The sequence below is a fragment of the Trichoplax adhaerens genome, genomic scaffold (assembly GCF_000150275.1).
Source record: "Trichoplax adhaerens TRIADscaffold_7 genomic scaffold, whole genome shotgun sequence".
NCBI lineage: Eukaryota > Metazoa > Placozoa > Uniplacotomia > Trichoplacea > Trichoplacidae > Trichoplax > Trichoplax adhaerens.
Window position 1 is genome coordinate 2,942,423 of NW_002060949.1, and position 60,780 is coordinate 3,003,202.

The following is a 60,780-nucleotide window of genomic DNA, read 5'->3' on the forward strand; positions in this document are numbered from 1 at the left end:
CTGACTAGGCATTATGCAAAATTGCCGGAATTCTTGCCATAGACGGTGTTCAATCTACCGTAACATTGCTAATGTAGGTTTACCGAGTCAGCGTGTAGGAAGTAGCTCATGAGGTCACACATAACAACACCCTTCTTTCTTCTAAACTTTAAGAATCACTTTATTATAGTGCTACTTCGATTTATGATCTGTAATATGTTTCAAGTGAACCTTAAGAACATACTGTACGTCTAGAAACAGGATAGTCTTCTGCACAGTACGTCATAAACAGTTTACGCACATTGTTCGTATTACGTAATCAGCAAAGCGACGGGAGTTTGCACTAGTAATATTATAATAACTACTAGTACAGTACAGTACAGTACAGTATAGTTGTGGTGTGGATCATAGTCTGCTTTATTTAGGTCTCGCTCTTCTTCTACTGTACGCATGTACAGTACACATTGTACAGTACAGTACAGTATAACAAGTAGTACAAATTAGCAACAGTACGTTGTGGTATCGTACCGTTTCATCGACAGCTATCTTCACCACAACAGTACAGTACTGTACTACCGCTACCAGGTGCCATGAATCTGTTCACTGTTCTCCTCTTGCAATACCAGAGGAAAATTAGTTTAGCATAATTTAATTTATTTAATTTAGCTTAATTCATTTACACAACCATTATGGCTTTCTTTTTGGACCAGAAATGAAATGATGTCACAGGCTGTACCATGGACTAGTAGGTGTTTAGTAGTAGTCCGTGATACAGTAGACTGTCGTGCTCAGTACAGTACACACAGTAGTCACTACATCTCTTTGTTCAAGTGTTAGTGATACAGTACTGTACACTGTACACTGTACTGTACTTTTGCTTAACTCCAAGTCGTGTTGACTGCACGACTACAGTACATTACAGTACTGTGTGTACAGTATAATAGTATACAGTACTGTACAGTATACTGTATACCATGACCATGATTAGGGAGGGATTTTCTATTAACTATAGTAGTATACAGTACATAATACTACATATACCGTATACCATGACCATGATTAGGGATTTTCTATCAACTATAGTAGGATACAGTACATATACCGTATATCATAACCATGATTAGGGATTTTCTATCAACTATAGTAGGATACAGTACATATATCGTATACCATGACCATGACGAGAGATTTTCTATTAACCCACAAGAGTGTGACGACGTCATACAGTAGTGTCATGCTACTCTGGAACCTCAACAGTGAGTCTACAGTACAGTCACCAGCTACAATACGATGCACTGTAAATAGCATCGTAAATAGCAGTTTGTACTGTAGCGAATTAGACGTGTAGGATTATACCGCAATTTGCCGTTATACGTTGTACGCATGAGACATTGTGTTGTGAAGGTCTTTTTCAATGCTGCTTTCACTGGCTGTACTACAGTTGCTAACCTAGCCATCCTGGTGATACCCATTGCTTTTTTAGCCCTTAAAGGTGATCATGGCGTTACCATTTGACCAACTTTGTCTTTGAGTTTACTTGGAGAAAATATGCCCCAAGGTAGTAAAACAAAGATTATGTTCCTCACCAGAGCGTTGAAGAAAATTCTTGACGATAAAGAAATACGCAAGAGTTATCATGAACAATTACGTAAAGCCTGCGAATCCGCTCTTAGTAAGTAGAAGAAGCATTCAATGGTGCCATTTTATGTGCAATACGTTTGTTCACAACGACATATACACTGATTTCCACTCAATTCGATACTGCATAGAAATAGTACGTTAATTAGAAGGACTATTTCAGCTTAATACTTGGTGACATACCTTATGAAAAGAACTGGATAGAATTTCCACAAGAATATTACCCCAGTATTTTGCATGCTAATGGACAGGGCAGTAGCTAGACAATCTGACTCATCAAACTAGAATCGTATAGTATCCTGTGGTACAATAGGGCGGCACGTACGTATGACTAACGCCATGGTGCTCACACACTTAAAAATCATTCCATGCAATAACATGTCTTTAGCTTCAATTACTTTCTTCAAAGATTGTTATAAAAAGCATCAATACATCGTGTAATGAATGTTATAGTTGATTAGCTACAATTCATGGTTATGTAATGGTCAAATTGATATTAACACTGAACCCATAACGGTATGTAAAGTGCTGGACATTATCATGAATAGTTCTTAGTCCAACGATCACCATGTTGAATGAAATTTGAAGTTACTATAGTAAGTCATGGAAACGATACCAATTGAATTATGTGATGTAGATGACATGAATTTAGGATAATCCAAAATTGATATTTGCTTCAAAGTAATTGCAAGGACTGTAGTCGAAAAATAGCCTTTGACACTCATGATTGTACTTAAAATGGTCATTTAATGATAACTGATATACTTTGCCCTTACTGTTTACTAGCAAAGGAAACATTCCAAAGAGGTTTTGTGTTTCTAAATCGCTTAATACACTATATACATTTACACAGATACTAATATGGATGCTAACTTCTGCACAGATGATACACAGACTAAAAGGGAATGTGGATTACATTGAGTATACGCATACTTAGTAGAAAAGTGTTACTTATTGTGGACATACGCATTAACGGGATAATGTCATTATTAGCTTTGGAAATTTTCTCCAGCTAACCACTTTATTTTGGCTACTGATTTACTATCATAAGTACGATTTGGTGAAAATTGAATGAAAATTCGACTGGAGTTAAACTTGCGGTTTGTTGCAATAGCTTAAAACATAAACAACATCACGATTTTCCGGACTTACATTGTCACAATCGTAGATATTCTTAATCTAGTTTACTGGATAGATTGTACTATTCAGTGAATGGACGCGGATACGATACGTAGATGTCAGTTTTAAGTGTATTTTTCGATTCCTGTATGTTAAATACTGTGCCTTGGTTTTGCATCGATTGAAGTACAGTATTTGGTGCAGATTCGTTACAAGATACAGTAGAGAATAGAATTTATAAGTTTAGGTCTTGCCGAGATGAAAGGTAAGGTCGAATCAAGTTGATTAAGTATTTAAGATAGAATTGAAAATTTCTTTTGTGCTGAAGTATTTCACAAGAATCCAAAGCCAATCAAGTTAAGCATGATTTACAGTATTAATATTATTATTGTACGCGTTTACGCGGCATTGAAAGTGCCGGAAGGTTGGATAATTACGTGTCGAAACGAGAATCAGCACACTTTAATACCGTTGCGTGCAAATACATAGAGTATCATACAGGCTACAGCATATTTACATGCTATCATATCTCATTACGATATTTGTTAAATCACTGCAAAATAGCTAGTGGAATATAAGTAAAAATATATCGCTATCATTTGTGCTATAATTATTGAACTATGTTTATCCATTAGTACTCTACATTAGTATGACTTTGAGTGATCACAATTATAACTAGTGCAATGTACTACATATAATTAGACTGATCAGCAGCAATAATTTTCTTATTTCTCCAACATACAGTTCATAAACATGTGTGGACAGTATGGTGGGGGGTTACCTTCAACTATACAGTATATTCCTATGATACATACATACGGGCACATAGTTAATCCAGTAACAATGTTGTTATTTAATATAAGTGTTTTTGTCGTTTTTAAACGCATTTATAAATTGATTCGGGCTTATGCAACTATTCCTTTAATTAAGTCATTGCAAAGGAGCGTTTAATTTAAATTGTCATTATTAATTATTTGGATCCCGTTTGATAAAAATCAAGAATTTATTGACAAATCATGCATGTAGTGTAAAATTAGTCAACGACAATACTACTGTTCCTTTTTTCGTTTGAATGAATGCTGATGATTTGATACTGTATCATAAAGTTTAAAAATGATTTATATGTAATTATCATGCTGAAATCATCGAAAGTAGTTTTATTTATTTTTATTATAGAAGAAATTGACGTTAAATATAGTATACTCGTCAGTTACATTGACATCAAGGCAGTAATAAGGTCTGTCCTATTGAAACTGGTATAAGCTATGTTCGACCTGCCTCTTTTGTCATATGCTAGCCATTAAAATTTTTTTGGGGTGCAATATCAATTTTCATCGATAGGTGCAGATATATACCTTGCTCGACGCAATTGGGACTGTAAATTCACAACTGTTTTTAATATTTTGTAGTAACTATATTAAAATGGTTCTAATCGGTAAATTTGGTACTGAGAGTTTGCATGCATCTTTTGACCATCATAAATTGTTAATTCGCGAATCTATAGATAATTCCATCAAACAATCTTCATCACTGTGTTAAGACGCTACTAGCATATACTGTATGTACCATCATCATATACCATGCCGTTTGGTGTTACCGTATGGCACAGTAAATTTTTCATTTGTGTCCCACCCACAATGGTATAAATGAGTTGTAACTTTATGCATTTAATCAAATCGATCTTTTTAGATAGTATTTTCGGTAAATCAGTACTTACTGATGCATCTACTACAGAAAGTGTGCAATGCACTATTTTTATTTTGCTTTGATGCAACAGGTCAGCTTTTATAATATTAAATACTTATTCTTGTAGATCAACTCAAAGCAGAAGTAACCAAATCCAATCCAGTGGCCCAAGAGTAAGTAAACACCGTACTAGTTACTTTGTAAAATTTAAAAGAGACTTTCAGCTGGTGTTATCGTTAGCTTAATGTTTCGTGAGGTAAACGTTAAATTGAAAGTTATTATTGCTTTCTCACTATTGAAGTAAATCCTCGACTCTACCGCTACCTAAATCACAAGATCCGGATGTAAATGCTGACGATTATTTTCTGCCGTTCGAATTGGCTTGCAAGTCGAGATGTTCACGAATCGTAATTGCTTCTTTGGATTGCTTACAGGTTAATTTTAGCTATGTTATGGTCAATCCTCGGGAATAGTCAAGTAAATTGTAGCATAGCATGACGTAAAATTTGTCGATACGAATCTCAGTATTTAGATTTAGTGGATATCAAAGTTGTTATTATATATAGACTTGAGTATCTGTTTTGAGATAAATCAATATCTACGCACGTTTTTCGATCTAAGTTCAGTACCCAATGATAGTAAATTGTAAACTATAGTAATTTTAATTTCATGATAATGGCAACACAATACTATTTATACTAGCATTTAGCACAAGTTTATTATCGCTGTACAGTCCTTGAGAATAAGGCTACAGAATAGAGTTGATTTAAAATTAAAAGTGCCTTATTATTTATTTTAGAAATTAATAGCCTATGGCCAGCTAACGGGCAATGGACCTGATAAAGCTGAAGATGGAAAGAGAAGATTAATCGATAGAATAATAGAAACGATTTGTGAAAGTTTTAATGGAACTCAAACGGATGATGGAGTTCAGTTACAAATCATCAAGGTATAACAATTTGAGATATTTCTTCCCTTTTCTTTTGTGCAATGCAGACATTAAATTATTTATTTGTTTACATTTTTATAATTTCATAAATTGAATGCGAAAGTTTGCGATGGTGTTTTAAGTTAATCCAGCTTGTATATTATAGTTTTTTTATGAGAATATTATGTTGTACTGACTAGTTTATCCTATATTTTAGGCTCTCTTAACTATAGTTACCTCGACATCTTGTGAAGTACATGAAGGAACATTATTACAAGCAGTGCGAACATGTTATAATATTTATCTTGCTAGTCGTAACACCATTAATCAAACTACAGCAAAGGCGACGTTAACGCAAATGCTTAGCGTGATATTTTCCCGAATGGAAGTAAGTAATGTAACTATAACTAATCAATTAAATTTCTCAATTTTATGGACTTAGCAACATGTATTGAATGTCTCCTGTAGTCACAAGCGGCTGCGGAACAAGCCAGTAGAGATAGTAAGAAAAGAGAAGGCCCTAAAGAAACAACACAATATGCGAATCAAGACGGAAATCGAAGCAGAACTGATACTGACATCGACATCGACAATGTATCTGTTGTTAGTGAAAATAGCTTAGCTACTTCATCGGATGAAGTTCGTAAAAGCACATCAACCACTTCAGATACTGTTAGCAAAGAAACAATACAATCAAAAGCGGAAGAAATTCATGAGCAAATATCACAAGCTGCTAATAATGATAAAGCTACGTCGGATGCAGAGAAGTCGGAGGCTAAACATAATTCATCTACGAGTAGTCACCTTGATGGAATAGCCAATTCGGCTGTATCGTGTAATGATCACGAAGACACTAATAATGATAAAGCTGCTAAGGTATCGAATGAGGAGAATGCAGAAACTTCACAAGCAGAACAGCCTGAAGAAGAAGTTAAAGCGGAGGTTGTGACATCGCCCGAAGATACCAGTAACGTTAGCACTGAAAACTCCATTACTAATAATATTCAAGACGGTGTCGCTAATGAGCATTCAGCAGCTGACGCTGCTAGCGAATCTGAAAATATCACTAAAACGGTTAACATGAATACATTATTCTAACACTGTAAGTTTTTAGGAATTAATTATTGAATATATAAAATCTTATTTTCATTTAGGACGGTAATAATGCAGAGATTCAGGAAGTAGAAAGCGAAACACCAAAGGCTGAAAACAATGAGAACAGTTTGGAAGCAGTTCCTTTGAAAAATAGTGGATCAAGCGATGAAATACAGTCTGCTACTGGCACTTCTGTAGAAAAGTATATAATAATGCATTGCTGTGGATGATTAAAAATTTTTAATGATATAAATGTCCAAATTGTATATCGAAATTATCTTGCTTTTATTAGTGAAACCGAGCAACAGCCAACTGACGAAGCTAATAATGCTGATGAGACAGCAAATGCTACAGGAGACTCAGTATCGCATGCTAAGTTCTCACATATTCTTCAAAAAGATGCCTTCATTGTTTTTCGTTCTCTTTGCAAATTATCAATGAAACCTTTAGAAGATGGATATACGCCCGATTCAAGGCAAATTATAGGAGTTATTAATAATATTTTAGAGTGCTTGTTTTATCGGTAATTGATGCCGGTTCGATCTTCATCTTATCATTATTGCTATCTTAGATCCCACGAATTGAGATCCAAGGTGCTATCGTTGGAGCTTTTACTTTCGATTTTACAAAATTCGGGTCCAGTGTTTCGAACAAATAAGACATTTATAGATGCCATCAAACAATATCTTTGCGTTGCCCTGTCGAAGAATGGAGTTTCGTCTGTCCCTTCCGTTTTTGAATTGTCATTGTCAATATTCTTAATCTTAATGGAAAAATTTAAAACTCACCTAAAGATGCAGATTGAGGTATCCAATGATCTTGGTATTTCATATCTTTTAGAAGTGTTGCATTTAAGAGTCCTTCTGATTCAAATTGTAATCGTCTACTAGGTATTTTTTAAAGAAATTTTTCTCAGTATTCTGGAGACTTCGTCCAGTTCATTTCAACACAAATGGATGGTAATGCAGGCTCTTACCAAGATTTGTGCTGGTAAGCATTGGACCGTAACCTAATTAACATGCTATATCGTATCTTGTCTATTAATACTTTAACTTGATTTGTTTTAAATTTTCTGATCTAGATCCTCAAAGTGTTGTAGACATTTATGTAAATTATGACTGTGGCTTTTCGTTAGCGAATATCTATGAGCGCTTAGCTAATGACCTGTCAAGAATAGCGCAAGGTCGGCAAGCTATTGAATTAGGTGCTAATCCTGTACAAGAAAAAAGTATGCGTACTAAGGGATTAGAATGTTTAGTGTCTATCCTAAGATGCTTAGTCGAATGGTCAAAAGATCTCTATACTAACCCACATGCGAGCATTCATGCCGGTTCCAGTATTGCTTCATCAGCAGATTTTGCCTTATCTCAAGATGAAGAAAGAGATGCTACCGTAGGAGATTCAGATACGGAATCTTTAGCCTCTTCAGTATCTATAGTACCTGCCGATAATCCTGAAGAATTTGAAAGTATGAAACAACGTAAAGAAGTTATGGAACACGGTATACGATTATTTAATAAGAGTTCTAAGAAAGGCGTTGCATACTTACAAGAGAAAAATCTCCTTGGCTCCGAACCCTCGGATGTAGCATCATTTTTCCATAAAGATGATCGTTTAGATAAGGGACAGATGGGCGATTTTATGGGAGAGAATGAAAAATATAACAAGGAAGTCATGTATACTTACGTAGACCAAATGGAATTTAGTGGCAGAGACATTGTAACCGCTCTACGATTATTTTTAGAGGGATTTAGACTTCCCGGTGAAGCTCAAAAAATAGATAGATTAATGGAAAAATTTGCTGCACGTTATTGTGAGACGAACTTATCGTAAGTAGCATTAAAATTTTCTAGGTACGTCAAAATAAAAATTAATGAACTTATCTTCGATTTTTAGGAATGGAATTTTTGATAGTGCGGATACTGCTTATGTATTAGCATACTCTATCATTATGTTGACAACTGATTTACATAATGCTCAGGTATATAAGTAAAATAAATCGTCTGCAATAATTAAGCCACTGTTTATATTTTGATGTAAAAATACAATAAATAATTATTGCTGTTATACAGGTAAAAAACAAGATGACAAAGGAGCAGTATATTAAGATGAATCGAGGAATTAATGATAGTAAAGACTTGCCGAAGGAATATTTGGAAAAAATTTATGACGAAATCGCATCCAATGAAATCCGTATGAAGCAATCTAGTTCCAATCGTCCTTCAAAGCACCCTAGTCAAAGTAATAAAAACACACTTCTTTATTACATTTTTTATCATGATAAAGCATTCTTTTAATTAATTTTTTTCGTAGCTATGTTGAGTGAGAAACACCGACGTAGTGCTTACAAGTTAGAAATGGAACAAATGGCTGAGACCGCAAAGGCTTTAATGGAAGGTGTCAGTCATATGGATACGGATTTTATAGCCGCAACACGTGTTGAGCATGTTCGTCCTATGTTTAAGGTAATAAACTTTTTTTCGATCTTTGCAACTGATCGTTACTAATTTCTCACTGACTTTCCCACTTTAAGACGGTTTGGACGCCTTTAGTAGCTGCGTTTAGCGTGGTTCTACAAGACTCTGATGATCAGATTACGTCCTCACTTTGTCTGGAAGGTCTTCGCCAAGGAATAAGAATTGCTTGTATTTTTGGGATGAAGGTATTCATAATTAACGATGAGACATCTATTATTTTCAGTACTTACAAATTTATTACTTTTTCTTATGTTTCTATACAGCTGGAACGTGATGCTTACGTGCAGGCTCTATCTCGATTTACACTTTTAAGCACCAATTCGATCCTTGCGGAAATGAAAGCTAAAAATATCGAGACAATAAAGACTTTAATTTCTATTGCGCATACCGATGGTAATTACTTGGGAAGTTCTTGGTTAGAGGTACAATTTTAGCAGTAACTGTCTTGTTGTATGTACTAACAATAAGTCAATAGTACCCTTTTGCCATGATACGTTACCATAAATTCTTAAATTTTATATAGGTTTTGAAATGTATATCTCAGCTGGAATTAGCTCAGTTGATTGGTACTGGTGTGAAAACTCATCCACTAGAGGATCCTGATGCTACTAGTTAGTTTTATTTTTAGAATGAGTATATACTTGCTCCTCTCATTCAATGATAGAGTATTAACGTAATATTTTAATAAACGGATTATGCTTTTAAATTAATTTTAGATTTGCATAAAGCAACAAATAGTAAACGGCTAGCTTTGCTACAAGAATCAATCGGAGAAACTAGTTCTCAGAGTGTTGTAGTAGCTGTTGATAGGATATTTACGGGATCGGTCAGATTGAATGGAGATGCTATTGGTAAATGAAGCTAGGGTTATAAATTGTATATTGTTGTCGAACCTTTTCTTTAAATCTTATTATTATGCCCATTTTTTTTGCAGTTGATTTCGTTCGGTGCCTATGCCAAGTATCATTAGAGGAGCTACGATCGGCACACAGACGTATGTTTAGTTTGCAGAAAATTGTGGAAATCTCGTATTACAATATGGGTCGCATCCGTCTAGAATGGTCTCGTATATGGGCTGTACTCGGAGAACATTTCAATGAAGTAAATTTTCTAGCATAAAATGTTGAATAATGTTAGATTTAGCAATATTTCATTTAAGACTGTGTCAGCCGTAAATGAGAATCAAGAAGTTGATAAATTTACTGTATTAAAAAATTTTTGCTCTTATGTATGCATTAATTCAGGTTGGTTGCTATCCAAATGAGGAAGTTGCCTTTTTTGCAGTAGATTCACTACGGCAACTATCAATGAAATTTATAGAAAAAGGAGAATTTGCCAATTTTAGATTTCAAATTGATTTTCTTCGTCCTTTTGAATACATCGTGAAACACAACGGGTATAGTATTGATATTTTTATAATATAGTAAAACGGTATTACTATCATTTACTTTGACTAATATAAATAAATTATTTTAAAAGATCAATTACAATTCGAGATATGGTCGTACGTTGTATAACTCAAATGGTACATTCGCAAGCGCATAATATAAAATCTGGTTGGAAAAACATTTTCACTGTATTTCACTTAGCAGCCGCAGATCAAAATGAAGCTATAGTGGAATTAGCTTTCGAGACAACAAGTAAGACGCCTATTTCTAAAACTCTATTTTGGTATAAATAAATAAATAACGGCTTAACTAATTCAACGTACTATAATTTTCAGATAAAATCTTTGAAAGACACTTTAGTGCAGCTGTGGATTCGTTTCAAGATGCTGTGAAGTGTCTATCTGAATTTGCTTGTAATACAAGTTTCCCTGATACCAGTATGGAGGCTATCAGATTAATTAGGACATGTGCGAAGCACGTTGCTGATTCTCCAAATGTAAGTCATCGTGTTAATTATTGGAGTTGTTGCAAACGGAATGTTACTCTTACAAGTGACTTTGTGTCTATATAGTTGTTTCGTGACCATGGTTCAGAAGAAACTACAGTCGTTGATCCAGACCGCGTCTGGCAAAAAGGATGGTTCCCAATTTTATTTGAATTATCTCGTATAATTAGTAGATGCAAACTTGATGTTAGAACAAGGTAAAATTGTTTGTTATTATGACTGTATTATGGTTCTATAAAAATGAAGTGCAATTAAATATAATATTGGCGTATATAGAAAATTGATGTCTGACTTAAAATTTCGTACATTGTAGGGGATTAACGGTGATGTTCGAAATCATGAAGACTTATGGACAATCATTTAAACCTCAATACTGGAAAGATTTATTCAAGATAGTCTTTAGAATATTTGATAATATGAAATTACGAGAACAAAAAACCGATATCGAAGTACGTTTTGATTTAGTAGAGTGATAAGTAGAAGATGGATTTATATACATACATACAGGGTTGAATAAGAAAATTAAAGAGATTTTTTGGTAAAATTTTGAATTACCATGATTAATAATTTTTAGAGAGCAGAGTGGATGACAACAACGTGCAATCATACTTTATATGCTATCTGTGACGTATTTACCCAGTATTTTGATGTTTTGTCGCAAGTCCTGTTGGATGATATATTCGTACTTTTGAATTGGTGTGTCGAACAAGGTAAATTTTATTATGCTAAAGTTACGTGAGCTGGTCATAGTTAATGATTGTTTTTTGGCATATAGACAATGAACAATTAGCCAGGTCAGGAACTAATTGTCTCGAGAATTTGGTAGTCTCTAATGGATCGCGTTTCACTGTTACTCAATGGGATAAAACATGTAGTTGTATTGAGAAGATATTCAGTAATACACTTCCTCGGCAACTGATTTGTTGGCGCCCTAAATTAAGAAAAGATTCTAGTATAGAAACAATGAGTACTGAGAAACTTAATCGTTCTGAAGTTGTATCTCATATGAATGTATCTAATGACGATGCACCTTTACCGAGTGAAGAATCAAGTACCGAAGATATGATAAAAAGTAGATCAAATGAAGATATCCAGAACACTAGTACAACAGGTTTGCATAATTGTCAACATTTACTGTGAAGCAAATATTATGTCATTATGTCATTTTAAAACGCAATTTGTATTGAAGATGGTCCAGATGGCACAGATATTAATGTAAATGAGGCCAATGCATCAAGTGAAAAGGTTGAGTTTGATCATTTGAAAGACGAAGAACCTGTAAAAGAACAAACTAAAGGTATAGTGATAATTTCAATTTCTTCGGTACTTGAGGGAATAAAATAAATAAAAATTTTACCTTGATTTATGTTGCAGAACTGACGGATGCAGAGTTATTAGCTGCTTTAATGATAAAATGTGTTGTCCAATTGGAACTAATTCAAGCTATTGATAACATCATTTTTTATCCCGCAACAAGCCGTAAGGAGGACACCTATTATTTATCAATTGCGAGGGTAAGTTATATATCTATACCTAACACCGGAGATAATTACCTAATTTGTAATGCAATCCAACATATAGAAATCTCAGGAAGTAATCGAAAGCTTTGATCCAGAAACTATGAAAACTTCTGGTATGTTTTCCCATTTACTTTCTGGAGAGTTGTTTATCCTTTTGGATTGTTTGGAGAGATCGCATAAATTTGCGTCAAGTTTTAATTCTAACGATGTGCAGAGAACTTTGTTGTGGAAAGAAGGTTGGAAATAGCAAAATTACTTATATCTGTTGTTTTCATTATGATCAGCGTTATTTATAATTTTTTTGGACCTATCAGTTCATCGATGTTGTAACTTTGAAATACTCTCATTTATAGGTTTTAAAAGCAAGGCCAAGCCCAATCTTATCAAACAAGAAATTAGCAGTTTAGCGTGTTCATTACGAATGTTATTTTGTATGTACACGGATCAGAAACATAGCGATGTTAAATCTGAAGTGGAAGCTAGGCTATTAAGGTAGACGAGCGTTTTTTGTAAAGAATTTACTCGATTGTTCACTTACTAATAACTCTATTATTCGAAGGTCGATAACTGATGCCTTAGTATACTATCCCAGCGTGACGTCAGAACATCATAGAGATGCATGGACCATTCTAATGGTTCTTTTGTTTTCACGATTGTTACAATTAAATGATGATGATGTAAGTAGAAAATATTTATTAGCCATATGCATTGTTGGTTACTGTTGATGTATCATGTTAATGCAGCATCTAAAATTTGTTTTTTATCCGTTTTGTGATTATAGTTCCGGGCCCATGTATCTCATTATTATGAGAAACTCTGTAATTTAATGGAGTTAGAACTTAAACCAGAAATTCGTTATCTACTCCGACGTACATTTTTACGCATTGGATCGATGTTTGAAGTAATACCGCCATTGGATGTCCATGATTAGTAAAATCCATGTAGAATTTGTTTTAAAACATATCAAATTTAATATACAGATTGGCTATCTAAACGCGTTATAGTGGCTCATAATGCATGTCTCATAACCATTATTGTAATTATTGGTTTTATTTTATTAACATCAATCTCAGAGGAAATATACACTTGTAACTTCCGCTATTACTCTCAACCTTCCCTTAGAATATCAAATAATTACACTAACAAGTTAAACTATTGATGTCAATTCAACTTATGAAAATTTTGTAAATGTTCTTAATGTAATATTTGCATCTGCGAAATTATGGACCTATTGAAATTGAAAGCATCTGGCCCATTCTTTACTAAAAATAGAAGGTATTGGGGGGTTATCGTTTCTTGTCCGTATGTGTAACATGTTGTTGCAATACTTAAGAGGCTATCACTACAATCGACCAAAATGTGCTACATAGTCTAACATATATATTATTCTATTAGTAGTTTTTACGGAGTCAGACGTCTATAAATCGCTACTGTACTTAGTTTTTGAAGTTAGAAATTTAAACAATATCTGTTAGAGAACTTTGCAAAAACGGTACTTTGAGTTACTGTATAAAGTGGTTAACTCCATTTGATACTGTAAATCACGGCTCTTGCTTGGTCGTAAAGACTGAAACTAATTTAGCATGCTACAGCGCTTGTATTACTTTAATTCAATCTATAAAATTTTTTATTGCCAAATCATAAATATTTCCACATAAGAAATAAAATTTAGCAAGAATAGGGTTTACCTAATTTTAATGGTTTGCAATTATTTAGTTAAATTTATTATGTGATTTTTTAAAAAGAGCGCTATAGTATGGAGGCTGTTAGGAAGAATCTTTGCGGGATTCTTCAATAATAAAAGCTAATAAGTATGAAATGACACTAATATTGTTACTGCCCTTTATCTTTAAAGCAATCTTGTTAGTTTAATAGCTATACATGACGCATATTAAATGTAGTTAGTACTGGTTACCGGCTACGTACCGCTTTTTTTGTAGAAATGATTGTAAATGTAAAAAAATTTATAATTTGGTACGCAGATCTAGCGATATATTCTTTTACGTATCACGTAATGACTTCATTTATATCATATTACTGGTATAAAACAATCCTAGAGTAAGAATACTACCACAAAAGACAACGTTAATGTTATGATTACTCTCCAGCTTGTGAATATTGTTATATCGAGTATCTACAAAAAAAATTGCAAAGGATTTGCTATCAACGTACAGTTACTAAATTTTTTTTATCTATGTTCATCGGAGATGTGCTACTTCCTGGTCTAACCTCCATCCTAGTGATTTTTCATTGTCGGTCCCGTATTGTTTGAGAATGTTAATAAATAAATGAAACACGTTGACATCTTGTTCTAATATATTAAACAAAATAAATTTATTGCGAATAAATGATGAAGACTCAGATTGTAGTTGGTTAAATTCTGACAAAGATAAAATGCCATTTTCATATAACGGACGGATTAATAGATTTGCATCCATGATTTGACAGATTGCAGCAAAGTTTCTTCTTAATATGTTTTGAAATTCTTTATCTGTAACGAGAATTGCGACTGTTACATTTCATCTATATGTACAATATAGGAATAATAATCATTTACTATGTCTGTAAGCCTATACGATAAAATCATTAAATAAGTTTTAGGGCGATATAAAAAAATTAATTTATCTGCAGTTCGATTATCAAACGGAGAATTAAAGGATAGTCAAGGATTTATGTGTATCTTACCTGATTCCACTATGGTATGTGATGCATTAGTAGTATTAGAATTTTGCATCTTAATTGGGGCTTCATTAGTAAGCTCAAAATCGACTGACGAATCTTTATCATTATTTGTGGCTGGATCTTCAACCGGTGCAGATGGAGATGGCGGTAAATTACATTGAACATCTTGGCCATGTCTTAATGGTTTTAGACAACATCCATAAACCATAAGATTTCCTTTAACACTAGTGCACTTGTTAATTTTTATCGTTAGACCGTTATTATTTCTCATGTATCCCACATTGGCAAGATTTTGCCATATTAGCTTGGATAAGTAAGTATTCACATCACCAACAGGTATAGGATTAGGTGACCATAAGCCTTTGACTCTAGCGCTATAGCAATCAATCGATTGACCGTTAATTCCTTTCTTAATACTGCTACTGGTACGCTTAATGTTTACATACTCAATTTGTCTAGCTTGAACCTCGTCGAAGATGATAGAAAATGTTAGAAAGAATCCTCTTGGTGCTTTATTAATACCGTTGTTATCTGGATATCTTCTGACACCGTCAATAATTAAAAATAATTGTCTATGTTTAAGAGCATTTTGAGTGCCTTCTTCCCAAGATCCCATTAAATCGTAGACCTTTCTTTCAAAATATTTGTATACAACATTCTTTCTAAAAATAAGTTTTCCATCATCAGGTTCAATAAAATCATCGATATAGGGAACCTTATCGGCACTATTATATTCTACGTAAGAGCTAATACTAATTGCTTTATCAATCCATGCTTTTGATTGCGGCACTTTATATCCATAAACAAAAATCAATCTTTTGTTGGAAATATAACCAGCTGCTGGGATTTTATTCCCGTTTGTGAGATTGATTGTACTTAAATGAGATGATTTTGTAGATGTGATCTGGTGAAGATATGATATAATATTTTCTTTAGGAACAACATCCGGGATACCTGTGATAATACCCTCAAATCTTTCCAATAATTTCCCTCTTATAAACTCAGTGCCAGCTGATGATATCCCTATATATTGAAGCTTTTTGATAACTTCGTCATTAACATCAACTGAAAATGATATGTAATGGCCAAGTATACCCTTTGTAGAGCCCAAATTATCTGGATACCTCCTAACTTCACCAATAACAAGGCAAAGTTGCTTATTCTCGATAGCCTCTTTCATTTGAGATTCCCAGTAATTAGATTTTAAATTATGGACTTTACGTTCATAGTACCTTATAACCTTTTGATTACTATATTGTAGCTTTCCATCACTAGGTTCAGTAAAATTTTCAATATATGGCTGATCTCCATGAGGTTGCCTGCTAATGCAAAACAAAGAGATTTTAGCTGCACCTGAGCATAACATTTAAGAGCATGGTCAAGATAAAGATATGATTAATTACTCGATATAAATCATTTCTGTAATTAATTCTGTACAGTGTCATATACTTGTCCTACGTCTTAATTACGAAGATAGGCAACCACATAATTGCGTTCTTTATGCTAAGTATACAGTAATTAATTTCAATTTTATAATGCACAAAATATACGAAATACTAGAAGTACGATATATTGGTTTACTGATGCATCGAATTATCAATAGAATATTGTGTGCGGTCTACTGAGATACCTACAATACGATAAAATAAACAAAAATATGATAATACTTTATAGTAGTACGCGTATGATACTAGTCTAATGAGAATAATATCGATTGGGGCACTTAATACGCGTGCTGTATGAGAATATTTTATTTCAAAGTCTTCAGCTTTATCTAAAATTATGTTTCGTACAAGCATTAAGAAGAAGTAGGCAATCATCCTAGTCCATTTGTAGAGATGGAATCATCGAGTATTTGTATCATACAGTAGTTATTAGTGTAAAGGTATATGAAGAATTAGGATTGAGCAGCAATCCTCGTTGATTTTTGAAGCAATTAGGTATAAGTTTAATTGATTGATTTGTGTGTCATCGGCTGAAAGTACTACTGCACTTCAACTTTATGAAGAAAAGAAATGGTATAATATTGATATAATTCTGCCAAGTTTCTGTTATTTACGGTGAAGTAACAAACTTTATATGTTGGGAACGATTGGTTATCCGTTGTTATATATTAGGTTAAATTGGCTGCGTTTGCTCAGCATCATCTTACTGAAATAGCTACTACAGATGCCGTATTCTATTAGGATTTAAACTTGTGATAGTCAAAAATGAAGGCGTAATTACAAAATACCGTATATGATCATAGCAGTAGCGATCCTTTAATTTGTTATTAGCTTAAAAATACGTGTAGAAGTTAACTCAGCCATTTCAGTTGACTATACGGTATACAGCACTCGTCTACTGTCACGCATAGTACTAGTAGCGAACTGAAATTGTTACTTCAGTCTTATTAAGATTTAAATCTATAAACCAATGGCGAAGACGAACGTTATTTGGTAATATGCGACAATCCATTACGTCAAGTTATTATTAATTGTAATTACTAATGATAGATCACTGATCTATGTATTGAATTTTGAATTGTTGGTAATGCAGTAAGTTAAGTCGATATCAGTGTTGATCAAGTTGCCATTACAGTGGCGTTTTATAAGGAACGAACTTACGTTAGTCTACAGTGAAGTTGTAACATCATCACGTCCAATTACTATTATTTTTATGATATTTGCATAGCATTGCACTTTAGCCATTGAGTTTTATCGTCTCAATATACAGTACTATACGAGTACATGCAGGATATCAAGAGAACAATTCATGATCATTGCACTAGTTAATCTTCCATCATTCTGTTTACCTTTTAAAATTCAGCATTGTGATGAATTATAATAACCATCAACTCTAGTAGCAATAAGGAAATGACTGTATCCAGGCTATCAATATTCCAGATATCTTTATGAATAAATGGTGATCTTTCTTCTAGTCTTGACTGATTGATTGTTATTCAATTACTTGATTTCAAAAAATAGCCGATTGGAGCACTCAATCAATCAAATAAACCTTCAACTCCGGTAAATTATACTGTACTACACTGAGACAGATTTTGGAGGGCAAACCTCCAACCTACTATGTTAATAACTGTCATTACGTCACTAACTGTAAATTACGTCAGCTACTTACAACACTAAATACAGTAAAGTACTGAGGCACGTGACTGCAATAGTGTCTCATATGGAACCCTTACAAGGCCCGGTTTGCAGGGATTCCAGCGATACTAAAATGGCGCAGACCTTGACTCCTTTGCTACCATCTATCGATCATAACTTTCTTCAGTTCCGTTAATAAACTAACTAGACTCGCATATAAGCTCTCGAACATATGCATTTCCTTTATAGCATGATCAAGGTGAAATTTTTATAGATGTCACCAGCTACACTGCTTATCTTTATGGATCACAAATTGCAGTCTCGTTGAAAATGGAACTATCAATAACAGTAAATCGGTACCTCCAATCGTCTTTGGGTTTATAATACCCTTACTACGAAGTTTTCAATTTATCTTTCCTAACAATATCGATATCTAGTTCTTGCACTACCGCAGACAAATACTGCAACAGCTTTAGTTCCCTACAGTATTTTGTTTTTGTTAGTGTGCAATACCTAATAAAAATAACGTTGCCTACTTACTGTTGTACAGTAAATTATATAAATTATCTCTTGTACATTAACCATAAACTATACGATTATACGCGTACAGGTTGTACAAGAGATATCAATTAATTTTAATTTAATCGAAAATAGGAGAAAATTATCTAGCGTTAAAGTTATCGTTATTTGGGGATTCAGAAATACAGATTGAAACTATCCTTTGTTCTTAATTCTACCTACAAGTATCACCAGATCTGTTATTACTTGGGCTCGGCTAAATAACATCGATCCCAAAACATAGAAAATTTTTATTTCTCCGCGAAGGCAAATCTGCAATGAAACAATTTCATTCGTAAATTTATCAAGTGATATCAATAATCTCTCATTCTCAGCTATTTAAGGATAGCCACACGTGTATATCATTACTTGATTTTGGGGTAAATAAATTTAGAGCGCAAGTTATCTAAGCTAAAATTTTATTAATTAATCAATAATAAAATAATGAATTAAATTAAAACTAAGCTTTATTAGTTTTAATTTATAGCCAGGACATATATCCAGTAAAGCAGTTTTAATTAAATTCGTCGATTATGCTCGACGATAATACAATGCTGACTCCTGCAATATTCCGATAGATGGTAAGATAAGTCCGTCAGAAAAATGACGTCTTTAAAACATTCATTTGTAATTTAATGCTTTAAAGACGTCAATTATCATTCAATATCTTTTTTAATACAAATACAGTTTACAGCAGTATAAATGACTTATGTTGTGAAATTTATGATTATTATTCCAAAAGGCAAAAATCACAATAATCAAATCTAGATTAATCTAACAAACGTTAAAATTACAGATTTAATCTTTGCAAAGATTAGGCAAATTATTAAATTGATGTTGGAATTTACTACTAATGGCTGCTAGTTTAAGAATACGTATAACCTAAGCAAACGGTTCAATTGATTTTGCAATTACCAATAATGACTGCTAACGTAAAATTATTATCTTAGCAAAATATTAAATTGATCTTTCAACCATTAATAATTAGCGGCGAACGTGAGATATAACCTAAATTGGACCTGAATCTAATTGTGCTGTTAAATTAATAGATGTCGTAGCATTTCTCGTTTTCCATTTTTGAATAGACGGTCATTTCTGCATCAATAATTGGATTTTCAAGAGTATCGCTGTTACTATTCCAAGAGAATGTAAGGAATCTAGCTAGTCGTTTTCTTGTTATTGCAATGCTGATCGCTATACCAAGCACAACTAGAATAACAACTGGTACAACCACCGCAGTAACGGCGTTGGAATTACTGGGCTGCTCTAAAAGGTATAATATGCAAGAGTTAGGTTATGCTATAATTAAAGAAGAAAAGACTTAAAGACAGTAAATCCTAAATAATGTGATAAGAAAGGTATACCCGTCGAATTAGATTGATCTGGTACAGATACGTTCCTTCCTGGTATTATTGTACTAAAAAGGTATGGAGGATCAGTTAGTATCATAGTATAAATATTCTGAAAGTGACTTTATTTCATGCAACAAATATCATGAACAACTGTATATATATACTTTCAAGTAATTTTATTTTGCTCGTAATCTGTATAGATATTGATCACTGGGATATTCATCTTTATAAAACTGATGATACTGATACTTTTATACGCCACACTTACCTAATTGTTGAGGTTGGTATAGTTTCTACCACAGACATAGTTGATGTAATGTGCTTTGAATCGAACCACGTACTTCTTTCCATGTGCATGTTATCACTGCTCTTCTTATTGGTATCACCATCATTTGCAAGAGTGATTGTTGTCAATATAGTTCTAATATTACTACTCGTATGACTAATATCATAGCCGCTAGTGAAGGAAGAAAAAGTTGTACTAGAAGATAGTAGTTTATACTCAGAGAATGTCGATCTTGACGCTACTGTTCTTTGACTTGTAGTTCTCCAAATTTTGGAATTAAATGTAGCCATAGCTGAAGGTGTAGGAGGCTTACAACTTTGATTTTTCAAAATAATTGGCGCCACTGTGGTCGACGTAATGTGGGTGTTAAAAGATTTAGTCAGAAAGAGAGGGACGCCTATTCTTAGAAGTTGATCATGACTATCGCTATTCCTAATACGATAAATATTAATAAAGTGATAAAGGATAGTTTTAACTAATCATACTTAAGATCATGCTGTTAGTATTAAAAATTTAATATAATTTAGATAAAATTAAGTAATTATGTATGGTGCTGTGATATATTCATGGCATAAATCTTACCTGATTTCAATTTCTAGCATAATGATGCGATTAGAAAGGACTGGATGAGTTATAACATGGATGTTAGTTAATGCTTGTTTAATTGGGTAAATCCATAAATGACCAGTTCGACTTGCATCTGTGATATTAGCTATTTCCATAGCTGAATGAGGAATTATGGCTATTATTTGATTCTTGTGATACAAATGATGAGTATCGATTGAGATGATATAATCATTGGGAAAGTTTTGATTAGAGTGGGGTGATACAGCAACATATTTCCCATCACCATATTGGTTTATCCCTTTTATAAATGTACAATTGTGACAAATTAAATTCGTAATATTCTTTGGAAAGAATAGCTGACCAAAATCGATCATGAATACATTGTTAAAAAATTGAGTATATGGGCTAGCGACGTTAACCATGGCATCCCATAAACCACCAAATCGAAAAAGGCAGTATTTTAAGAGACTTGATCGATTATTATGGTAGAATGTAATCCGATTCCAACGAGTAGACTGTGGATAATTATGATACTTGTCGATGCTGGTAAATTGAATTTGATGAGATAAATTTCCTTTTGCTATTATCGATCCAAATACTTGAATTTGTGACGCTGCATCCATGTAGATTATAACGCCAGACTCAATGGTCAAAGTGACATCAGATGGTATGGTTAACGACAAGTAGATTAAATGTGGATTATCTTTCCTTGACCATGTTGTATTTGATGCCAAGCTATCTTTATGAAGAGTGAAATTAGTAGTTACAATTTGATTCCAACGATTACGGAAAACCGTATAGTCGACATAGGAAAATTGAGAATTCCATCTTGCGTCATTAATAACTTCAGTCACATTGAAATAATCATCGACGCCCCAAAAACAATATCGGCTATCGACAACTTTATCATAAGAGAATGGTGCTAAATTACATAATTGAAAGGCTACATTTGGGTTATTAAAATAATTCCATTGATAGGATGGTGAATTAACTAGATTTTTGACAATGCAATATTTACCGTCTTGAACATTATTGGTTTCAGTAATATTATTAGATTTAAATTGCGAATTGTCATCAACAAGTAATGAAATTAAGTCTGTTTTATATATACTGTTCTTATAAAATATATTTTCTTGTATATTAACTTGATGGTTGTAAGCTTTAAGATTATCATTGCTATAATTATCTACATGTTGAGAGCATTCAAATTTTATTAAATTATGTTGACAATGGTTATAAGTAAAGTTGTTTTTAAGTACATTAATAATAATAGTATTATTAGGGCTACATAATACATCAAGAAGCGAATGACGGCCATAGAAATGATTAATAAATTGATTCTGTTGGATTGTTAAGATTTTTAACTGAGAATAACTTTGCATGTATTGAAAATACAATGTCTCAATTGAATTAAATGTATTATTCTGAATATTAATATTGTTGCCAACTAGTATACAATCTTGAATTGCAATAGCTACTTTTAATAAAGTAAAGTAACAGTGGCTGATCGATAATTTATATGGCTTAATCAGCGTTTGATTCCAGAGTTTTTTCGTATTTAAAATTATGCCATTATTGCCATAGCCACTTAATGTAGTTGCAAATATAGTATTGTTGCCAACTAGATGTTGTGCGCTAATACAACTAGTATTAACCAAATGCCGACTATATCGAAAGTGGCACCATTTAATTCTTATTTGTCCAAGGTAATATTGTAACATGTTTGTTGATGCTTGATTAAATATACAATGGTAAAAGCTTGGATTACCTGATTGAATGATGATACCTCCATCGTAGTGCACAGTATTAAAATTAACATATTGGAAATTCGATTGATTTATTAGTCCGTCTTGGCTTGGATAATGATTATTCCATTCATCATTGGATAACGGAATGTCTTGATTGATGATAATCTTTCCTTTTTCTTTGATTATCCAAGTTATGGGATTTTCGATTGTACCTTTAGCATAGATCCCTACATTGCTCGTAATTTGAAAGATCTGTTCTTTATCTATAATGATTTGGCTACCTGGCAATAGAACCAAAGTTGTTTGATTTAAGATAGTATGAACATTGTTTTTATTGCTACTTTTGTAACTTGTCCATGTTTCAGAGCCTAGAATAGCACCAAAATGAACCAGGGGATCACTTGGGTAGATCTTTCCATTAGGTTGTGATAGAAAATAGGAATAAACAGCAGGACTTTGAACGTTATAAAGAATTCTCTGAGAGATGTAATGAACATCAGTGCTGCCCCAATAGCAATATCTGGTATCTAAATAACCATTCAATACATCCGAAATATTAATTTCACAATCAGCTCTATCATTGGAAAATGTATTATTCCTTGCATCTATTCCATTTTTTGCACTAATAAATATAGCACAAGCAGTTTTTTCTGCCGTTGACCAACTTTCAACATGATTATTGACAATAGAATTTTGGGTTAATTGATGATGTGTACCTTGATCAATAACTATGATAGCATAACTACCGACGTTAGTGCTTATGAAATTATTTGTTAAAGTGATATGTGTATTTGGAACCCGTACAGATTTAATATTTAAAGCACCGATAAGATTGGCTTTGTTATTAATAATTTCGTTATGATTGATAGTAATATTACCAACAAATTCGATCTGCATAGCAGCATCATCGCTACAGTGGTTGTCTCGGACTAGATTATGACTAATAGACAGCTTTCTACCAGAGCCGATAACTTTAAAAATTTGTTGATTTCTTATAATTTGGTTCTTACTGATGTTGATAAATTCTTGAATAGCAGTTGGTGATCTATAGATCTCGATCGCAACTCCACCAGTATCCATAATAATATTATTAGTAAGAGAAATGGCGTTGCAGTCTTGCAGGAAAATATGAGTATCATGGCCAAGATATAGTCCATCGTATGCTGTAATAGCTGACCCTTGACTACCAATGATAGTGCAATTATCCATTTCTATCCATGACCGAGTAGCTTCAACTCCAACATCGGATACTTTGATATAAACATTTTGTAATTGAACGATCGATTCCATAGCGGAAATTGCGAGATGTCCTCCAGTAATATTACAATATCTGAGTATAGAAGCGTTATCTTGGCATGAAGTATTAGTTTGTAATGTTTTTAGCCAAGCTGCGCCATAGAATGAAAGAGTATCATAATCATTACTTTCCTGAATGAAATAAATATTTTGGCTTGATGTCCCCTTGGCAATAAGTTTTCCATTAATTTCTAAATGTGAAGTTTGACAGCGTATAACAACGCCTGCTTCAATGGTTAGTGTTGCATTTGCTCTAACAGTAGTAGGACCAATGGAGCGAAGGCAATAAGGACTGTGTTGAACCTTCCAAATTACAGATTGTGAAATATCTTCCTGAGTAATGGTCTTGCATTTGGTTGTAGTCGATGCAGATAGGGAGAAATTAATGGAATGGGTTAAAATGATAGCTACGAAAGATAAATATTGGCTGATCATGTCTGATACGATTTCTCTTTTCACGGCCTTGGTGTTTTATCTACGAAATAAAAAGTAGTAAAACGATGCTTGATGACTTGGCAAAGATTGAGAGTAACACGTTGGTATTTTTGCACTATTTTTAAATTTGTAAAAGGTTCGATAGGCATAAGTGTGATATGCAAATCACCTATATTAGATCGATTTTCAATAAGAAGAATAAGATCAATACTAAAAACTACACCAGAAAGAAAATCCGTTTCTCCTGATGTGTTAATACCTGGAATTGAATCCAATTAATTCTAAAAAAATCTTTTCACTTCAGGATCAAGAAAGTGTTCAAGGTGATTTTAACACAAACGGTTGGAATTCTCAAAATTTGCAATGGTCGAGCTAATTCCAAAATACAATCTAGCCAAGTGTTATGGATTTTAAGCTTTATCAATTCAATCTAGACTGAATAAAAAAAAGCAAATACTCGTCAGGGTTTTTTTTCCTCGGAGTTTGCATGCGCGTGTGAGAGTGACGCGCTTACGTGAGTCCATTTAAAATGGTAGGAAAAAAATTCACGTTTACTTACAAGCGTCGTCGGTAGACAAACTTTTTCAGTTCAATTTTATGATACGATTAGAAAATAAAAGCTACCACCATTACTTTAAACCAGAGTGGAAAAATACTACTGGAGATTACGTCTAGAGAGAACTTTCTACTGACGGTGAAAAAGAGATGGTAAATTTTCGATCGTCAATGAGCTGGAGGAAGGATCCAATACGTATGATCCTTGATTACCCTATCATTGCCAATTTGATTGGTCAGCAATAACTTTATTTGGTTATTGTTAGACTAATGGAAAGCCCTTAGTTATAAACTAGTTTATCTGTCATATTCTTGCATTTTATTCATTCATTCACTTGATACTAAATTGATGCTTAATGCATGAGCGCAAGGTATATTTAGTGTTGCAAATTACCGTATTGTATTCATAAGTTGTTATTACAAAGTCCCAATCGAGCCTGGAGATTTTGATTCGATGCCCATAAATTGCATTATTAGAACATTGTAGTTATAGGCGAGAAAAATGCCACCACTTGACATGATCGTATGATTTGCGATGGTTTTATCTCTCTATATATGTATATTTGATTCTAGTATATAAACATACATAGACTGGGATCATATGATCATATGAGATAATAAATTGAGGGTATAATACCGTAGAAGTAAATTTTAATGAACTACGGGATTATTGAGGCGATGTAAATTCTTCGTGGAAACTCACAAACTTAAATTAATTAATTATTGAAGTAAACCTTATTATACTTGAATGAGTCAAAACTGCCTAACGTTCTGTTCCTTACACTTTTCTTGTGTTTCTTTTTGAATTTATTCAGTAAACTGTAGCGCTCAAAGCACAGCACAAGACATGGTAATTTCAGTTTTAATATAAAAATTAAAAACTGCTGTCTCTTAGCAGATGGATTATTTCATTGTATATCAGTTAGAAGCTTAATACAGTCAGCGAATTGCAAAGCATCATTGCTATTTTCAATATCGACATCGTTTCCGGCGTCATGGAATGGATGGAAGAAGCTGGCGCATTTATATCTCGGTGTAAAATATTCCTTTACATCATCAGATGCTATCCCCTTATCAATCGCTCGCTTTTAGTATGATTTGTTGTTATTGATTTTTTGCAGTGAATGGTGGCCTGCAGGAGGTCATAAAATCTTTAATTTAGTTTCCAGTTAATAAAAGAAAGAAATCAACCTTATAGCTAAGCTATACTGTATATTCGTCGACACCATCCTAGAGTGGCGAGATATTTTACAAGTTTTTTTTCGACCCTTTAATTATTCTATATTTGAAGTGGTATTGGAATTTCTGTAGTAAGTGCATGTGGCGCATTTTTCGGGGGTCTCTTTCTAGCATAGGCAAGAACCTATCGCATACGTATTTGCAACCGAGGCAATTTCACTATTTTGACAGCCAAGATTGAAGATTTTGATGCATGGCTTTCCATCTGAGCAGCTTGTCGTGGTTGAATTGCCTAATTCGCTCGGAAGGCTCTCGGCATTTATAGGCTGTAAATCGCCGAAAGCGATGCGTTTGTGGATAACTTTAGTAGACGTAATATGTGGGAAAAATTGGAATGGTATACGGGAAATGCTCATTCTATCTAGCGCTGTGCCGTATTTGCAATCGAGGCAATTTCACTATTTTGACAGCCAAGATTGAAGATTTTGATGCATGGCCTTCAATCAGTGCAGCTTGCCGCGGTTGAATTGGCTAATTCGCTCCCAAGGCTGTCGGCATTTATGGGCTGTAAATTGCCGAAAGCGATGCGTTTGTGGATAACTTTAGTATTCGTAATATGTGGGAAAAATTGGAATGGAATACAGGAAATACTCATTCCATCTAGGGTTGCGCGGAATACTGTACTCGTCCACGGCAGCCCTCTTTTTCAGTCGAGGACAATTTACCACTATACAATGTAGTAGTAGAGGATGGAAACAATATCAATCTCGATTTGATATGCCGAGGGTGGATTCAATATTTATAGGGTAAAATTAATTTCATGCGCGACATTATCCGGTTTCGCTTTTTTTTAGGCTTTCTCTATCACACCTCGCACCTGCCAAATCGTAGTCGACTAATCCCTGAATGGCCGTATGGTGATGTCAACACTTGAGCCGTTCAGTACTGTGTGTGCGTTTGTTGTGTACGGTACCGTACTGTAGTATATGCAGTAATTCTAGTAGTCCAGTACAGTACTATACTAGATTTGTAGAGGTGTTTCAACTGTTTTTGAACATCTCACTCACAGTAATTTCACACGTGGCGCTAGCCGCATACAGTGGGTACGGCTACGGACAGGATGTACAGCTGTACGCTGACAGTCTTGATTACAACAAAATTTACAGTACTGTACTGTACAGTACAGTAATAACACTAAATCTTACAGTACTGATACTGTACACTGTACAGTGTACAGTACGTACAGTAAGACTGCACGCTATATATTGCAACTGCGCAGTCTAATCTTCTTCTTTTTACCTCTTTCGAAGATTCTCGACATTGAAGTCATGTAAGTTTCTCCTTCAATTTCTGCTGCAATCATGCAATAATCTTTTATCATCCTTATGAATTACATGCAAATATGGGTAGAAATGTTAAAATGACATGATGATACTTCCAGAACCAGTATACTTTCGTGATAGCTAAAATGGATTAGATGTCCGATTTCCGTTTGAATTTGCATGTGATGTGGAGTAGTATAGTGATATACTCGACACGGTAGGCTGTTTTATTGCGCTGATGGTGGAATAGGACAATCAGGATAAAAGTGTGCAATCATGCTATACGTATTTCTGTATCTCAGTTGTAGTAAATAGTGGTTATAGATTGAATTAAACCAGCGTTCCACTGTAGATCAGATGGATAGATTGCTAATTTACGATCAATTTCTCTGCTAATCTCCCAGTTGATTAGACATTGCTGCACAGTAATATCAGATACTGCTAGTTCTAAAACGATCAACTGTATGGTATTGACCACCGTTGTACGTCATATCGTCCATTTTACAATCCTGCTAATCACTTATCCTTATTTCTTATTACATTAGCGAGGAGATCCGCTATTAAATCATCATGTCTGACGCGGAAGGGTAAGGTTTTAGAAATAGATGATATACATTTTATCTTGAATTTTTTCCACCATAGTAACTTCAACTAAAGTAATTTTCTTGCATCGCGTAGAGATGATCAACCTCAACCTCAAGTTGAAGCTGAAGCTACTGAACGCCCTGGTGACGTCCAGAGTGCTTTAAAAGAAGTCTTAAAAAGCGCTCTTATTACCAATAACTTGGCTCGTGGTATCCGAGAAGCCTGTAAAGCCTTAGATAGGTAATGAATAGTGCTGGAGAGTGGCTTAAAGTAGCTGCAAAACACGTGTGATGACTTCAGATTACAGTAAAGTATTCTAAGGCAAAGTACTAAAATGACATGTCCTTTGGATCTTCTTATAGGCGTGAAGCGGACTTGTGTGTCTTAGCAGAAAACTGTGATGAACAGCAGTATGTTAAACTGATCGAAGCTTTATGTGCTGAACATCAGATTCCATTAATGAAGGTACTCTGTTGGTCATTTTTATCTACATTAATCAATTTATACTCTATTCTGTTGATGTTAGCAGAAACGTTGAATTATTATCAGATTTACTGCAGGTTAAACTATTTGATGTTGTAACTTTTATTTAAATCCGTATGTAATCCAATCCTATAGGTACCTGACAATCGCGAATTAGGCGAGTGGTGTGGTTTATGTAAAATTGACAGAGAGGGTAAAGCTCGAAAGGTGGTCAAGTGCAGCAGTGTTGCTGTTAAGGTATTAGCTCAGTAATATTGTGATTGTTAATTAATCATATCTTATTAGGGATTTCTAGATACTGCTTGAATAGAATTACGATAAATAATTTACTTGTGACAGTGTATGCTATATTAGTTCATAGTACAGTGCAGTACTGTTGGAAGTAAACCATATTCTCGATATGATATGTAGTTGATCCTATGAAGATATAGCTGCTCCCTCTTCTGATTTAACATATTGATGAATGGCAGACTTCCGGAATCAATTTTGTCGCGGCTGAGGATATAAATTACCTTTACTTATGCTATGTATTGTTAATCATATCGACTGAGGCTTTTATACTGTCAATAACTATTAAAATAGTAACATATACACTATCACTACTGTATGTAGTTTCTTGAGGCAAATCTGCTAGTACCCTTAATAATGACTTCATTTTACATACTATAATCCATCTTATAAAGTCTCTTCTTTCACGACCTATAGTTTAGACACATTACTTCAAGGTTATTGTATGTTCCTGGCTTAATCATGGCTTGTTTATACGTTTTGTTATTATAGGAAGTCGCCAAGGATTCTGGTGCTTGGGATGTATTACAAGAATACTTCAAAGCTCAAAGTTCTGATTAAGCTACTTCATCTGGAAGATATATGCCATTGTAATTTAGCCAGCAATTATAAGTTTTACATCTGTACTTTTGTAATAGAAAGCTGACAAAATTTGAGCAATAAAAAAACTCTTCAAGCATACATACTTTTCGTGTCGTAGTTGTCTCTTAGAGTGCTGTACCAGGCTGTACACTATGCATAGGAGTATACAAGTCGACTGGATCACAATTTTTGTTCGTTAGGGAGTATCTATTTACTTTGATATGATGGTATTCTTTTAATACATCCACATAAAAAAGATGAAAAATAACCTTGACTTTATTTTGATATCCTCGTCGTGTGCTAGAGAAAATAAATTTAGAATTGATGATAGCTTTCACACCAATCATCCATGCATCTTGTAAATCTGATAGAGGAATGATAGGTGCATATAGCATAGCTACTCTTAAATATTTTATTGGTCTGACTAGTTTAACCATGGCTAGGTAATACTCTATATAGGCACACGTGTAAGTCAAGGCTGCATTAGATTTCAATGTTATTAGATACAAAGCAGTAGTAAAATATCACAAGTAGCTTTAGCATCATTTTGAAATTCACCCAAGTCTTAAGACAAAGTTTAAATTTGTGATCTAGTGTTAAAATAAGCATGTGGTCAATTTCGTTCCGTTTATGATTCACGTCAATTATACGTAAAGACATTTTAATTCAAAAAAATTGCTAAGAAACTGATTCTATAAATATAAGCAATATATGTATAAATAAAACTTTCTGCAATTTAGTGAAATGTATCGCAATATCCATTTGAGCAGATGCATAAAGTAGTTATTTGTCCATATGTCAACATGCAAAGGAGTCAAATGTAATAAACATCAAAAGGATTGTCGAATATAACTGACTGTATATACATTATTTACAACATGCAATGTTTTAAATCAACATTACACGAAAACATCCAATTATTCTTTTGAATAATATTTAATAGTTCTGTCATAGGATGGCTTAGTTGTAAGGTAGTCCAAGACCCAATAAGAATCAATTTCTTTTTAGAACGAGTTATAGCAACATTAATTCGATGTTTGTCTAGTAATAATTGACCAATCTATAACAATTGAGAGGAATCAATCGATTTAGTAAAATATATGCACTGCATACTTTATAAGCTAAATCTATTACTAAGTCACTGCACATACAGCCATCTATGGCTACTTTGAATATTAGCATACTTGCATTGTTTATATGAAAAGTAAGATTATTCTCTTAAAGTTTATCAGATACCGCAATTAGTTCGACTCAGTATCCTCACTGCTTACTTTTTTTTCCATATTTTTCCTGACTAACGATATAATGATACAATCTTTATCACGCCCTTGGTATCGATCAATCGTATGGACTTCAACTGAATCGGATGCTTCAATATTATGTTTCATCTTTTCTCGAATAACGTGCAATTGATATTTATATGGGGACAAAACTCCAATCTCGGATGGATTTGCACCAGCCTAAGATTTTTAAGCATAGCATAATATTAGTTAATTTCGGAAACTTAATGACTTCTTAATAATGCATTATGGTGACTAAGGAATATTGAGCTATAATGGTTGAATAAAAGATTTTGCTCAAAGTGTTGGCAATGTTGAGAAGTCGTAACATGCAAATCAAATCGGTTATTAGCTATTGTCTTCATTAGTTTTAACAATAACGAATTAATATACAGTCAGCAGGACAAACTCATAACGATATTATTTAAGAATAGTACCTCAATAAGATATCGAACTATGGAGGCGGTAAGGACTGCTTCAAACTCGTTATATATAGAGCTACCATTGCAGACGTCCCCTTCAGAAGTCTTACATCCAAAAATGAGGAGATGGATAAGAGAAAAAGTATAAAATATTTAATTTTATTAAACTTAGTGACTATTACTATTTAGAACTAGAATGAATAATTGCAATATTTACATTATCCGTGTTAATAAATACAACAGGCATGCTTGGGTTTACAGCCTGTAATAGCCATAACATCTCTGAATTCTTCTTTAAGATCTAAGATTTTTGAATATACGCTTTTCAATTTCAACCTTTAGCTATAATTTTACATTAATAATTACCTTTTCTACGGATGACCAGTTCTTCAGCTCGAGTGTTTCATTTTCAACTGCCTGAGTTGCACATTGCAATCGATTGTTATATACTAACGAATTGGATAGAGCCATAATATCCCTATAATTAGAAAAAATTACAAGAGTATATATAAGGCACTACAGTCACATATAGAAAATTTTTATAGGAATATAACTACCAACCTATGCATACGATATTGTAATCGTAATTCAGCAACGGATTCATTAGTAGCCTGGCAAAGTCGTTGAAATAGGCTGACGTTCATCCCACCATCCCTAGATTTAAACATAATGGAATATAGCATTCTACTTTTGGGCAAATTTTTACAAAATTTCGTCTATTCTTCACCTAGCATCCAGACTTTGTACTAATGGGGGCAATTGATGATGATCACCAACTAATACAAAAATATCGGCGAATCTTAAGGGACCGATACAAACAGGTTGCGTAACTTGTGAAGCTTCATCAAGGATACAATAATCGAAGCGTCTCTGAGAGAATATTGCGTGATTGATTCCTAAACAAGTCGTAGCAACTACGGCCTTGCATTAACAATATGTGACAGTATTGTTTGTTATATATTCGGATATTGTGAAATTAACAGCCTACAGTACATACTCAGCAAAATATTGAAACATTGATTTTTAAATTCAATTATACCATATGGGATAGTTTAACCGGCTTACCTTCGAAGAGTAGAAATCGCCAAGTTCCTTTGTATTCCTACATTGTTGAGAACAATTTTGGGCACAGAAAGGCAGGACATTTGGATGTATACTTTGAGGACGGCCAAGGCGAATAAAGTCGACACCAAACTACAACATTAAAAAATAGCTGTCAATGATATCGGAACAGTCCTTACTAAATTGTTTTGCAAAGGTAAACTTAATTGCAAATAGTTTGCGTGCATTACATACTTTAGCGAGCTTTAGTAAGACATTGTCGACGGCGGTATGAGTGTAGGCAGTTAGCAAGACAGATTTTCCCATAGTACTTAAAATCCAAATGAGATGAGCAATTGTTGTCGTTTTACCTACGTTGGTGATGGTGAAATTCATATTTCAGCGATACATCAACGTTCACTACAATCATAAATTATGCTCTAATAAATCAGTTACTGATACCGGTTCCTGGCATCCCAAGAATAAGTGAGTAGTCGCGAGCTCGTAGACTCTACGCATAGAAAATAGTTATTCGTTAATTTAATTTAGCTAGTAATAAATCTATTGATTTAGTAATGAAATGTTATTTGAAACAAATTCTAATCCGATAATTAAAACTTGCCTTATAAATGGCACACTTTTGGTCATTGTTTAGATTACACATTTGTTCTTTCAATGTATCATCGTCTAAAATTAAATTATATTCGTAGGTCAATAGCTACTACATTCTATGCTAAATGATATAATTTAGCGATATGGAGATATGGGACAGAATAAACCTTCTAAAGCTTCTAAATTATCGAATGTCGGTGGATCCAAGTTGACAATCAGGCGACGTAGTTTCGAATCGCTTGTTTTATTAATAATAAACAAACATAATTATCTTTAGTACATATGTCGATTTTTGTTACCTTTATAAACATTAAATTTTTTTTACCTTTCACTAACTGAGCAGAATTCAGATAAATTAGCCCAAAGCTGCGACGTAGTATTCCAATCAGCACCTGTATCAATCCTATACAAAATCTTCTGGGACCGCATTTTTAACGTATAGCATATACTCACATTAGTGATAACATCCTAATCCTCTGTTTCGACAATTATGCAATATTTATAAATTTGATTTATACGTTTATAGGTCATCACCTTTTGAAATTGTTGCTGATTTCCAACGTTTTTTTCGTACAATACAAAGTCCCTAATTTTAATAAGTTTCTCGTTACGATAAATCGAGATACTAGACACATATGATTGATAGATAATATACGCATGATAGAACTTATATTACCTGTCTGTAATAACACTAATAGAAGAGCTACCGATTTCAGTAACGGTTCCAGTAGCAATGTTAACAGCACTGCCATCGTCTCTACTTATAATGACTCGTTCACTAACAGTAATGGCTAATTTTGAATTGTCGATAGGGCTGTTAAGAATATACAAGCATGCTATTACTATAGAACAACTTACTGATTAGATTTATAATCATAAAGTGTCCTGAATTAAGAACAAGAGCATACCATTCTGATCTTTCAAAACTGATGCTCCATAAATGTCCATATTCGTTATTACTTAGATTGCTACAATTCATTAGTTTCAGATTCGCGATGCAGAAACCCTCTTTTTCCCTAATCATCGATTACAAGGGTAGTATTAGAAGGTTAGATCGTTAACAGATAGCTAAATATCCTCTATCTATAATCAAGTTTTGTTCTCGCACTGAACCTTTGTGTACTACGAGTAGTCCATACATCCGCTTGACAAGATTTATTCAGGCTATCGGCATATTCTAAAGCTATTAAATTAAACCATTTGGAGAAATATTCTAAATCGAGTTCAGAAAGATGTTGCAGCTGGTTGTCATAAAGCTCTTGTAACGACTCTGAACTAAGATTGGTTTTTTCATACGATCTACAATAGATTAGTACAATAGTCGAATTAATACAGCTGAATAATAACGCAGTAAATGGTCTGCATATTTAAGAGCGATTATACCTGTGATACAGAGTACATTCTTTCAATCGCGAGCATCTTTTACAGGCATGGTAATCATTGATAACTTCTGGCAAACTCGGCTTCTTATTTGAATCCAATAGATGAGTGTAGTAGTTTGCCAACTGATTTCTCATCATTATCAGTGCTGTACACATAGTATATCGAATTAAAACACAATATCAACCAGTTTACGAAGGATAAAATTTGTTGCTGATTAATACTAGTGGGATAACATATCGCTAAAGAGCAGATAACCTCGCTTTTCTCTAGGTTTTGCTGGTACGCCAACTGTATCTCCAGATTTGGAGTAATAAAGAAGACCATAAGGGATGACGCGAGATAGACGATCAGACAGCATAAGCGAATAAATAATTACCTAATATGAGAGTGAAACATGATCCGAAATCTAAACCTTCTGCATAATAATGCTTGCAAGTATTTCTGTTTATAACGATATTAAGTTTTCATTACACAAAGCGTAAGAAGTCTATAATATTTTGCTGTAGTACGAACCCTTGAAAAAAATTTTAATCTCGCATTGAACATTATACCCAATATGCCTCGCGAACTTGATTTTACTAGCTAACTGATATTTTACTACAACCGCTGATCTTATATCATTTGAAATTATTAACATGTACGACTATAACATTCTTTTACACTGTGTCTAAATATTTTATTGCAAATTCCTTTTAAAAATTTCCATGCCAAATATTAATAGTATTACAGGTGATATTTCCCTCAGCATATTCAAGTTTGATCCAAAGCTCTTTAACCTTGCAAATATGCACGTGCTAGAAGCTAACGGTACATCTTTCCGTAACTACGTTATCCAAGATAACTTATAAAGCTAAGATCTAACAAGAGAGTTTCGAGCTTCAAATTTTATTGCTTTTTTGCAAGCTAATTCGGTTCTGTACTACAGTATAACTAAGAATGATGAATTACAGTTTGCTTCGTATGCGCGTAGAAGGTAGAACGCTATTTAATCGTCTACGTTCATGTTAAAAATAGAAATAGTCTTCTTAAAATTTTAAAACTATTATCCTGATATCAAGTAATTTAATATACTACGTCTTTTAGCTAAAATCCTAGTAAACTAGACCAGACATTAGGCAATACCTATCATATCTAATTATAAAATATCGTCAACTAGGACTCAATGGAGTAATACATAAAGTTCTAAATATTTAAATCTTGCCTGTGCTCTATGGCTAAGGGATCCAGCTGAAGACCACATTTTGCCTGTCTTTAACTCGAGTGGTATGGTATGGGATTCCTAATAAACAGATTCCGAATAAAATGAATTTCAGAATTAGGAAATTATTATATAGCTGCATACAAACTTGTAGGGTGTCTCTAGTTTCAATTCCTTTCTCCCTTTTGTGAATCTAGATTAAAAATGATTGCTAATTTAACACTTATCCGTTCTTTGATATGATGCCTCAAATAGAGTTAAGATTTTAAACTAGAATATATAGCAAATATAGCAAAAAGTCAAACAATACTTACTTTGACCTCTACTGTAGCATCTATCTTGCCTTTCAGACCATATCTAATATTCACAGTAGCAAGCAATGAAAGAGAAACAGTATATTACTTCAATGTTACTACAGCAGACTATTATATGCATTGTGGAGTTACATTGTTTAGAGACGAATCTCTTTACCTTGGAGACCAAATATTTTCTTCAATGTCATATAACTGACTTATACAGACGCTCGTATCTTGCTCACTACAACGACAATGGGTACATAGTTTGCCATCAATTATAATTATGGAATGTAATGAAAATTGATATCCAACCAGATATATTACCAAGATACTGCACTTAGAATAATAATTATGTGGTCAAATGTGCCAATACCTTTGAAAGTCTGTTCTTCCTAGTTCATGATGAGGAACATCACGAACATATCTTGACGCCCATTGCTCAATACTAGAAATCTGTTCTTGCATTATTTCCGAGACTGACTGTTCATTACAACCTAGTCTATACCTAAACATTTTGCATTGAAAAAATTAATCATCTGAATATGCATCATGAAATAGATGAAACAATAAAATGTTATCATAATTACATATCACGCAAGTATTTTGGTTGTACAAGGATCACATCGATATATTTCTGTAATGACGGTCTTGAAAAGGATCTATTTCGCATGGCCTGACACACCAGAGAGTAAATTGATGCATAAGAGACGTATATAAATTTATAGCTAAGTGATCCAAGATCAAACAGCGTATTGCTGCAATAAGATATCAATATTACAGTACCATTTCAAATAAGTCATGCAGCATGGTACCGAATAGCATAACTTCACTCCGCTTGTCTACTCCCTAATAAAACAATGGTTTAGAATATTATATCTTTTACGACTATAAGTTCAGCGTATTAGCATAGAGATATTCACATCTTGCGTTATTTAGAGTAACAAAATATGAAAAACAGATCCTCATAATTAATAATACTGTTCAACTTGATCTGCTTCTATATGGCCCACCTTAAAAAGCTCGTCCAATACCGCCCTAGTATAAAATTCGTATGCCATAATTGTAATTAGTATTCTCATTATACTGTAGATATAGGAACGTCATCATTTTTGACTTACCTCCTTAAGCATTTCGTAGCAGTAGAAATTGATGTACCAGAAACTAAGCAATCGCTATCTGTTATAATTAAATTTTTGTTCTCATTATCCAAAATGCATTTTCCTTCATGGTTAAATTTCCCCATTAAATTGACGCGCTGGTCAGAATAGACTTGAGATGCTTCCCTGCATTAATAAATCGAATGCAAGAAATAGACTATAGCAAATACAATTCTTATGGGTATGCTACTGCCAGTAAGAACACCCTATTTGATAATTATTTTAATAGATTAATTATCAGCCGCTTACCAATCATCCCTTAATATACAGTGGCACATAGAGTTATCCGCCTGATTGGTTACTTCAACGACTTTCTCCGTATTAGATCTTACAGTAGATTTGTAAGCTAAAATTAGTACATTCATCGAAATTTTAAACAAGCATGTAAACCGTACCGTGATAGCTAAATTTAAGCACATACAAAAGGTATTCACTTGAAGTAAACTTATAATAAATATAATTGATAATTCTTACAAAATCTAAGGTAATGCAGATCATAGATCTTGATCGTGTGAAGAATTATTTACTGATTAGGTCTATCACATAATAAAATTACCTAATACTCTAATTGACAAACTATAATCTCAATTCTAATAGACATTGTCATTGACTAAATCAAATCCTGTCCTGCTCATAATCTAATATACGATAGACGCGATTTACTCTGTCAATAGCCGGTAGCTCTTGTGCAACAAATAAAATTCAATTTATGTACTATAGTAGTTTAGGAGTAGTAAAGATTTACAGTCCTTAAGTTACCCCCAAATTCCATTTCTTTTAGTTGAGCTATTAGGGCGTACATGGACAGATTTGACCAGTAACGAATAGAACTCGAGCTCATGATCAAGGTCATTTTTTTTAGGACTAAGGTAGCCATGGCGAAATGGACTACAAATAACATCAAATATATAATTTATGTTATTAGTGGATATGGAGCATACTGCCGCATAATTGTAATATGAGAAATTAGCCAGGTTTGGGTATTCATAATTATTCGTTTTACCTTTGGTTTACTCTGGAAGGACGTAGATAACGATCCGTAACCGGAGTTAACTTGATCTTTCGTAATAAAATATCTACAGCATCTTCATCGGCTTTTGCAGTATCTAATGATTGAGATTTTTCTGCATCTTTTTCCTTAGTATCATATTTATCGTTCAAACAAGTGATGCTATTACTTTCTGCGATATCTTTAGCATTACTTTCATCTACTTTTACTTTTTTAGTAACGCTACCATACATCTCTAACAATGCGCTTTCGTTGTATTGCATATCATCACGGGTATTATCGGTGCAAATGTTAGGTGATTTACTCATGGTGCCGAATCTCTCCATTAAATTTCTCTTTATTTTTAGCTATTAAAAAGTTATATGATCGAATAAGTAAACATCAGCTTTGGTGCATCTATAAATTTCAATCATAATTGTGATAATATATCTTCTTATTAGAGGATTTTACCTTATCAGTGCGAGGCTTAGGGGGCATTACGTTTTCCAAATTATCACATTCTGTCATCACTACTTCATGTAGAGGGGGGTTCTGTTTTACCTCTACTACTGAATTATTACGCCCATTTTCCACTTGTACTAATGATAACGATACTTCTGGAGGTACTACTTTTGTAAGTGCACCTATACACGTACATTGTTTGCTAGTGGCATCAGGTAAACCATTTGATAGCTCTTCATTAAGATTTAAATTTTCATGTTCTATAAAAAAGTAATAACCGAATTTCAAAGTTGGGCATTACAATTAATAAATCATACTAGATTTGGGTAGGAATATGCCTGTAAAGGTTTGCTTCATATGGGTAAATCATTTATGCTTTACAGTAGCTTACCAAGATTCTTTTTCGATTGTTTGACTGTTTCAATTTTATCGATATGATTGGCATTTCCTGAAGATAGATCCTGTTTTGTTTTTGATGATCGATCAGGTTCATTTTCTCCCCCTGTTACACTAGTTTTGTATTGTTGCAAAATAGCGTAAATACTGGTACATTAATCCATGCTATCATCTTAAAGTTGAATCAAGCAGATTGCAAAAGTAATGGCGCCCAATACAATGATGTGATGATAAAACATCTATTGTATTTGATAGCAGATGCTATTGTTTAATTTAAAAGAAAGCAATCAGGCCTACACTAGCCTTACCTTGAGATTTTATCAGGAATCTGTACTGGTTGAGATGTCTTTTGAACAGTGCCAAGCTATGAAAATGATAATCATGATATTATAATCTATATGTGTGTATGCATGCAGTGTATTATTGATTAAATCTACAAATTTTGAGGATAGATAGTTAGATGCAACACAACTATAAATCAATAAACATGATGTAAGTATCAGTTAATAACTAAAATTACAAGTATAACATCATAACGTTGAAATGACTTCTAATCAAGCCAAGTTCTTCATCAGAATCAGATTTGTAATACTTACAATGATGACACTATCATCATCGACTTTATCAGCATCCTTAGATTTATTAGCTTCCTTGGAAAAGAATCTGTGGAGGGTTGATTGACCAGCAATTTGATACTTTACCTGAAGGAATTAATAGATATTCTGTTTTTTAAAGGTGTGATCGACCTGTATAGGATTCAGTTTGAATTGAAATGGAATGTACCGTTGATTTGGAATTGTTCCTCTTCAATTTCATGGATTTAGCCATTTAATTTATCGACTATCTCCGCCTTTCCCGCTATTATCGAAAAGTCAACAAAAACTAATTCTGATCTTAAAATTTAGCGCGAGTAATGATCATCACGCTTGCGCTAATCGATTGCCACCTTATTTAAGCCCATTCTCTATCGTCAGTGATAGACTGCCAGTGCTCCATATAATCCTATGGTTGGATTTAGACTCCTACTTGGTCACCGATACACTATTCTGTAATCCGAACCTTTCTCAGGTCTAGTCATAGCGAACTGTTGCTGAAACTTAATTTATGTATGATAGCAGGCAGACCTTTTAGGCCGGCAGTTGCAGCAGCTCTCATCACTATTGACTTCAAGTTAGCGAATTAAAGTCATGATAAATGGCTGATGAAAGGAAAGATTTTATAGCAGATGCATGATATTAATTAATGTTAATGGCGGTGCTAAGCTTGACAAAATTATGTTGCATATCCGTAGCTAAGCATTTCCGGAATTACCCGATAGATGGATTAGAAAGTAAGTGTCGAATGCAATATGTAAACAAAGTAAAGGAGCTTTACAAAGTTCGCAAGATAGCAAAAAGAGTTGCTACCATTTACTGTAGTTCGATTCCAAGCATTTCTTAGTATCAACTATGAGGCTAATCAAAATTTTAGTACTTTGCCTTAGCTGAAAAATAGCTTAAAATCTTGCTCCGATGCAATCTTCATAACATACGTGTATATCTCTACCATATCCGCTGTAAGCAGTAGTTTTTGTAGTAGCTTAAGTAAAATATGCAGGCGTGCAAATTAAACGGCGACCTCATACATTAATGTAAGTTATCTATCAAATGGTATTGTACTTAGCTTGTATCCATAGAATATCTTGTACAGGATTACATACAGAATACTAAAAATCAGTGAGAGTAGCTTTAAAGGTTATAACATTCGTATATTGAATTGCTGCTAACAAATGACGCTTTGGTTTTATTTCTTGCTATGTTACGAATTAGGGTTACCAACTGTCATTCTAAGTTGTTTACTGAATTATCTTGCTCCAATCGATATACTTCAAATTAAATCATGCCTGGATGAAGCAGGTAAGCAAGGCATGTTGGTATAAAACGTATTGGATTTATGGATACCTTTAGGGTTAAATAGTCTTCTTGTTAACTCTAAGTGCAAATACGTGTACAATGTACAATGTACATATATGCCTGTGTAGTACTGTATACTACTTGCCAATAGTCTCGTAGTTGTATAGTTTTGCTTGGTTGCAACAAATTTGATTATTTTTAACGCTATCTTAATGGTCTCGACAATAATAATTCTGTAGGTATTAATAGCGATCAACATTGGCATAGATTGTATGCAGATCGTTGGCCTCATGGAGCGAAAAGGCAGTATCAGCAATTAATTTATCTTTCAGCTATCGATCCAACATTTCAAGTATCCTGGCAACAGTTGTATATGCAAAAACATTTACAAGACATTATTAACATGATGAATTTACCTAATTTAACTGGTAAGGATTGATAAGTAGATTTATTTATCACTGTAACTATATTCAGTATATAATGCATGATGTCTGCGATTGTTCGAAAGGAATTGAGATATCATTGATATTAATTTAATAAATCAAGATTCTAATAAGAGAATTGAGAAATACTGATACTATAAAATTAAAACACGTAGTTACTTACTCATATTTATACTATGTATGACTAACTATTCTCTAAGCACAAAATTGAATTAAAATTTTCTCCCTTTGTTTTGTGCCTAATTGCAATATACTAACTATAGAAACAAATATTAATCCACTACTTTATGGCAATGGTACATCTCCAGATTTTATATTTCAGCTGAATCGTGACCAAACTACGAATACTCCTACAGCAAAGGAGCAGATAATGGAAATTATCTCCCTTTGTTTACCTTATATCTATCGACTTCACTTACATAACTGCTCATGTCGAGAACTTGCAAAAGCAATTTTTAGCAATAGAGATATTCCTTATGCACTATTGAATAGCATTCGACATTTGGAATTTCATAATTTAAGGGACAATTGCATTGATTTTGCATGCGAAATTATATCCAATAGTACACAATTGAATGAAGTCGTGATGCGTTATGCTAAGATCAATACCCCAAAGGCATTCGGTCAGATATTACGTTCCATATCCAATAACAAATTTGATAGAAGATTGACTATAGATAAGTCTTGTCCAGACAACATTCGTGAAATTGACAAAGTTGTACCTGCAAGTCAGGGTACGATAACAAGATGTGATAAAATACTACAAGATCGTCACATTCGTCAGAATATGTGCGGTATAGAAATTTTGTGTCTCTCGTCATATTGGATGGACGATGCTTTAGTTGAAGTCTTATGTGAGACCTTGACTACTTGGTATGACTTAAAATATCTTCAACTTATTGATAACGGATTTGGTATCCTTTGTATTGATGGATTAAAGCGAATCATGAAAAGTTTATTAAAATCAAGGACAAAAAAACAGCTTTATGGTTTGCAAGTGGAACAAAATTTTTTTGAAGAGGATGACGAAAATTATTTGGCTGAACTTATCAATACTAATAGGTAGTAAATAATTCATTTTATTTACCTGCTATGCTCAGTACTGTATATGACAGTCCTACAATATCAACTTTATTCGATAATTAAACACCATTCTCTTTCTATGGTCTAGCCCAAACGCCTCTTTTAGAATACTTACTCTTAAAGAAGTGAATCTCACAATGCAGCAAATATCAGTGCTATTTCAATCGATCGATAAAAGTAATATTAGGAAGTTAGAGAAACTATCGATGACAGCAAATATCGACGACAATATTGCTGCTAAATCACTTGGCAGCGTATTAATTCATTGTGATAACATGGAACTTTGTCACTTACCATATTGTGAACTAACAAGAACAAATTCGGAAATTATTTTAAAATCTCTGCGGGATCGTAAGTTACTAAGTAGGCATAAAATAAATTGTGTAATGATTCTAACAAAGACCACGGAGTTGTTGATTGTTTGATGGATATACTGTAATAAAATTCATTTCTACAGCGATAATTTTCATGCACTGCATAGGTCGGAAAAACGGAAGTTTAACGTCTCTTAATATGGAAGGTAACCTGCTTAATAGAACTGTGGATATTGAGCTCATTAATTCGATCGTTCGAACAAATAATCTCCGATATCTCAATTTATCTTCCTGTATCCAAACAGGTATAATTTATTAGAATGTATCAAACTTACGTTATCAGCAATAAACAAGGATCCAATAATTTTTGCTCAAATTCTAAAAATTTATAATGTCAGATGCCATTTTTTATTGCAGAGATTACAGATAATTTTATCAGATGTATTCGTGATTGTAAATCCCTGATATACCTTAATTTATCCCATAACAAGATAGGTTCGTAAGTGAGAATTTATTGTGTTATACAATACTAACATCAAAAGTAACTTCTATGCTGCCTAATATTTTTAGGCGATGATGGAATTAATAAGATAGGTTCAATTTTTCATAAACCTACTGTGGGTATGAGTTTGCGATCAATAGATTTAAGGTGCAGAAAACCTTCTATTGCAATTAACATAATTATACGATTTTTGCGTATCTGATTTAAATGGGTAATGAATTAATCTATTACTAACGAATGATGAATTACATCATTACAGTGTCAATAACATAACAATAACTGGCCTATTAGCTCTAGCATCTCGGTTAGAGTCTTTGCTGCCATGGCATCTAAAGTGGATTAATATTAGTGGTAACTATTTCAATGGTCAGGTTGAAGACGTCACAAGTACATTTAATTTATTAACGTCCGTATTAGTCGCAGACGATATCAATCGCGTTAACATATTTGCTGACTATGTGGGTATGATGTAATACCAATGATTGTAGCGTATGAATAAATTATATGCGTACATTTTTGTTTGCATGTGAAATTATCTATAAATGAATCAATACTAGATTCCTAAAATTGTACATGCGTTGAATAGAAAATATACATTAATAACTCGGAAAAACCTCATATTGGGTTTACTGAATGTCTGATCATCATTTCGGGATCATTATTGGAATTTAACTTTCACATTAACAGATAAGTAAAGTGGCTCGCAAACCTAAAACTGTTATTATTTTGTTGTTTGAATTCAATTTATAATTTGCAAATCATACTCCTGTCATACCTTTATACTCATTATTACACACTGGATATAGGTATAATCGTACCTCGTCGAAATAAAAAGGCATACTTATTATGATGAATCCTTTTAATAAATTTTTAAAAGAGTGATCTATGGGTGTACATCCATAATGTTATAAAACTGATTATGATAATCAATTACTTTACATTAGAGATCATACAGAGTCTGGAAAGCTATTGTATTTTCTTTTCGAACTATCTAAAATTCAAACATTAATATATTTTCATCGTCTTACTGAAGAGAACTACTTAGAGCACAAATTATTAACAGTAAATACAATATTTCAATTAATTTCATACAATATAACACGCTTAGGTATACCAATAGGCTGATGTTAAGAGTTTGATTCCATCAAGACAAACTCTTGAAATCATTTTGTCGTACGTGAACATCAATTAATAGCTTGTAAGATTACGATGTAGCAGCTATTTAGCTAGGAAAATACTGGATATTAATAGTTGTGGATTATTTTGAATACATATATTAAATACACGATAATCAAATGTATTAATAAGTATATAAAAGCGACCAATTTCAACGATATCCTCTTACAAGTAGAAATGTTTCTAAAAACAGCTAGCAAATTTTTCTTGGAAAGACGCTGTTTCATTACATATAGCAAGAATGTGCATGAATGGTAAAGATTTAGGAGCTATAGACCTCATTATTAATATTTAACTTAATTACATGAAGTGTTTATACGCGGATTTAAATGGATATTAATCGTCTTTTATCCGTGCAAATTCCTTTACAATTTTCCAGTACTTTTGAATTATTGGATATTTAATGATAAGATACGCAAAGGCAATAAGTGTATATACATATGATAACATTAAGTATATGTTCATCGTATCTGATACGTTGACTGTTACAGGACCTGCGTTGTCTAGATCAGTAATATTTTCTGAAGCGTTATAACTCAGTCCTAGGTAGAAATTTTTGATCGTAGAGAATTAGTACATTATAAATTTGATAGATAGTTTACTAAATCACGAAACATGCATTAAACTAACTGGATATGAATATAGTGACTGAAAAGCAAACTAGTATAATTATATTATAATTGTCCAGGTTTATTTTATTTTAGAAATGGAGGGTTTGTAATGTAAATGTATGTTTCAATATTTCATTCCTTAACAGAGGTTGTATAGCGGTTTGTAAGCTCTTTCAACATTATTACTATGTAGCTATTATCAAGTTAAACTAGTAGCCAATAGCTGTTCATACAAGTATTCTGATTAGAGCTAAGAGTATATTTGACGTGTAAACTGTTGATAATATCAACTAGGCTAAACGTACAATTGCTACATACGTATTGCATCTGGTGTTGTCCATCAATATATGAGCATTAATAAGATAAACCAATACTAGAAAGTGAGTGTTATCCTACAGAAATTTGATCTAAGAATCATCTAAGACATCATATCCATCTATTCATCTAGTAATTTTCCTTCTTCGCCTGGTAACAATTCTGTGAAATCAATGTTATTCCACTACAGCAGTTAAAATAACTATGAAGCATATTAAGCTATTTTTCTGATAACTAAAAGTACCGTATAAAAGTCTACGTGGGTTGCATAATAATCGTGAAATACAAACTTATAAAAAATAAACCGTTACCTGTAACATTGCTGACGAATTGAACTAGGTTGTTGAAAGTGGCTGTTGAATTAAATCGAAGTATTCGTCTTGCACGGACAAAGATTAAAACAGTTGGTGTACCCATGACTCCAAACTAGGATTGAAGAAAGGGTTTATCATTAATTAATGTTATCAGAAGTTTATCCCTATAGTTGAGGGGGAAGGCTTTATACTCGTAACGTTTATTTCAATCCGTTAGTAATATTGGATATGATCGATATCGCCGTTAACTAAAGCACGTATATGTTATGTAGCAATATATAATGTTGGCATGATGTTACTATACAGTACGCGTATAAGCTTTAAATTACAAGAGTACCAATACTGTAGAGCAGTTATCGATGAAAGTAATTGACTTACCCTGATATTATAATAGCGGTTATCGTAGGCATTAACAGATATAGTGGTTAAATTAGGAAATATATGACCAATTGCATTGTATGCTGGTGCTAATTGAGCCGAAAATGAACAAGACGATGAATAGAATAGTACCACTGCACAACAATTTTTATTATGCATGAGGGTATCGTTAGCAAATTGAAGCCATTGCGTTTTATTCATATGAATCACTTCGTTGACAGCAAAAGGACAGCTAAAATTTCCCAAGCAATTGAGTTGATTTCTACCATCATCGCTAGAACTGCTATTATCTAATAAGAATATTTGACGATATACTTCTCGAGTGAAGTTAAGTTGTTGTATTTGATGATAACTACGACAGTAAGGTCGATCAGCCAGGCATGTCCTACTTGCATTGCTACCGCTGTCTTTTGTCCAACTGCCACTATAACAATCCATATTGTAGTTTACTTGACCATAGCAAGAAATCTGAAAAAGGAGCATACAGTAAGCAGCAAATAAAATATACTTCCGATGGACTTGGATAGGCTGAGTCTTCATGATTAGCTATTTACCACCTCTAAATGAAGATCATTCTACTTGCAATGTTAGCTTAATTCTTGCAGTAGTTTTCTGTTACTTAACTGAGCGACGATGAAGGCGAACCTGATCGTCAGCATTAGTCACTCACTATTAACTATTTTGATCGTTGTAGTCAATTTTCACAAGTTGTATACTCCCTGGTGTAAGTATTGCTTTCGTTCACTTAGTTTAAGCGATCTGATAGTATGTCATACCAGTGTTTCCGTATACTGATAGTAATTACACCCATCGACACTTTAGTTTGCTGTACGGTACACCATGGCATCGCTAGGAGCATGGTAGACAGTATGGAAAGTACGATACAGTACAGATTTGTATAGAATCTTTGAAATATTTGGAATAGACTGTACTTGACTGTACGGTTTACTATCGATCGCTACGACTGATAGAAACACTCTAAGTACTTTAGTACAGCATACTGATTTACAGACCAAAGCGATATGCTATCCTATGTTATGCAATGCTCAAATTTTTAAAAGATACATTTGATATAGGGTGATACATTATGAAATATCTACGTACGATAGCAACTGCAATTAAATTGAAAATTACTAGTTTAAATACAAGTCGATCTTGAAAAATTTATATCAATTCCTTGAAAGCCTAATTGACTTTGCTGAATTAAATTTCAATTATGTCATCATTTCTAATTTTTTAGCAATAACATCAATCGATTTTTGTTAAACCTTTCTCGTCAAGTATTCACGAGTACAGTGTAGCATACATTCGATGCGTGCATTGGCTATGCAATGTTGCATACATTGCTAGCACTAAATGAAAATGTCTTTACGGAATTATTTTACGCTATCAATTTTAAGAAACGATTGGATGAGAATGCCATTGCAGGCTACCATTGTCTGATACCGAAAGACAATCCAGTACTCTACTCGTATAAGGCTTTTACAAGAATTACGCGGCCCAAATATTATGCTGTACACATTCATAACTTGATATTTGATTGGGAATGTAAATACGCGGCCACTAGTCTAAACTCTAAAGAAGGCTACAATACGCCAAACGTAAGCATTGTCCACTACTTTTTATTAATTAAAAATAGAATCTCGAGTATATTATCTATATATCACAATGAACTCTAAGTAGGTTATTAGCATAAATCAGAAGATTTTATGAAAATTCATTTTAATATTGCATACTATAGAACGCATATCCATGCATTAATCTTGCAAGAACTTCAATAATTCATGGTATGTCATATAATACAAAATTAATATACGAGTACGTAGGTGTTTGATTTAGATCAAACTCTACTTCTGCAACTCTCTCCATGGCTTTCTTCATCGATAATTTATGAAGAAAGGAAGCTAACTCCCGTTTTTGCTTGATTGTGCAACTGACTTTCTAATTTCCCTTATATATTTGAAAAAGAAAGTGCTCATTGAATACTCTTCGATTTCTATATTGCTTATAGAGCATAGTATAACAAAGCTAATAATATACAATATTTGACGCGTAATTAACCGTAAGCTGGTCAAGCTTTACTTACAGATTTTATGCTGCCCCTTTACTGGAAACTTAACGTACAATTCTAGAGGACTAGCGACTATAAAAACATACGGAGATTCTGATTCGCCATCTGGGTACTATAATTATAATTGTATTACAATACATTACGCCTAAGTAATCGGAATTGACAACGAAATGTAAAGCTCCATACGATAAATAGCGGAAACAATTCATGTACTAGTATCAGCATGCTCATAGCTTACTTTTTCTTGATATTCGTTCTGATCTAAACAGTCCAATACATCCACACAGCCTAATAGGCAACCAGCTGGGTAACTATCTGGGAAATCTAGATCAACTCCTACAAAATGGTCCAAAATCTAAATGTTAACACCAATTATGGAAAATCTATTGTAATAAAAGTCAATTTATAACTACCTGAGTAGCGAACTCGGTACATATCTTCTAATGCTTCTATGTCGCTTTTCTCACAATCTTTACTTGTCGAAGCTATCCAAAGTCTCCCTCGATGAGATGCATACCATGTACGCCCTTCATGCCTGAATTTTCAGAAATTATCAACTTATTAATTTTACGTTAATTAAGGAATGTACTAGAATATATCTGCCTAGTTTTCAAATTTAACCACTTCGAATAATTACGCAACATTTGTAGGCTGTCAGTAAATAATTACTACTAACACTTTGATTCCACGAATTAAAAGAGATGCCCAGGGTTGATGCATACTCAGGCATAAACCTTAACAGCGTAAAAAATTCACCTTTGTCAATTATGTACTACTTAGAGTGGAAGTAAAGATCACAAAGATTTTACAGTATAAATTATTTAGCGACTTCAAAACCTTTATCAGTAACTTCTTGCAATTCCCTATCTTGTAGTCTAAATTTAGCTTTACTTGGGACTTTTAAACCGGATTTGACAGGCTCAGAGATTTTCTTTTGATGTTTACCAATGCTTACAAACTATAAAATTACCGTTTCAAATATTTAAGATGGTCTTTTACAATAACAACCCAAGAACTATAATTAGTAACCTACCTTAACTTTATCTGGGGATATTACAGGATTGTTTGGATGAAAGATATCTTTTTTACTCTTAGTATTATCACGCTTAGTTCCAGAAAATATGGACAGGTTATCATCGCGAAGTGCGCTCTTATTTACACGATTAAAGTAGTCGTCATCTTCATGAACGACTTGTCTTCCTGCTAAATCAATCGTCACTTTCATTTCACGGCGCGACTTATGTAGCTGATTATTTCTTTGACGTTCTAACTCTTTCAACTGTTTTATTTCACTTTCAGAAAACCATCTATCAGTCTTAAAGTAATCGCGCTGATCATCAATAACTTTAGTTCGCTGAGCACTAATACGAATAAAATATTTAAATTTCTGTTAATTTATAATCATTGACAATATCTAAGAAGAAAACTGATTAGAATGCTTTATTATGGTACACTACAGTTCTGACCTAGAACGATCATATTCTAAGAGTTTATTCCGATGTTCAATTGCATTTTTAGCTTGAATTTCCTAAAAAAAAAGAAGCAGCACATTTATTGATCTATTAGTATAGACTACAGTATATTTTCTTATAATATTATAAAAATACATTAGATTACTGTATATAAACCTGTAAAGAAAATTTTAATGACTGTTATCTTGTTAGATAACATTCAGATATCGAAATAATGGAGAATGATTAGAATTTTTGATTGTATACGATGTTAATTGGCTTACGCACAGAATCACCAGAATAATCGATGAAAGTATTACTATACTTACAAATTCTTGATTGGCATTCATTAACGATTCGTATAACTTTTTGCTTTTCCGTGAATTTCTACTAAGAATTTCTTTTTCTTCATTGGTGCATACCATATTACCACAAGATAAGCAAGGGCCAGAACCTTCCTGATTACAAATAATTCTTCCACAGTTCAAGCAGTTATTAACTAACTCATGTCTTTGCGCTAAGCAGTTACAAATATGCCTTCCTGGTAATCGGGCACTACCATCAAATTGTGACTGTCCTTTTTCACTAGTTAATGGTATAAATCGTTTCTTATTAGCAGAATTTGCAGATGCATTCCGAGTATATTTAGTGCTTGAACTTGGCTGCAACAATTTTAAAAATAATTAGTTGCATTATCTATCATAAGTATAATAGTATGTTCCATCATGTTTAGAAGAAGCAATCTAAGTCTGCTATGTCCTTGACTACAGTTTTTCGGATTACATTTTGATATGTATTTATCTACCTGTTCCATCGACATTTTGCCATAGGCAGGTAATTCATTCAAATTGTCTTTTCTATAATAATATCCCTCTGGATTTTCTGCAAGTGCTTCATCCTTATGCATAGCTTTATTACCTTGATTGCCTTTACCTGCACCTGCACGCTTTCGTCTTCTTTTCTGAAGAGCTTGAATAAATTTTTTTTTCTCGCTTGGATCGGCATTGGGGAATATATCATCTATAATTTCTGTTAAATCCTCCGCATTGTTACATTCTAGGATGTACCTACAAATAGTGAATTTTGGGTAAATAGAATTAGTTCGCTATTTGCACATGTACAAGCAATATGCGTTTAATGAACATTCTTACTACATATATTACTTAATATACTGTACTGTATACACGTCTAGTAATACCAAGAGTTGCTCTATCCAAGTAATACCGTAGTAACAGGTATTAATATATGACGTAAGTGCTCAAGATAGATTTCATACTCCATTCACTGTTATAGCTATACTATAGCTCTGTCCTTCAAATAAAAAGTACGCGTGCCTTATAAACTGGATAGCAGTTACCCGTAAGATTACTGCAAGCTATCAGCTGACTAGTATAGCAATTCTCTATCATTAAATCAGTTCAAATCAATATTATTCTTGTATGACACGAAGACATACGAGTACATGTACTGTACAGTATATGGAACAGGTTTGGGCTAATTTTAAATCATTGATAATGATTTTATAATTAAGCAAATGCCCTAAAATGTACAATGTGTAAAAACACTGTCTGTCTAGGTCATCACTGTAGTTACTGTAAACGTATCGTAAAAGCAATAATTTTAAGTTTAGAGATAGCTAAGATTGTATAGATGTTTAATTCAATATTGATCCCTTAATTCTACATTAGTATAAAATAAATATTATACCGTAGTACACACGCAAAAGCATCTAACATTGAATGTTCCAGAAGAATAACTGACTTTCAACACGATACACTGTACTACATACAAACGTGTATGCTTGAACCCGTATAATCGTACACAGATACGGTTACTGATCCACTACTAGATGATGCATTACCCAATGATAACATCGCTTATTTCGTTCTCATGTAATTTCAATAATCTCAGCTGTTTTAGCCATGTAACGTCCTCATCGGTAGGCATTATTCACTTCTTGATATGTCGCGTTATATATCAATCAAAGATGCTCAACAACCAGAAGGATTAATCCAATATTCAGAATATCAGCAAAGTCAGCAGTTTCATCGAGCTTTACAGTATCTCTTATGATTCATTCAATGAACTTGCACTGTACACTGTACAGTACAGTACACTCCAATTGAAAGTGTCAACCCAATTGAAAGTGTCACTCCAATTGAACGTGTCACCCCAGTACTGTTTGCACTTTGCAGTGTGACAGTTCCGTTCAAACCTCTTTGTACAGTACGTACTGTAGTTATGCAGTCTTTATACTGTACAGTACAGTACAATACAGTACAATACACTACTGTACTGTACAGTACAGTGTACTGTACAGTAGAGCTACAGTACTGTACTTGGAAAACAATGATCTGTACTGTACAGTACAAGTGTTTTGAATCATCATACAGTACTGTACTGTACTCTTCCAGGGTCATCGCAGCATCTTGATAAAATGGCGATGGATCAAGTAGCGACGTTGGTGATTGGGGATTCCCCGGCTGATCATGAATTAAAGGACATGATCGATTTCTTCGGATTATCCGATAAGAGAATTACAGTGCAATTAAAAAATAATTCGAAACATCTTAAAGTGGAAAAGGTATAGGAAGTTAGCTATCGGTCCTAAAAGATCTGCACATACACAGCAACATATTGCTGTTTAAAGCGGACCGTTTCTATCGAATGCATTGCTAGCTCATAACTGAGTTGAAAACTACTACATACTGTAAATAATATCGACTACATACTGTACAGTGTATACAGGTTTATGTAAGGCTATAGCAAGTTTGATTTCTGCAGCAGGTACACCAATTCACTATGCAATGTTATTGCAATTGGTACTATGTGCGGTAATTGTTTAATCCGTAATTGGCTGTGATTGCGTTTCTGATTTGCTACTGACCTTACAGTGTTGCATATAAATAGTAAATTAATTAGATGTGTGGTACATATAGAAAGGTTTTTAACTGTGACGTGATATACGGTAGGTGATTCTAACAAGAGAATTACGTTTTTATTATTTCTTAATGCGAAGCTACCATGCTTAATTCTGGACGGAAAGTTGATTTATCAGTATAATGCCATCGCGAAATTTCTAGCTGCAAACAGCAGCAGCCACACTGGAAAAAGCGATATAGAATGGAACGAAATTTGGCAGTATCTGGAGTACAGATCTGCAGATGTGCAGCCAAACACACGAGATAATGCTAAGATTCAATCCGTACTAATGGTAAATATTTAATACACGGTAATAGGAATGATTTATTGTATGAAATGGTATAAGTAATTTGGTCTTGCTCTGCTGCGTGGTTGTCTCTAGGAAATGAATTCTATTTTAGCCACAAGGACATTTGTAGTTGGATTTAAGCAATCTCTTGCCGATATTATTTTATACTTGGGCTTATATCCGATAGCTGTAAGAAAATATTTCCCCTCATATGCTTTTGCAGAGTTTATTATACATCCTCTGTAAATTTACTGTAATACCGCAGTAAAAATCTGTTATGCAGTGTATCATAAGTAATTAATTTTTCCTAATTCAGATTAAATCCTATTGAAAATCTATAATTTTAAATTTTGACGATAGACTTCTATGAGTTGCGAAAGCAAACAGCGATACAAACATTTCTCCAGATGGTTTGATCAGGTTTGTATCTGTTGTTTTAATTTGCATCTGCTAAGGCTGAGATTTCTCGTTTTTCTTTTAGAATCAATACTTAGCGGCGTCAAGCTTTCACTTAGAAAAGATATATTTTCCGAAAAGTAAGATATATAACTTCTGTTAAATAGTTCCAGTGTCATAAGTGAATATCATTTTCGTTGTTCATTGCAAATATTTTACAGAAGATGCATGCTATTACGAGTGCATCGGCGTCTTAGTTCTCGAAAAACAGCTGAAAGATTTAGCTCAATTGTGTACATTACGTAATGACTCTAAATAATACTAATAATAACATCGTTAAGTAAATTTTCTTTTCTTAGCGATTTCTATGTATTTAAACTCTTCATTTACGTTTCAATAAATCTGCAATGTACTAAATATTGCTAGTTGTTAAACTTCATATGTACTACTGATGATTAATTGTATTCACAAGTCTTGTTAATCTGTGTATCATACATTCATTTAGATTAATCACTAAAATTTCAGTCTGACATTAAAGTAAGCACTGGCATGGTGATATCTTCAGCCCTAGTGTATTTTCCTAGTACAGAAGTAGTTACTGACAACGAAAGGTTGACATTTTTGATCACACTACAAGTCGTTGTGTGTAGTCCATAACGTCTACCTTGTACTAAGTTTGCCTTAAAACTCTTCCTTTATGAACTAATTGACGGATATTTTAATACGTGTAAAAAAAATAAATGAAAGATACCATGCAATTGAGCTCAAATAAAGTCACTTTATTTCGTCATAAAGTAGCATGAATAACAAGAAATTGGCAATAATAGCTTATTTATAAATGAGGGTCTAACTAGACAACGAGATTTGGTCTTTATACGACTATAACCTTTGGTAAATTAAAAATCAGCAGCTTTTCATGCGATAGAAAATAAATAATTTGTAATCCTCGTCATATTTATAGATTTTCAATAACAGTTACTGCCGCGTTATAGTAACGAATAGATATAATAGGCGAAATTATACGCATTCCTATGCAGCGTATGACATTTGTTTCAAGTAGTTAAATATTATGTAAATATTTCATATCTTTATCAAAAGAAAATACGGAAATACTCATTGGACAACGTTAATATTGATATGCGGTATCTATATCCTTTATCTTTTGAAGTATAATAGTTCAATATTAGGCTATTTTGTATCCGGAGTAAATGCAAACTGTCTCAAAGTTATTAATTGACTATAGAGCTATGCCAATCAATTTCATACTTACTGTTTTACTTTTAATCTTAACTTATACTATAGAAATGGTAAATGTTATAATTCTTTGTGGATAATGTGTATTAATAGTTTAATTTACCATATTGGCCTTGTAAATTTATAAGCATGTATCAGAGAGCTATTAATACATTAGTATAATTGCGATTTTGATCCTCGAGTTAGCTGATATAAATACTGTATAATAATTTTGATGATGCTTCAACTATAAAGTGACATATAATTCTTGAGCTTTGATTAATTGGTTAGTTCGTCGCCACTGCTAGGCTCAGTCATAATTGTAAGCAATGTGAGTAGTATTTTCTTCAATCATTGTGATATCATTAAATTAATTATCATCAGTAGACTACTAGTATACTCCTTCATAGTGAAGCATATCCAGTAATAGTAGATAAAAATTAAAATTATTAAAAAGCATTATATTTACGTTGATGAATAACTTTGTGTTTTGTTTTTGAGTCCATTGATGATGAATGTACATCATATCGTTAGCAAACTACATTGTAATAAAATCATCAGATTCAAAGCGTAGTAAAATATTATAAAATAACAACAAAAGCAGAGTATATGGTATATGCTTTATCTAATATCCAGTGAATACTTAAATTAAATGAGCTATTTCTTGGATATACTCTTGAACATTATACGGTACAAGAACCTGATTATTTTCCTATTAGAAAATGGATAATGGCAGAGTAAAGCACAGAAAAGGAATATAAGGCTTTTCAAATTCAGACGATAAATACCTATTATATCCTTCGTTACATAATAAATGATACCCACCTGCTCTGGTTATTATCAATTGGATAACAGCACGTGCTACACATATGTTTTAAATCATAAACATAACCTTGGGAATAGAGCTTTACGTAATTTCTGATAAATTGAATAATATCATGATAGATTAGCGCATATGTACAATATATAATATAATTGAATATGAATATTTATACATAGTATATACCTAATAGATCATAATAATGGCTTTATATGATAGCTGTTTGAGTATGCATGTTATAGATTATACATATTTATTTCAGAATGTTACCTCCAGTTAGGTATCGATTATCTTTAGAATTGGATTTTTTAATTCATTTATACTTATTATGCTAGCAGTTAGTCATAATCATTGCATAGCAATCGTCTTGTTATCCTTTCCTGAAAGATCCATAATAATTATCGGAGGCGTACGAAAATTATGATACTCCACAGAAAATCAGGTGAATAATGTTTAGTCTAGCCCCAATATGAGTTTTAATGAAATATTTGTAATTCATTTGCTTATACTACATCATTCTTAACTGTACATAGTAAATCATTTATTAGACGATGAAATCGTATCTACAGTGGTAACACGCAATTACGTATATAAAGTCACCTTGTAATAATAAATAAAAAAAAGGCAAGATGGATAAATAAATAGACATTCAGGAAATAACAAAAACCATAAGCCTCCTTTCATTTAGCCCTATAACGCCTAAACGCTGTAAATCTATATTTGTAATTGTAACAAACATCTAATAAATAACACGAGTTTTATATTCAAAGCAAATGTAATACGATGTTTGTGACCCCTAAAACGAGATTCTCTATTCAAGTAAACATTTTTGGTCTTAATTGTAATTGTTTTGTGTAAATATCCAGTTTGTGCCGTCTTGATAACCAGCTAGTGAAGCAATAGTTAATCAAAAGACAAAGGTTTTAGAAGTTTTTATTGAAGAGTGAGTTGCTCTGTAGCTTTTTTCAAGCTTTAAGGATAGTGATGGTATGTGGTATCTAGTGACATTAAGGAGATAAAAGAATGTTCATCTTACAATATTTGGAAATTGTAATCATTAACTAAGACTATAACAGCTATAAAAATTTATTTAGTGGCAAGTAAACAAGAAGACAGTGAATTTTTGATAAATTCGACAATTTTGTTGACGTAATAATCATTCATTATATTGTTTAATTAATATAATCAAGTATTCAGTTTTTACTTCAAAAGCGATAATTCGCGGCAAATTGTGTCCGGACTTGTCTCTATTAATCAAAATGGAAGAGTGATTTCAGTTGCAGGTCGAGTCAGATTATAAATAATAATAATATATTACGTAGATTATGAAATTAATTAGGAGTAGCTGATATTGTACAGGTACTTACTTATTTATTACATTTACGCTAATAAATAAATAAGTAAACGATCATAATTTATATTAAATTTTCTATATTTAGACTACTTCTCGTACAATATTGTGCGCATCAAAATGTACGGTTGATGAAAATTGTATTATCTCAAATTCAAATAGAATGCCTGTAAAAAATATAATATTAAGCCTTGGAAAATTTTTTAAAACTTTACTTCCGTGACCAATGACCATCCATCGCAATCGTTTACAGAGTAACTACATATTGTAGTAATTTAATCTAATCAAAGAAACAGCCAGACATAATTTATGATGCTTCAGGCTGTAACTATCATGACCTTTTACTGATAGCTTTTAGTAAATAAAGATTACTGTAAATGTTGAAATTTAAATGACAATATGTGGTTCCTTCCTGCGACTGAAAATTTATTTAACTTTAGACCTTTGCATTTTATCTAACTTATTTATGTTGGGAAGGTATTATGAGATGAATCTGTTATATAAGTACACCTGCAATGTAATTCAGTAGGACTTGAATGAAGATATTCACCACAGTTGCAAATGCTTCAATTTAATCATAGTCCACTAATGGATGTTATTAATATAGCAAAGGTAAAGATCTACTTTTGTCTATACAATAAGACATGATGACGTAATTCTCATCAAGGTCACCTAGTGTATATTTTGAACTATTAATTTAGTTACAATGTATTGGAGGAAAGTTTGCTTCAGCTGTTAACAAGGAAGTCGATCAAGGACGTATGTGTGTGATTTGCAAATACAAACATATGGCATCACGATTTATCTTTGCCTAGGGCTTTTCTCATCATTCAAAAAGTGATGCTAATGTTGCAGTGATCGGTGAGGTCAAGAAAATATAACCCGTATATTCTGTATAAAGTATAAAGCAACTACGATGCAATTTTAAATAATCAACAGCACGGCTTTGTACGTATATGGTATACGACGTAAGTCACACAGATGATACAATGAATGCAGAGTCGTACATGGCTCAATCAGCTTACCTAGTAAAGAGAGAATTTTCAGATGTCATATGATCCACTTTTATTCAAGGAATATTTTTAATCTTTGCCTCCAAAAATCGATACGAATGCATTCCTAATCCAAGAATTGCTTCACGAAATAGGGATACTATAAGAGCCCCTAAATATAAGTTGATTTTGAGTAGATTTTAAATCCTCTTCCTTACCCATCTCCTGCGCGTTAACTCAGTAAAAGTCTGAATTCAGTAGTAACCTGTTCTTAATTAGCAATCTTTCTCCTGGATAAAAATTCATATCACTTTCAGGAGATTATGTAAAATGTGGATAGTCCGACATCGAATGGTTCCGAGAAAATCGTTTATCTCTACAGTAAAAGATTTCACGGTATCATGAAACAATGATACACAGATTTATCTCAATTATTTGCTCATCATATCAAAAGATTATCTAAGTCACTCATCAAAGAGTGATTGGTTATCTACTGTACAGTACTGTACTGTACAATGTAAATTAAAATTCGCTTCGAATTTTTAGCTAAATGATACTGAACGTGTGATACTACAGCCAAAAAAATAATAGTGTGGAAAATTATCCCGTGACCAAAGTGACGTATTTTTGTCTAACACGATAAAACCTCTAGCTGCATGCACCTTCACGGATATCGCAAGTCAAGTTTTTCTCCTATCAGTTGTAAGCTACTGACAAATTTATTTTACTGATACTTTATATTGGCCAAATCTTCTTTCGTTCAAGACATTGCATAGGTTTAATTTAATTAAACAAGGTCTCTATGGCGCATATTCATACAGAGTATAAAATGATTTTAGATTAACCTGTAAAGTTTAGGATAGCAAGTGACTTGTAGTGCTTAAATTTGCAAGTTGTATACGATCAGTACGAGTAACACTACGAATTTGAATCCAGCTGGATAGACATTTTAATTGAACTAGTCAGTGATAACTGAAGATGAATCAATTCGATTTACTATGCGCATATATATACGAAGTAACAAGATTTTGAACTCATAAACGTAATCGTTTAAATCCGGTCTGATTATTGCCGTTTACTGTCAGGATGTGGATTGGAGGAAAACAAGGGTTGAGTAGTTCCGGTTACCAGTGAATAGCTTTGAGGATATTTTCCAACAGTATTCACTGTCTGTAAAATTACTGTATGTTCTTATCAAAATAGACACATTAGAACCTCTTTTATATATCGAAATACTTATACTTTATTGGTCAGCTTTCCGGGTTAAACGATTGGCTGAAAACATATACAGTATATATCGTTTAATACCGTACTGTTATTACATTATATTGCTATTTTAAAGATAAGATTGATATTATTAATATTACAGTACTTCCAGTAGCTGTTACAATTCGGGTGAGATATTATAGTACAAAATGTTAATAAGGCGAAAATAAAAGATCATTTAGTTGACATTTGCAGTTAATATATTTTCTATCGGGTGAAAACGTTAAGTTATATTCGTATAATGTCCATAATATAGTGTACTGCACTGGCAAGTAGACAACAAATACATAAAAACTCCATCTTTTTGTGTTATCAACAAAGTTCCGCATCGGCGCTACTTGTAAATAATGATTACTGCAATAAATAATTTGGTAACAAGTATAGCAATTTATAGTTGTTATTACCACTGGATTAGACCGAGTGCAGTACAAGAACTTCCAAAGGACTCTTTGCCCTTAATTTAAACATATCCATCTTAAATTTAATCGGTATGTCAACTGGAGTAAAAGTAGTGTGGCTAAAAAATAAGATCGATAGCAGTTAAAAGCAAAGAAAAAAAAATAGTACTCACTGCTTTACATGATACTAGCTAAATATACTCGTGGAATCGGGATTAATAAAATTCGAATTTCATGTTTATTAATGCTGAATTCATATGCTGTAGGATAATCGTATGCCAAGATACTGATCAATCATTATTCTTTGTGAACGGCGTCATACATTAATTATTACAAACGTATAATGGGCAAAAGAGCCTATTTTATAAGTTTATCATCGAATAAATCAAAAATATTTACAAAATAAGAGTACGGAATTAATCAGTATCCTGGATCTTCTTAACCAATATAAATATAGTGGATAAAAGTGGTGCGTTCCGCAACGTTTATGGAGGGATAGTTCTTATGTGCAATCTTCAGTACCACATCCAAACCAAGTAGTCCAGTAGCGTGAATATATTTTTCAATTAGTACTATCTCTATTCGTGTAACACGAAACTGAGATTCAAATGTTACCAGTTTGGTTCCTATCCATACAGTATACCGTAGTATGGAATGGCATAAAACTTGTGAACGCTTCGGTAATCTATTATTGTGGCAGTGAAATATGGCAACCAGCACCGACGTGTTGTAAAATTTGTTCTTTTATGGCACAAATTTCTTTTCGTAAGGTTTCGACAGTAGAAGTTAACTTATTATTTTCGCATTTCAATTCTTTGACCCTATCTTGAAGATCTTTCTCTTTTTCTAGCTTTCGTTTACGACAGCGTGAAGCAGCCAGTCGATTTCTTTCTCTTTTTCTCTCTTTTTTAACCCATTCCTGTTCTTCTAAATCAATTTGCGGTAACGCATTGGAAGCGACCGGTACAATCTGGGATTTTTCATCTTTTACGGAAGAATTGGGTAACATGTTGATAGCGTAATTATTATTGGCAAAAGTGTTGGAGCTTTGGGTAACCGCTATCATGGGAGTCGAGTTGATAGCATGTTGGGTAGATATACCGCTAGTACGAGTTAAGGGTACCACAACCTGTGCTTCACTGAGGCTTTTTTTCTCGGCGTCATAGGCAGTGGCTAATCTTTGGGCGTAATCATTTCGCGTTCCATGCTTACATAAATCCCCATTTAAAAAGCAACCAGAGGGCGTAGGAGTAGTTATGGCGCCATGTTGCTCGATGATTAAACGTTCCAGTTCTGGTGATGCCAATTGCAGCATGTTTAAATCAGGTGTAGTTAGCGTACATTCGTTATTACTTTTGAGTAAAGCGGCACTTTTCTTTTTAGGCAAACTTTCTAGGTTCAACTGCATTTTGCCTTTGTCGGTAGCGCCACCTCCGAAACTGAAGTCGTTGCTATACATAACGTTTTCGTCAGAATACAAGGAGTCACTTGCAGTCCAATGATCCATAATAAGAAGAAAATTTCTATAAAGTTAAATTTGCGGTTAGAAAGTTCACGATCTAAACATCTCTAGCCACATAGGTGCAATAAAATGAGTCATCAATAGTAGTACAAGTCTATCTATCTATCTTCTATCGACGATAACAGGTATACTGTAAACGTACAAACCTCGAAATAAAGCTAGTACTGTACCAGTGTGTTCAAGCAGTAAATCCAATAGAACATTCGTGTACTTAGATCCTCACCGCAAGATCGGTATGATTCAACTGAGGTTTTAGTTCGTCTGTCGCGTTTTTATAAGTTCATCCCGTTACTTTTTTTGGAACGGATTCCATTGTGATACCATTAGAGAGCGCTGATTGGTTTACCTTTCAACGGGGGTTTACGTCACCCCAGTCCAGCATAACAGGCTCTGTCGCATGCTGACACTACCTGACAATTTCTACTACAGTATGGTAATGTACTATACAGTACAGTAGTCTGTCTAGTGCA

The 60,780-nt window shown here is 33.3% G+C and overlaps 9 protein-coding genes across 9 annotated transcripts; 4 read left to right on the forward strand and 5 right to left on the reverse strand.

Moving 5' to 3' along the window:
- Positions 1-1,527: 1,527 nt before the first annotated feature.
- On the forward strand, positions 1,528-13,340 carry TRIADDRAFT_36208 (uncharacterized protein; the record flags this gene model as incomplete). The annotated part of the gene is made up of 30 exons (XM_002114013.1): positions 1,528-1,651; positions 4,550-4,595; positions 4,724-4,856; positions 5,222-5,371; positions 5,568-5,738; positions 5,819-6,362; positions 6,767-6,953; positions 7,017-7,251; positions 7,336-7,435; positions 7,527-8,274; positions 8,342-8,426; positions 8,518-8,686; positions 8,759-8,910; positions 8,979-9,107; positions 9,186-9,344; positions 9,446-9,533; positions 9,639-9,773; positions 9,857-10,023; positions 10,167-10,318; positions 10,402-10,562; positions 10,646-10,806; positions 10,882-11,012; positions 11,129-11,264; positions 11,390-11,525; positions 11,591-11,917; positions 12,205-12,333; positions 12,410-12,571; positions 12,689-12,827; positions 12,895-13,012; positions 13,117-13,340. 30 exons carry the CDS (start codon positions 1,528-1,530, stop codon positions 13,264-13,266), a joined length of 5,424 nt encoding a protein of 1,807 aa, XP_002114049.1. The 3' UTR covers positions 13,267-13,340.
- Positions 13,341-14,003: 663 nt separating this feature from the next.
- TRIADDRAFT_58120 (uncharacterized protein) lies at positions 14,004-16,383 on the reverse strand (the record flags this gene model as incomplete). Its single annotated transcript, XM_002114341.1, has 4 exons — positions 14,004-14,023; positions 14,262-14,263; positions 14,565-14,646; positions 15,021-16,383. 4 exons carry the CDS (start codon positions 16,381-16,383, stop codon positions 14,004-14,006), a joined length of 1,467 nt encoding a protein of 488 aa, XP_002114377.1.
- A 3,317-nt stretch (positions 16,384-19,700) lies between these two features.
- On the reverse strand, positions 19,701-24,342 carry TRIADDRAFT_58121 (uncharacterized protein; the record flags this gene model as incomplete). The annotated part of the gene is made up of 4 exons (XM_002114342.1): positions 19,701-19,924; positions 20,352-20,728; positions 20,879-22,049; positions 22,632-24,342. The coding sequence occupies 4 exons, from the start codon at positions 24,340-24,342 to the stop codon at positions 19,701-19,703; spliced, it is 3,483 nt and encodes a 1,160-aa protein (XP_002114378.1).
- Positions 24,343-27,367: 3,025 nt separating this feature from the next.
- Positions 27,368-29,431, forward strand: TRIADDRAFT_36212 (expressed hypothetical protein). Its single transcript, XM_002114014.1, has 6 exons — positions 27,368-27,406; positions 27,944-27,985; positions 28,077-28,223; positions 28,346-28,448; positions 28,602-28,703; positions 29,247-29,431. The coding sequence occupies exons 2-6, from the start codon at positions 27,969-27,971 to the stop codon at positions 29,313-29,315; spliced, it is 438 nt and encodes a 145-aa protein (XP_002114050.1). The 5' UTR covers positions 27,368-27,406; positions 27,944-27,968; the 3' UTR covers positions 29,316-29,431.
- Positions 29,432-39,819: 10,388 nt separating this feature from the next.
- Positions 39,820-43,278, forward strand: TRIADDRAFT_58124 (uncharacterized protein; the record flags this gene model as incomplete). Its single annotated transcript, XM_002114015.1, has 9 exons — positions 39,820-39,901; positions 40,380-40,466; positions 40,703-40,891; positions 41,170-41,968; positions 42,078-42,340; positions 42,471-42,608; positions 42,721-42,798; positions 42,874-42,952; positions 43,065-43,278. The coding sequence occupies 9 exons, from the start codon at positions 39,820-39,822 to the stop codon at positions 43,276-43,278; spliced, it is 1,929 nt and encodes a 642-aa protein (XP_002114051.1).
- A 1,750-nt stretch (positions 43,279-45,028) lies between these two features.
- On the reverse strand, positions 45,029-46,037 carry TRIADDRAFT_58125 (uncharacterized protein; the record flags this gene model as incomplete). Its single annotated transcript, XM_002114343.1, has 3 exons — positions 45,029-45,069; positions 45,219-45,333; positions 45,600-46,037. The coding sequence occupies 3 exons, from the start codon at positions 46,035-46,037 to the stop codon at positions 45,029-45,031; spliced, it is 594 nt and encodes a 197-aa protein (XP_002114379.1).
- Positions 46,038-47,487: 1,450 nt separating this feature from the next.
- Positions 47,488-51,068, reverse strand: TRIADDRAFT_58126 (uncharacterized protein; the record flags this gene model as incomplete). Its single annotated transcript, XM_002114344.1, has 11 exons — positions 47,488-47,549; positions 47,686-47,782; positions 47,909-48,006; positions 48,084-48,205; positions 48,347-48,404; positions 48,508-48,628; positions 48,704-49,031; positions 49,137-49,198; positions 49,451-49,783; positions 49,927-50,188; positions 50,983-51,068. 11 exons carry the CDS (start codon positions 51,066-51,068, stop codon positions 47,488-47,490), a joined length of 1,629 nt encoding a protein of 542 aa, XP_002114380.1.
- A 490-nt stretch (positions 51,069-51,558) lies between these two features.
- Positions 51,559-53,047, forward strand: TRIADDRAFT_58127 (uncharacterized protein; the record flags this gene model as incomplete). Its single annotated transcript, XM_002114016.1, has 6 exons — positions 51,559-51,705; positions 52,141-52,335; positions 52,426-52,521; positions 52,693-52,752; positions 52,814-52,868; positions 52,950-53,047. 6 exons carry the CDS (start codon positions 51,559-51,561, stop codon positions 53,045-53,047), a joined length of 651 nt encoding a protein of 216 aa, XP_002114052.1.
- Positions 53,048-58,365: 5,318 nt separating this feature from the next.
- TRIADDRAFT_64084 (expressed hypothetical protein) lies at positions 58,366-60,295 on the reverse strand (the record flags this gene model as incomplete). The annotated part of the gene is made up of 1 exon (XM_002114345.1): positions 58,366-60,295. One exon carries the CDS (start codon positions 60,293-60,295, stop codon positions 59,477-59,479), a length of 819 nt encoding a protein of 272 aa, XP_002114381.1. The 3' UTR covers positions 58,366-59,476.
- Between the last annotated feature and the right edge of the window lie 485 nt (positions 60,296-60,780).

Excerpts from the sequence above, each read along its gene's own strand:
- TRIADDRAFT_36212 (XM_002114014.1), top strand. Across the intron at positions 28,449-28,601 it reads ATCAGATTCCATTAATGAAG|GTACCTGACAATCGCGAATT; the intron begins GTACTCTGTTGG and ends CCAATCCTATAG. Across the intron at positions 28,704-29,246 it reads GCAGCAGTGTTGCTGTTAAG|GAAGTCGCCAAGGATTCTGG; the intron begins GTATTAGCTCAG and ends TTGTTATTATAG.